We start from the raw sequence: 57388 nt of genomic DNA, 5'->3' as shown, positions 1-57388 counted from the left end.
ACATAATGCTAAACCATAGTTTAGTGTTAACAAGAACAAACCTGTGCCAGCCTTAGGTGAAAGTAGGAGGAGATTGGAAGCATCCACTTCCTATTTTAAACTAACTACAGCTTGTCATTACATTCAAACCAGAAACTGTATTTAGTTGTATTTAGTTGAAACTATGGTTTATCATAGTTATGGGCCGTGGTGGCTTTATGGGCCGTGGTGGCTTAGTGGTTAAGATGCTGAACTGCAGACTGGAAGGTCGGCGGGTCAGCAGTTCGAGACCTGAGTGCTGCGTGACGGAGTGAGCTCCCGTCTTCAGTCCCAGCTCCTGCCAACCTAGCAGTTCGAAAGCAAGAAATTGCAAGTAGATAAATAGGTGACGCCTCGGCGGGAAAGGTAACAGCGTTCTGTGCACCTCGGTGTTCAGTCATGCCGGCCACATGACCACGGAAGCGTCTTTGGACAGCGCTGGCTCTTCGGCTTAGAAACGGGGATGAGCACCGCAGCCTAGAGTCGGACACGACTGGTTGGGGACACCTTTACCTTTTTATGGTTTATCAAAACAAACCAAGATCTGAAAAAGTTAGCTTTTTAATTTTTGTTGATCTGCTATATTTGGATGCTGGTTTTTATAGAGCTACTGTTATTAGGTTCTTTTGATGTGTTTGTTACTTTGTGGTGTTTTTAATATTTGATCAGTTGCCCTGATAATGCATTTAAAGGGCTGGGTATAAATCTAAATAACAAACAAATTATAAACTATAGTTTCAACTAACCACAGTAAAGCTCTTCGAATGTAACAACAAACAGTGGTTAGTTTAAAACTGAAAGTGGGTGCTTCAGATCTCCTCCTCTGGCATGCACTAGAGGAAGAGAGGGAAGGATGGACCATAAGAGCCGAGGTCTCATGTTGGCTCATTTCCATACTGGGCTTCAAGCTTTCCAGGCATAGTACCCACGTTTAGCCCAAACATGCATTTGGGGACCCACTTCTTAATTTATTATCATGTATTTGTATGGTGGTAGTGCTGCTGCTGTGACTCACCTTAGGTCAGGCTGTCATCCAGTAGCGGATGGATCCCAACCCTCCAGTTGAAGACCAAGGTTATGGCTTAACGTTGCATCCAAAATAGGGAAGCCACTTATGAATTGCCAAAAAAGAGGAAATGCTTCACTGAAAAAAGAGGGCAAAAGAGGATGCTGATTTGTGTAACATTTGCATATGCTAATTTATATGTAGAGATGCAAGTTTAGAAATTGTTGTTGTTGTTGTTATTAAGAACATAAGAAGAGCCCTGCTGGATCAGATCAAGGGTCCACCTAGTCCAGAATTCTGTTCACACAGTGGCCGACCAGCTGTTGATTGGAAACCCACAAGCAGGACACAAGTGCAACAGCACCTTCCCACCCATGTTCCCCAGCAACTGGTGTACATAAGATTACTGCCTCTGATACTGGAGGTAGCATAGAGTCATCAAGACTAGTAGCCGTTGATAGCCTTCTCCTACAGGAATTTATCTAACCCCTTTTTAAAGCCATGCAAACTGGTGGCCATCACTAGGTCTTGTGGTAGCAAATCCCATAGATTAACTCCTACTACTACTACCACTACTACTGTTATTAAATAAAAATACAGTACATCTCACCATAGTGTAGAAGACTGTGACCAGGAGACCTGTGTTCCTGCCCGTTCCATCTGCTGTTCAGATGGTGACTATTGATGGACAACAGTATTTATGGTTCTTTATCTTTAAACTGGAATTTAACAGAAGAACTGACTATCTTACCAGGCCAATGTATTTAAATTGCCACTCTCAAACATTCTCGTATGACCCCATGAGAAGTCTGCTGAAGCAGGATGTCAGGGCCCTCAGGGGAAGCTGACAATCACAGGGAGACTTCCTCCTGTCTTCGCTACCCACAGCAGAAGAAAATCTGCCTCGTCTTATTCTTATTTATTTCTTTAAGTTATTTATAGCCCACTATTCAGGTAAAGCCTCCCAAAGCATATTCTTGTCATTCCTGGTGCCAAAGATGTTAAGGATAAATCTTGAAAAGTGGGGCAGCTTAATACCCTGTAAGCAATCATGCTGCCACACAGATACATAATTATATTGCTTTCACACACTCACCCCCCACACCCCTTCAGACCATTACCGTGATTGACTTGGTAGTGCAATATGTAGGCCTGATCCAGGCTCAGTTTTGTGACAATGTCCCTGGACAGAGATGAAAAGACCTACATTTATTTAAATAGGCCAATCCAAAATCTTCTTTTTTACTCTTCTGTTTCCATTTCTTGATCTCAGTAGGCTGCTGGTCCTTTACACTTATCCAATTTTGCTGTGGTATGGTGTTTAAAAGGAAAATAGAACTGGAGTGGGAGGGAGGAGAGGGAAATTCTAGCACTTGTTTCATTGCAGGCTGTGCAAGAGCTTGAGGTTCAGCTGAAACTTTAAAGATAGGAGTACTGCAAAAAAGAAATGGGGAAAAGAAGTTAGGAAGGGGGTATGTTCTGCTTACAAAAGGAGATGAAAAATCAGCTTTGACTGCTGATAGCTAGGAACCCAAGTAAATTGTTTCCCCCCACCCCCAAACAAGTGGATTTATGTGTAAGGGGGGTAACAGGACTCCCACTATTCAACTCCCACTGTCTTTTCTTGAGGGTTTGGGTTTGGCTAGGCTCAAATGTTTTTCAGCATGATACAACCCAGGAAAATGAAATAGGAAGATTATTTGCTTGGTATTGGACCCAATTACTGAATATTTAGCTGGCACCTTCTCTTATTCTATTATAGATTTGGCTGGAAAATGTGGTACCTGTACAGGCAACTTTATTGTTTAATGAGTCTCGGTTTGATTTTTACAGCCTCCCTCTGCTGATTTATTATGTAATTCTGTTGATTTAATTTGTAGGTTTGCGGGGCAGGGTTGTATTTTATTGTCTATAAACTGCTTCAGGCATCATATAAATGATGTAATTAAAATAAAATAGCAGTCTGCTCCATACAGAATTCAGCTTGGTCTATGCTGGGAGGGTGGCCTCCATTTTGAGATAAATATCTGGCTGTTCTCTATCACATATAAAAATGTCTCATTATCAGAATTTGGGTGGATGTTTTAGCTTTTTAGCTAATTTGAGCAAAGTTGCAAGCTACATTTCAAGGAAGAGATGCCATTCCGCTTACAGTGGGGCAGGGACAGAGCTCCAGGAATTTAGCCAGGGTGAGTTCCAAAGGCATGGTCAGTCAGCAGTCCAAACACAGGGTTGTCCACAGCAGAACACAGTTCTAGGAGATGGTGCACAGACATTATTCTAGCACTGTGTGCCTAGAAATCAAGGCTTTTAAGCCCTACCCAAGGCACAGCCGCAGGCCATCAGTGCCATCTCAGGAATGGCCTACTCATGAGTAGAGCCTTGCTGATGAGTATATCTTTACTCATGAGGAGTCCTTATTCCTCAAGCAGCACTTCTGCATCTGGCAGCTGGTTGTGGCTGAACCGTTAGGTGCCTGTGCTCCTGGGTTGTCTGCCTCTGAGACTGAGAGCACTGCTTCTATTCATGACTGGTCATTTATGGAAGTTTGTGGGTCCTTTACATGACATCATCAACCTCCAGGACATCTCCCACACTTTCTGACCTGTATCCTGCTTTTTAAAAGATCAGCGAAAACCCAATAAGGAACCAATGTATCAGCCGTATATAATTGCACAGTTCCGCTATAACCACAGCACCATCTAGTGGCTGTAAAATGAAACATTCCCGATTCAAAGCATGTGTCCGCTTATGTAAAGGAGCCGATCTTAATCCTGCAAATAATCCAGAATCAGAAGCCCTGGTAAGGATGCAGGATTTTGGCTTTGTGTGGTGACGCTTTGAGAAGGGACTAAGTGTGTCTTGAGGGGAAGGCTGGAGGTCTGTCTTCCTTGATGGCCTAGGATCTTCCTGATCTGCCTCAAAGTCTTTTGGCACAGGCAACTCCTCTGTGATGTTCAGCTCCAGGTCAGCCTCCAAAGAGGAGGCATGACAGATATACATGACCTGTTTTCAGGCTTTGCTAATAATGTAGATATTCTGGATTCTTCTTCTCCTCCTCCTGGGGGGGGGGGGAGTAGCAGATTTTCATACCTCTTTCGTTATGTCAGCAACAAGCATCGGATTCAAGTGTGTGATGGGGAAACATAACTCCTTCAGCCCAACAGTCCAGCCCTGCTCTGTGGTGTAACATTGGCCTCTCTGGAGCTGTGCAGAAAAGGGCACCGCAAATCACCAAGGTGCTGGAGCAACTCCATTATGAGGAAAGGTCTGGGGCTGTTTAGCTTGGGGAAAAAAGCAAGTGGGGGAGACATGATAGAGGTTTACAAATTGTGGACGGTGTGAAGAAAGTGGAGAGGGAGGGATTTCTCTTCCTCTCTCACAGTACTAGAACCCAGTGGGGTCATCCCATGAAGCTGATTGGTGGGAGATTCAGGACGGATACAAGGAAGGACTTCTTCACACAGCACAGAGTTAAACTGTGGAATTCGCTACCACAGGATGTGACGGCCACCAACTTTTAAAGGGGATTCGACAAATTCATGGGGAATAACGCTATCAGTGGCTACTGGTCATGACGGCTATATGCCAGCTCCAGTATCATGTCTTATTTGTGGGTTTCCCACAGGTGGCTGGTTGACCACTGCATGACCAGAATGCTCAAATAGATGGATGCTTGGTCTGGTCCAACATGGTTCTTCTTATGTTCTTATTGGCCTCCTAGTACAGGACAGATAAAAGGAAGAACTTCTTCACACAGCGCATAGTTGAATTTGCTACCACAAAAGGTAGTGATGGTCACCAATTTGGATGGCTTTCAAAGGGGGTTGGACCAGTGCCTGGAGAAGGCTATCAGTGGCTACTGGTCCTAATGGCTAGGTGCTACCTGCAGGACCAGAGGCAGTGAGCCTGTGTACACCAGTTGCTGGGGAGCATGGGTGGGAAGGTGCTGTTTCTCTCATGCCCTGCTTGTGGGTTTCTTGTGGGCAGCTGGTTGGCCATTGTGTGAACAGTATGCTGGACTAGATGGACCCTTGGTCTGATCCAGCAGGGCTCTTCTGAGGTTCGTATGTTCTTATGTTCCCTTAAGAGATGATCACATGCACACCAACTGCCTGCATTTATAGTACCTAGTGATACCTACTATTCAACAACATCTATTGGTATGATTAGCTGGAAGGGACTTAGAGGGCCATCTCATCCAAGTCCCTGCTCAATGTGGGCCCTGCAAGGCAGGATGCATCCAGTGTAAAGCACGGTCTCTGCTTGGCCTTGCATTTACCTTCTCAAAAGTAGTTGTGAGTTGCTAGCTTCCGTTGTCCAGGCTTCGGCCCTCTTTATTTATTTATTTATTTATTGAATTTATTAATCGCCCATCTGACTGGTCACCCAGCCACTCTGGGCGATGTACAACCCACCATAAAACAATTTAAAACAATAAAATTTTACCATAAACATTTTTTTAAAAATATCCTAACCCACCCCAAATGCCTGCCTGAACAACCACGTTTTTAATGCACGACAGAAGCTCATTAAAGAGGGGGCATGGCGGAGTTCCCTAGGGAGGGAGTTCCACAGAGTGGGGGCCACCACAGAAAAGGCCCTCTCCCTCGTCCCCACCAGTCTAGCTGTCCTGGATGATGGGACAGAGAGAAGGCCATCCGAGGCTGATCTTGTTAAGCGGCCTGTCTGGTGTTGCTGGAGGCGCTCCTTAAGATAGGCTGGGCCGGAACCATATAGGGTTTTAAAGGTCAAAACCAACACCTTGAATTTGGCCCGGAAAACAACTGGTAACCAGTGCAACTCCTTCAGCACTGGAGTGATGTGATCTCGCTGGCGGCTGCCTTTAATCAGGCGAGCTGCCGCGTTCTGTACCAGCTGCAGCTTCCGAACCGTCTTCAAGGGTAACCCCACGTAGAGCGCATTACAGTAGTCTAAACGAGAGGAGACCAGGGCATGTACTACCGATGGGAGCAGATGGTTGGGAAGGAAGGGGCGCAGCCGCTGTATCAGATGGAGTTGATACAGCGCTGTCCGGCTCACAGCTGACACCTGAGCCTCCATGGACAGCTGGGAGTCCAAAATGACCCCCAGGCTGCGGACCTGGTCTTTCAAGGGTAGCCGTACCCCATTCAACACCAGGTCAACATCCCCCAGCCTCCTCTTGTCTCCCACCAGAAGTACCTCGGTCTTGTCAGGGTTCAGCTTCAGCTTATTCCTCCCCATCCAGCCACTCACCGTCTCCAGACATTTGGACAGGGATTCTACGGCCAACCTTGGTGAAGATTTGAATGAGAGGTAGAGCTGCGTGTCATCCGCATATTGATGACACTGCACCCCAAACCTCCTGATGATAGCCCCCAGCGGCTTCACATAGATGTTAAATAGCATCAGGGAGAGGATGGAACCCTGTGGCACCCCACAAGTAAGTGGCCACGGGTCCGAAACCTCCTCTCCCAGTGCTACCCTCTGGTACCTGCCGGAGAGGAAGGACCGGAACCACTGCAATACGGTGTCTCCAATGCCCAACCCCTCCAGGCGGTCCAGGAGGATACCGTGGTCAACGGTATCAAAAGCCGCTGAGAGGTCGAGGAGAACAAGGAAGGAGCATTCACCCCTATCCAGAGCCCTCCTCATATCATCCACCAAAGGCGACCAAGGCCGTTTCTGTCCCATGCCCAGGCCTGAAGCCCGACTGAAATGGGTCTAGATAATCAGTTTCTTCCAAGTGTGCCGTCAACTGCACCGCCACCACCCGCTCAATCACCTTGCCCAAAAATGGCAGATTTGAGACTGGGCGAAAGTTGTTCAGAACTTGAAGATCCAAGGAGGGCTTCTTTAAGAGCGGTCTTATCACTGCCTCCTTGAGGGCTGATGGCATCACTCCTTCCTCAAGGGAGGCGTTCACCACCGCCTTGATCCCCTCACCCAGTCTCTCTCTGCAGCTCATAATGAGCCAAGATGGGCAAGGATCAAGTAAGCAGGTGGTCGGCCTTACAGATGAAAGCACCTTGTCCACTTCATCAGGAGGAAGAAGCTGGAACCGATCCCACAAAACCGGTTTGCCACAGGCTGCCTCTTGCTCACTAACTGTATCCACAGTGTGCAGAGTAACACACCTAATCTGATCAATTTTATCTGCAAAGTGCCTTGCCAAAGCCTCACAGGAGGCCTTAGAATGCTCCAGTGGTTCCGGAGCCACAGGACCGACCAGGCTCCGGACCACTTGGAACAGCCTCCTGGGGCAGCACTCTGCAGACGCGATGGAGGCAGCATAATATTCCTTTTTTGCTGCCTTCACCGCCACGTGATAGGCTGAAGATACAGCTCTAGCCCATGTCTGATCGTCTTTGGAGCGAGACTTCCGCCACCGGCGCTCTAGCCGTCTCACCTCCTGTTTCAGAGCTCGTAACCGCGGATTGAACCATGGTGCAGTCCGAGCCCTGTTCAGGGGGAGAGGGCGTTTCGGAGCCACCCGATCTAATGCCCCAGTGATTGCGGCATTCCAGCCACCCACCAAGGTCTCGACCGAGTGGCCGTTGGCATGCCCCAGAGAATCCCCAAGCGCGTTCAGGAATCCATTTGGATCCATAAGACGCCTGGGGCGGACCATTTTAATGGGTCCTCCACCCCTGTGGAGGGGTTGTGGAACCGAGAAGTCCAACGTCACCAGATAGTGATCTGACCATGACAAGGGGGTGGTGGATATACCCCCGACTTCCAGATCACTCCCCGCTTCTCCAGAAACAAACACAAGGTCTAGTGCATGACCGGCTACATGGGTGGGCCCAGTTAGAATATGGTGCAGCTCCCAGGAGGCCATGGTCTCCATGAAGTCCCGAGGTGCTCCTGTGAGGATGGCCTCCGAATGTACATTGAAGTCCCCCAACACCAGTAAGTTAGGGGACTGTACATGCACATCGGAGACCACCTCAAGCACCTCGGCCAGGGAGTCAGTCGTGCAGCGGGGTGGACGGTACACGAGCAGAATCCCCAGACTGCCCTTCGGGCCCAACCTCCAGTACATGCACTCAGCAACCTTGGTCTCCCGGAGAGGGGGTCTGGTGAAGACCAAGGACTCTCGGTAGATAACAGCCACTCCCCCTCCCCGATCCCCAGCCCTCGGCTGCTGTGCATACAAAAATCCAGCTGGACACATGGCTGCAAGGGTTGGAGCAGCAGCCTTGGCCAGCCAGGTCTCCGTAATACATGCCAGGTCTGCACCCTCATCCAGGATCATGTCATGGATGAGGGAGGTTTTCTGGGTAACAGACCTGGCATTGCAGAGCAGCAAACGAAGGCCAGAAGGTGGGGTCACGCCTCCCCCAGCCATCCTTTGGCTCTGGACAGGCCCGGAGCAGGGGACAGATACTACACATCTCTCCCTTGTTCCCCTTACCTGGCATGGCCTGCCCCTAGCGCTCCGCCAGCGCCTGCCGCCCAGCCTCGGTATGTTCTGGCCCCCAACACTCCCCCCACTGCCTCCATCAGGTGGACACATGCCCCCTTGCTCCCGCCTATCATATAATAATTTCTTCCACTTCCAATGTTCAGGCAGTGAGTGCCATTGCATATGTAGCCATAATGTATGTAGCATGCTGGCTGGGAATGATAGGAGTTGTAGTCCAACACATCTGGAGGGCATCAGGTTAGGGAAAGGCTGCTATACGCACCTACCTGGGCATAAGCCCCACTGAAATAAATGGTGTAAATCCAGTCACTGATTTCTTTTCACATGTTGAATCCCCCAAAGAAAAGTGAAATACTTCCCAAACATTTAAATGTATATCTATATTTTGATGCCAGACTTAATAATAATAGTACCTTCTCACAGTTTATTGTCTGTCTTATTTATTTATTACATTTCTATACTGCCCAATAGCCAAAGCAGTTCAGCATATATACTGAAGCTTCTGTATATATATATACACCTTTATTCTGATGAATAGACCCTTTGTAATACTTCCTTTTTGCAATGTTAATATGTGATAAATTGGCTGCATGTTTATTTGATCTCCTAGGTATGTTATTTTTAGTTGTGATTAATTCCTCCTTAAGTCATTTCATTCTTTTTAATCATTGTTTTATTCAATTCTGTTTTCTGTGTTCAGTGAATGTTATTATGACCACATGCTTGATATGCAAATATTCGCTTTATTTTTTGGGAAAAGCAGATTAAACAGTATGTGCTAAAAATGTATGTGTTCGTCTTTACTTAAAAAAACAGGATTTAAGCATAACACTACAGCTGAGCATGGACAGAAAGTTCAAAGAAGAGGATCTTACTTGCTGTACCAGAAATGGGATTTTAGCCCATCTTGCATAGGAACTGAAGAGCAGTGATGTATGAAAAACAGCTGATCTCCATGGTAATTCCTTAGCAAGCTAGCTTGAGGGATAGCATGCCAATATTATTTAGCCTGTCTTAAAATAGACACGACCCATGTTTAACACGTGCGTTAAGAAGATAACTAATTTTCTTTGGTTACTTGTCAACGAGAGGTTAAAGTATCAATGCATTCCCAGAGTTATGAATATCAGCAACTGCCATGGGGAACTAGAAACATTTAACACATTAGCGATGGGGAAATTGTCTCATTACTAAGAGGTGGTGCATGAACAAACTTAGCTGGGTGTTTAAATTTGGCCAGCTGAATCAGAGCAGGGCCATCTTTTGAAAACACCATCTACTCTCCCATCTCCCAGTTTAGCTGCTTGTCAGCCAGAGTGCATGTACTTTGTGGGGCCAGCCCTGCCATTAGGCATTGGTGCAGCGAGGTAATTTTAAACTCTGGACTTGGGGTGCAATCCTGTGCATGTTTAGACAGATAAAAGTTCTACACCAGACAGCCCTGCTGTGTAGGACTTTTTTTTCTGTCTAAACATACATAGGATCGCAGCCTTAATGGTCTTACAGGGTGGGGGCTTTAGACAGTCATATGACATACTTCCGTTGCAAAGCACACAAGTAAAGATACACACAAGTATCTAGGACCTCTTAGTGCCTCTTGGTTCTGGAGCTCCTCTTCCACCGCCAGCCACCCAGCACCACATACAGCCCTTGGGGCAATAAGGTTGCCTAAGGAATTTCCTACCTATGTAGAAAAGCTACTACCTTGTTTTTGGGTGGCCCCATTTCTCTTCCAAAATGATAGGCACTCCCCCATCCCTGTTCATTTTTAGAAGGAACAAATGGGATTTTGAACAAAATGTTCTACTGTGGAGTGGTCCAGTCAGGATTCCAGCCAGCCATGCCTTCTCTCGGGATACTTGGGATATGCTGTTTTGGGGCGGAGGGGTGCTTCTTTTCCGTCTCATCTCCTAAAGGTTTTTTTATACTTGTACAAACCTTAGGGTTCCCCTAAGCATGCTGATATCTCCATCTTGTTCCTCAGTAGTGCTCGCCTTCTGGCTGAATCCCATTGGCACTTACCAGTTGAGTTTGCTATTAGAGGGACTGAAGATGTATCCCTGTTCTTTCAGATGAGCAAATAATGGAGGGTGCTGTATGTGGCAGGGATGATGGTCTTTGAAAGCACATGGATGCAGGCTGCTGTACTGTTCCCAGTGCGAAGGAACAGTCTAATACTTCCTTGCCTTTCATGCAGGGCCAGCCCAAGACATTTTGCTGCCTGAGGCAAAGAACAAGATGGCGCCCCTCCCATTCCAAGTGCTCAAAAAGCCAGCTGGACTGGCCGATGAATCTGCCTTGAACACTGATGATGGGCAGTGTCCTCCATTGCACCTGCAGGCAACAGACAAATTTAGGGGCTGCAGAGTAGGCTGCAAGGCATACAGCTCTCGCCTCCAAGACCTTGCTGTTGCCTCCCAGCATCTGCTGCCTGGAGCAACTGCCTCACTTTGCCTAATAGCAGGGCTGGCCCTGCTTTCATGTGTGCAGAAGGAGGAAAGACCAGTCTGAGGCAAGCGATGGCCCTAGATGCCTTACAGATTGTGTTTGATTGGCCAACTGTCTTTGCTTAATCTTGTAGGCACTGCAAGAACCCAAACAGCCCACAAAATGCAGATTCCCCACCTCCGACAGCATCCACACCAGATGGGAAGGGGAGGAAAAAAGCAGGCATCACTACATCTGTCATCCACAGAGTAACCTTTGTTTTTAGTGAGCACAGTAAGCACAAGATCTTTTAAGTGATACATTCAGGGAGGATCAAAGCAGGGTTATTTCCTTGTGACTGAAGAAGGATCTGATAATTACAAAATCCAAAATACTCTTCTTTTGGGCCAGAAAAAAGGAAAACCACTTAAGTTGGAATTTGCTCCTGTGATGTTATTTAACACACTCTTATAAGTTGTCTAGCTACACACACATATGTACTCCATCAACCTTTCTTTTTTCTTCTTCGTTTTAAAAAGAGTATTTTTAATCCTTTGTGTGGGCGAGGAATTACCAAGTGCTTTAAATGCACACATAAATTACACTCTTTGGTATGTATTTGACTAGCTACAGCAGTATTATTTTTTTGCAGAAACAAGCCCTTGAAAATCAGGATTGAAGTGAAACAGGCAGATGAACAGCAGTTTTTGAAACAAGCAAAGAGAAACTGCTATTCTTTCCTACTCCACACACATTGTTGTGAAGGACAACAATGCAACTTCCCAAAAGATTTTCAGTGTGCTGTGGTTGGTACACGAATCCCAAGTAATAGGAAATGAAAATAAAAACATAGTAAGATATGATGTTTCGGTTTCCAGCAGAAGACAGTCATTTGCATCTACATTTGCGTACGCGGTGTTTTTTGTTTTTTTTCCCCAGGGCCCTCCGCGGCCGGAAATCCAGCTGCGGACGGCTCTGGCCTGGCTGGGCCTGTCCGGCTGCTCTGCAGAGCTGCCGCGGAGCACAGCCGGCCATGGAGGATTCTAGGGGGGAGGAACGGATTGCCTCCCCACTGTCGAGGATTCCAGGGGGAGGGACAGAACGCCTCCCCCCCCCCATCAACATAATCTGCGGAAAGGTAAATGACTTTCGTACATCCCTAATTGGAAGTGTCTGTGGATCTCAGGTTATGCCCTGTTCAGCAAAAACTCTTGTTCCATGTCTATCGGACACCACAACGTCACTTTAATAAGGGTTTGTCTAAGTCAGCTAATTGCTGGAGGTGTAACAAAGCTAATGCTTCTTTTAAGCATATGTTTTGGCAATGCCCAATAGTTCCTTCTTTGGGGAAGGAGGTTATTGTACAGATAAACTTTGTATTGGAACACTCTTTAATATTTATTGATCTACATGTCTTCTTAAATTATTTACCTACTTCCTAGAAGTTAACACACGTTCAGCACAAATGGATACACGGTGCCGTTTTGACAGCTAAAAAACTGATCATACAATATTGGAAGGAAAAACGCTTACCTCCTATAATGCAATGGATTGAGGACCTAACAACGCTTTCAACATTTGAACGGGTGGAATATAGATGCCACTTGTGAATGGATACCTATATGGATATTTGGTCTGCCTTTGTTGAAGTTTATGTATAATTCTTAGAAAGCTGTATTTTCATATACAGTCAGGGCCAGAAATATTGGAACAAGGATAACTGTTTTGGCAGTTGGCCTCTGTACACCACCACATTGAAGTTGAAAGGAAACACACCCAGATGGGAGCGAAGTCAGGACTTTCAGCTATAATTCAAGGGGTTTGGCAAAAGTGGGGCACTAACCATTCAGGAAAGACAGCCAGTGGCATACCCCCCCCCCCATCGTTGGTGGCTCATAAGTAATGGAACAAACCAACATCATTTCAAACTTAAGGATAGCCTTTAATACCTGGATGAAAATCCTTTGCAGTCAATGACTGCCTGAAGTCTGGAACCCATAGACATGACCAAATGCTGAGTTTCTGCCCTCGAGATGCTTTGCCAGGCCTTTACTGCAGCTGCCTTCAGCTGCTGCTTGTTTGTGGGTCTTTCTGCCTTCAGTCTTGTCTTCAGTAAGTGAAAAGCATGCTCTATTGGGTTGATATGAGGTGACTGACTTGGCCATGGAAGAACATCCCACTTTTTTGCCTTGAGAAACTCTTGGGTAGCTTTTGCTGTATGTTTTGGGTCATTATCCATCTGCAATATGAAGCAGCTTCCTATCAGTTTGGCAGCATTCGGCTGAATCTGAGCAGAAAGTATAGCCCTATACGTTTCAGAATTCATCCTGCTGTTTTTATCAGCAGTCAGGTCATCAATAAACACCAGTGACCCAGTTCCATTGGCAGCCATACATGCCCATGCCATAACACTGCCTCCACCATGTTTGACAGATGATGTGGTATGCTTTGGATCATGAGCTGTTCCTTTCCTTCTCCATACTTTTCTCTTCCCATCATCCTGGTACAAGTTAATCTTGGTCTCATCAGTCCAAAGAATCTTATTCCAGAACTGGGCAGGCTTTTTTAGGTGTTTGCTGGCAAAGGCTAATCTGGCCTGTCTGTTCTTGAGCGTTACCAGTGGTTTGCACCTTGTCGTGAAGCCTCTGTATTTACATTCATAAAGACGTCTCTTGACTGTAGATGTTGACAATGACATGCCTACCTCCGCAAGAGCATTCTTGACCTGGCTAGATGTTGTGAGAGGGTTCCTCTTCACCATGAGCAGAATCTGCGGTCATCCACTTTAGTTGTCTTCTGTGGTCTTCCAGGCCTTTTGCTGTTGCTGACCTTGCCAGTTAATTCCTTCTTTTTCAGGATGCTCCAAACTGTTGTGTTGGCCACTCCCAATGTTTTTGCTATCTCTCTGATGGGTTTATTTTGTTTCCTCAGCCTAATGATGGCCTCCTTCACTCGCATGGACACCTCTTCGGACCTCATGTTGGGAGTTCCAATGAACAGCTACCAAATGCAAATGTAACACTCAGAACCACCTCCAGGCCTTTATCTGCTTGACTGGTCATGGGGTGCCCAGGAAACAGGCCACACCTGGTCATGCAGCTGCTTGTCAGCCATTCGTTCCATTGCTTATGAGCCACCAACGATGGGTGTGTGTGTGTGTGCCACTGGCTGTCCTTCCTGAATGGTTAGTGCCCCACTTTTGCTAAACCCCTTGCATTACAGCTGAAAGTCCTGACTTCACTCCCATCTGGATGTGTTTCCTTTCAACTTCAATGTGGTGGTGTACAGAGGCCAACTGCCAAAGCAGTTATCCTTGTTCCAATATTTCTGGCCCTGACTGTACATACACATACACACACACACACACACACCATATGCATGCGCTGAAATTGATATATTCACATTTATGTAGCTACAATTTATTTTATTTTCCTGTTTTTGTCTTTATTTTTTATTGTGAAATTTCAACAAATTAAAAAAGGCAATTTCAGCAAATGTGTGCATGCTAAACAAGATTAAAAACAAACAAACAAACAAAAACAGCCCAAAATAAGGAGATTGATTTTTACCTGGAAGAGGCACCAGAAAAAAGCAGGATGGTTTTTGGTGAATAGGAGTGTTGGGACCTCATAGGATTAAGAATCATTAGAGTTTGATACTGGACTATTACACCTAGCATTGCTAATGCACCCAACAGAAGGAAAGGAATATATGACTCCCATTAATAGCGAGCTCAGAGCCAACAGCTCTATAGTCATTTGGGGCCAATGAGAAACAAGAGGGAGGTTTGCAGAAATGCAGACAGCCTTTAAATATGTTCAGTAGCCATGGAATGTTGAATGACAGGGGAAAAAATGGAAAACTGGGGAGGGAGGAAGAGTGGAATGGAGTATTCTGGAGGAGAAAGTGGCTGGCTGGCTGCAACCCTTAACAGGAGCACTCCTATTATTTTGTTGCAGGTCTCACCTGCTTTTGCTTTAATTTATGATTTTATGTCTTTTGAGTTGTTCCTAGCAGATCCCACAAAAAATCAGTTAGACATAAATCCCACTGACTTCACACGCACTTACTTCTAAGTAAATATAGCTAGGAGTGCAGTTAAAATGAATCTTAAATGCAATCTCTGTGGACATTCCAGTGATCCCACCCCTACCCCACTTTCCATTTAGTTCTTCTGGCAGAGCGGAGAGGAGGAGGCTGTTGATTCTCACTTCTAACATTAAAAGTGATTCAGTTTCTTAACCTAATGACAGTACCTATTAGCAGCGGCTGAAGAACTGTATTAAGAGTCTGTCTGACACTCCAGTTCTCAAAGGCTCATTGGAGCTGCACTGGTTTTTCAGTTCGTTATCTGCTAGAGCAACACAATTCCATTAAGGACCAAAGAGGGAGCTTTTGGATGAGAATCATTATAAGCCTCAACACTCCTGCTTTTGCCTTGTCTCACATCTCTTCCCTGATGCTGCTCAGGTGGTGCTGTTCAACGACATCACCCACATCTCTCTTTCATGGCATGCCATTGTGCTTCACTCTGGGTTTCTTCCTCTAACATTAATGTGGAAGGAAGATGCACAAGCATCTCCCCGGGAGACCCCATGTGATGTTTCCCCCCCACACACCCGCTGATTCTGCTAAGGCTGCATTACCTTCTGGGATGCATTCCAGGGAGACCTCCTGCAAAGGGCTTGGAGACGTAGGGTTCATGTGTGCCACTCAGAGCACTTTTGAGCTTCTCTGCTGCTGCTGTGCATGTGTGAAAGAATCATAGAACAGTAGGGTCGGAAGGGTAAGACCATCAAGTCCAGCCTCCTGCTCAATGCAGGAATCCAATGCAAAGCATCCCTGACAGGTGGCTGTCCAGCTTCATCTTGAATGCCTCCAGTGTGGCAGACTGGAGGCATTCAAGACACACAAGGCAGTTTTGAACACTCCATCTAGTTTTTAAATATAACAAGGTAGATCCACAGTTGTGTTTCATTCATTCATTATATTTCTATACTGCCCCATAGCCAAAGCTCTCTGGGCAATTCACAAAAATTCTACCTTTATGCATTTTTTTTGTCGCCTGTTAACAGACTGGGGCGGTCACTTACACATTGCCAGAAAAGAGGACATGCATCAGCCACAAAAATAAGAGGACACCAATTTGCGTAACATGTCCATATGCTACTTTATGTCTAGATGTAACTTTAGAAACAATGGGCAGTATTCCAATGGTGTCCTTCTGCAAACTCAAATAGCGCTAGCAACGCTCTGCTGAAACTTTCCGTTGCACAAGCAGTTGCTAAAATTGTGCAAGCAGTTGCACAACATATTGCACAATGGTTGCATGAGAATTATGCACAATGCATTGCACAACAGGTTGCACAAGAGTTATGCACGTGTTGCATGAGCATAATGCACAACTGCTTGCACAATTCTACTTGCAGAAACATAACTTTAGTCGGATTCTTCTCTTGCGTGTGGCCATTACCACATCTTATGGTAGCAAACTCCATAGGTTGGAAGGGGCCTATAAGACCATTGAGTCCAACCCCCATTCATTATGCAGTGTGTGAAGAAGTCCCACAGGATGTAGTGATGGCCACCAATTTGGATGGCTTTAAAAGGGGGGTTGGACAAATTCCTGGAGGAAAAGGCTATCAGTGGCCACCTCCAGTACCAGAGGCAGTGAGCGTCTGCACACCAGTTGCTGGTATACATAGGCAGGAGGGTGCTGTTGCACTCATGTCCTGCTTGTGGGTTCCTGGTCGACAGCTGGTTGGCCACTGTGTGAACAGAATGCTGGACTAGATGGACCCTGGGTCTGATCCAGAAGGGCTCTTCTGATGTTCTTATGTAGAAGTCCTTCCTTTCATCTGTCCTGAATCTCCCACCAATCAGCTTCATAGGATGACCCTGGGATCTAGAATTATGAGAGAGGGAGAAGAATGTCTCCCTATCCACATCCTCCACACCATGCATCATTTTGTACACCTCTATCATGTCTCCCCTTACCTTCCTTTTTTCCAAGTGAAACAATCCCAGCTGTTGTAACCTTCCCCATAGGGAAGTTGCTCCAGCCCCTTGGTCATTTTAGTTGCCCTCATCTGCACGTTTTCCATCTCTACAAAGTTGCTGGACTACAACTCCAAGTATGCCTAGCCATTGGCCACGCTGGCTGGGGCTGATGGGAGTTGAAGTCCAACATCTGGAGGACCAAAGCTTCCCCACCCCTGTTATAGGATATTGAAAAAATAACCACAACAAATACTTTAAAAGTGCACTCCTTTTTTGCAGTTTTGCAGGCCCTTGATCCTTGCAGTAAATTATGAGCCACCCCTATAGAATCTTTGCTCCCCTCACCCAACTATGAAGCAGCACTGATAGAAGAACATTTCTGTAGAGCTTGTGCCATAGGCTTTATTTCATGCTGTGGCTAAAAGATCATCTTAAAAAAGTGCTTTTAATACATTCTCCAAGACAAATGATACATTAAAAATAAACCCGACCCAAACCCCAAATATTACCCTGGCTGCTCAAATGTAAAACTACCAAAGAACTTCAGAGGGGGAAAAGAATCTGTTGCACTTCCCATGTACATACAATCCATCAGCTGCAGCCTCCAAACTGACTGGATACAGATACAAATCATCATTTCAGTAGAGAGATGACACAAACTTTGCAGTAAAGAAAAAAAACTGCAGTGCTGTCAGAAAGAAGAAGAGAGAAAAAGGAAGGAAGGAAGGAAGGAAGGAAGGAAGGAAGGAAGGAAGGAAGATTGTCAGAAGAAATGGACTGCCAGTCAGTCCACCTTTTACTAGTCCAAACCAGTAAAATACATTTGGTCAGGTAGCTACCGGGGCCTGAAAATCTGGTAAAATCCAGACCATGCAAAGCCCTACCCATTGGCTCATTTTGTCCCATGCATTTCGCCCCACTTTTCAGCATCGCCCCCTATTGGTCCCCAAAGCAATTCAGCCCTAGCAACACGCCAGATGATCCAGATCCATCACGAACACATGAAGTGCTACTTTGGTTCTGCCCTGGCCCCACTCCAGGAGGCAGGTGTTGTTTAGGGATGGGCAAACGTGCGATGTTCAAGCTCATTGAGGCACTCCAAATTCTTCCTCGAAGCTCCGTTTACCTTCCCAAACATGAGCATCTTTTTCTTTCTCTCCAATTGGGAAAAATGCACATTTTCAATGAAGAAAAGTGTGCATTTGTGGAAGTAGGCATTTTCCCCAATGGAAAAAATGCACTTTTTAAAACACACACACACACACACACATTTTTCCCCGATTAAAAATGCACATTTCCCCCAATAGGCCAAAGAGTGAAAATGCAGATGTGGGGGATTGGCGCACTTGCACAAATGTGCACTTTTGAATGTGACTGCAAGTTTGGGAAACTGTGGAAATTTCCTGAAAATTGTGTTCCTGCTTGCGTTCGTGTTCAGGCTGCGAAAGCGACGTTCGCATGATTTGAGAACAGGAATTAAGTTCTCATACATCCCTACTCTTCTTGAAACAAGGAACGTGGCTACCCTAATGAAGGAGCAAAACACCTTCTTGTTGTGCAGGCTTTTAGAAGATGGTGGAGTCTTGGCAGGAGTTTCATGCCAAACTGGGGAAGAAGTGGGGAAGAAGAACAAAATTAGTCAATAGAAACAGGCAGCGGCCAATTCGTTTGTTGTTTCCTTAGTTTTTATCAAGACTTGCCATCAGTAAAAGATGAGAGGGAAGAACAATCTTTTGTATTAGCAAAATGTCCTTCTGGCTTTAGAAGTGCTGTGATAAAAAGGTGGCCCCGAGCGAGGTCCATCCACACAGCTTTCCGCATTGGCCCAGAGCATTTCAGTGATCTGTTAGACCATTAGCCTCCATTTTGAATCCTTACATTGTATAAGCCACCCAGTAGATGACATTGACTGCTGCAAAAGCTGCTGGGAAAACGGCCCTAGCATATATGTCAATGGTGTCTGCGTCAATGGGCTTGAAGAGAGACTTCAGGCCGGTTTTCTTCTCTGATTTGGCCTTCTGTTGCTTCTTTGTCTCTCCCGTTTCTACTTCCACCGAACCAAATGCTCCAGGCAGGTTTCTGGGAACTCTGCGATGCCTGTTTGAAACCGCAAACTCCTGGTTGACACCAGCTGTCGAAAGGGAAAACATAACAATGGCATTCTTCACATTGACCTGGAAGGGGAAAGAGGGGAGACACCAGGTGGGAAGATCATCAGCATATTGTAGGCCAGCCTTTCTCAACATGGGTCCCTCCAGATGTTTAGGCCTACAACTCCCATCCACCTGGGCCATTGGCTGGAGGTGATGGGAGGTGTAGGCCCCCATAATTTCACACAGGACTGGAACATATGGGACAATATGGCTGTGCCAAAAGTTAACCAAGCAAGCCTGAACTGCAAAAGGTTAGCAAAAAGAGATGGCTTTTGCACTGATGGGCACTACTTTAAAAGTAGTTGACTTCCTGCGGTCTCATGTGTGGCAATTCTCCTTACACCAGAGAGGGCAGTCTTGAGGCTTGTTGCTTGTTGTGTCCACTTTCAATTATCATGAGGTCCGAACCTGGAACTCTGGGTTGTTTAGGTGTTAAACAACCCAGAGTTAGCCCAAGGTTTGTCATTGGCTTCCTGGATGTGCACTGAAAGCAGAAGTGATGAGTGCACGTGTGCTTGCTTGTTCCTGCTAGGTATTGGCAATTCCTGGGTTAAACAACCCAGGAATTGCCATTATGTGCAAACCAGGTCAGTTTGTGAGTATATGGTGTAATGTGATTAAGGCAGCAATGAGCAAACTCGCAGGATCTACTTAAAAAATAATGATAAATAGTAGATCCACTGTCCAGAGCCAGATGCAAAATGGTGGCATGGGGGTGGAGGGTGGGGCACAGATCCAATTATCTCCTGTGCCCTATGAGCCATACACTGGGATGTTCTGCACATTCAAGTACAAATCTACACTGGAGTTACTACAGGTCAGGGATTCCAGCGCAGAAGTCTCAAACTGGACAGCGGAGTTGCATGAAGTCCTGGCCAACAGCAACCAATTCATACTCCCATTTTACAGGTGAGGAACACTGAGGCTGAGTGAGAAGCAATGAGCAGAAGGCCAGCCACAGCAGACATTTGTGTCTGTTATCTGCTTGCAGTTTTAAGGAACAGCAAATTGTGAAAGCACTTCGTATATCTGAGTTTATTATGGATGTTGCCCTGAGGCTATAGGGTGACTTAAACATTGAATAAATAATAATAATCAAGATCCATTTTACAGCTTGTGAACACAGAGGGTGGCTCATATATGTACAGCTTGCCCATAGATCTGATAACTAAGCATGCACAGGACTACAGCCTTTTTGTTGTTACTGCTGTTGATCTATTATTGTTGACCTTTGTTGATCTATTGCAAAATCACCCAGAGATCTACCATCCCAATTTCCCTTCTGTCTGCCCCTGTTTTAAGCTGTGCCATTTGCTATAATCAACAGTGAACCAACGTGAGGAAAAGGCACACTGTGCCTAAAAATACTTTAAATATTTTCAATGTGTATGTTTTGGAAAGTCTTACTGAAACTTACTGAAACTTAACTTAAAACCAGGGCTGGCATCAAGGGTCGGCATGTTCGGGCACCTGCCAAGGCCCAGACAACGGTGGTGTGGAGATGGAGGAGCAGGAGATGCCACGGCCTCCTCTCTCCCTGGCTCTCTGCCTGTCCAGCAAGCAAGTGGCAGCAATGATGGGAAAGAGGAGGAGGAACAGCTGGTGACAATGGCCGTGAGAAGATAGACTCACTGAGGGAGGGGGCCCATTGAGGGTGTGTTGCCCAAAGGCCCTCCAAAACCTGGAGCTGACACTGCTCGAAACAGAGGAAGTATCAGTAAGACTTTCCGAAACACACACACACACACACACAAAGACGCGTGGAAGCCCCTAAAGAAGGAATATTATTTCCAAAACTCACTGGACTAAATAAAGTATTTTTAGGCACATGAGAACATTTGAGAACAATGGTCAAGACAACTGGGGTATCAGAGTGTGAGCCCACCAGAGAGTCTTACTGACCTCTCCTGTCTGCCTGCTGGCCTTCAACTTGTCTTTTTGCTTCTTCATGTAGTCGGCGTTGAAATGGGCAAAGGCATATTCTACCAGTGCGGCGAAGACGAACACATAACAGATCCAGAAATATACATCCAAGGCTTTGATGGCTGAAGCCCTTGGAAGTGAAGAACGAGCGCTCACCATCAGGGTAGTCATGGTGAGGACTGTGGTTATACCTGAGAGAAGCATGGAAAAGGTACATCACAGGTGGACTTCAACGGCGTTTTCTTCAACAGAAACCCAAGTGCTGTTTCGCATTTTACTGTTGTATATTATCAGTCATTTATACCAGGGGTGCAAAACCTCAGGCCTGAGGGCCAAATCTTAATACAGCACAGAGTTAAACTATGGAATTCAATGCCACAAGACCTAGTGATGGCCACCAATTGGATGGCTTTCAAAGGGGGTTGGACAAATTCCTGGAGGAGAAGGCTATCAACAGCTTCTAGTCCTCATGGCTTTATGCTACCTCCAGGATCAGAGGCAGTGAGCCTGTGTACACCAGTTACTGGCAAATGTGGGCAGGAGGGTGCTGTTGCACTCATGTCCTGCTTGTGGGTTTCCTGTGGGCAGCTGGGTGGCCACTGTGTGAACAGAATTCTGGACTAGATGGACCCTTGGTCTGATCCAGCAGGGCTCCTCTTATATTCTTAAATGACCACGCCTGCTCCCCTGGCCCCCTCCTCTTCCCACTGATCATGGATGTGTTGGACTACTGGGAATGATGGGAGTTGCTGTCCAGCCCATCTGGAGGGCACCAGGTTGAGGAAGCCTAGTTTAGATGGTACTAGGCTAGTGTCATGGTCCCAGGTGTGATACCACCACTGAAATCATCTTCAGAGGAGGAGCCAGAACCTTCAGAGCCACTTGTCCCTTCAGAAGACTCTGGCACTACCCAAGACAGTCTGGAACCCTCAGGGGTGATGCCTTTGATTCCGCCTCCTAGAGAGGACACCTGCACCTTAAGACCATTCATAGGATGGTGGCCAGGCAAAGGACTGCTCACGTACTGAAGAGGACCACTCAGGAGTTGGGCTGTCCTCATGAGGAGGACATCTGACTAGGGATGTCAGAGAAATCCGCAACAGACTCAAATGAGCTTGGATTTCTATAAATCTGACTTGCAGATTCCACAGCAGACTGGCTTTCCCCAAATTGCATGGATTCCACGGACGTACGGACCATTTTTTTAAACTTTCGGGAATTGTATGCAAATGCAGTTGTAGAAAAACATGTAAAAAAACCCCAAATGACCAAAAATGTGCATTTCCTCCACAGGTTAAAGTGCAAAATCCACATTTGTGGGGGGGGGATGCATATTTGGGGGGAATTTGCACATTTTTGCAAGTGCATATTTGCACAACTGCAAATTTGCACAAGTCCGCACAAATGCAAGTTTGGGAAATTAAAGAAAAAAAATCCAATTCCGTGACTAAGTGGATGATGGAACAAAAGGTGCCTGACAATCCATGAAACACTGACAGAATGGATTTCACGGAATCTGTACGTCCCTGCATCTGACAAGCCTCTCATGTGATGCAGCTGAGCCGTGCGTGGGGCTCTGGCAGCTCCAGCTATATCAGCTCTCACTTGTAACTTGAGAGCTGCAGGAAACAAAGTCTTATCTTCAGTTCCAGTCTTTGGTAGCCTGTTTTCTCCCTGACCTTGCCGTGTGTTTGGAGGGCAATGCTGCTTACCCCTTGACTCCTACCTGACTCCGTTTTCAGACGAAGTTTCTACGTAACTGATCTCCCAGCTTTTGACCTTGGCTGTGCTTCAGATCTCTCTCTGAAAAAACCCTATGTGCCTGATAAAACCGTGCTTGACCTAAATCACCTTCTCAATTGTATACACCCCTGTATTTACTCAGCGAAGAGCCAGGACTTAGGTTAGAGTAGTACAGCTGGATGGCGAAATAGTCTGACCTGGTATAACCCAACTTCCTATTTTAATTGTGGCAAAGGTAATACCTAATAAATGGCTAATAACGGTGCAAGGAGAGAAAAGGAAAGGTTAGCACTCTGAACACCTCATTCCTGCCTCTATGAATATCTTGATGGGTTTGCATCCTGCAAGGATTTCCTAGGGAAAGGAGAATCCACTTTTACCTAATGAGACCCGGGCAGGCACTGCTGACTGGCTGATCCAGAAAGAAACCCACGACATGGCTACCAGGAGAATGGAAGGCATGTAGGACTGGATGATATAAACACCTCGATTCCGCCGCAAGTGGAAGTGGAGACTCAGGCGGGGAAACTGACCAGCTGAATGGATGAGATAAGGAGGAAGTGTTATTTGTTGCACTGATATTCCACTTGTCTTCTGAGGTTCTCCCCCAGCGATTTTATCCTCACAACAACGCTGTCACGTAGGTTAGGCTGAGAGAGGGGGACGGGCCCTAGGTTACCTAGAGAACTTCATGGCAAAATGGGGATTTGAACCTGAACCTCCCTAGTTCTAGTCTAAACTAGGTTTTAAGGAAAATTACTCAGATGTATCTGACATAATCAGTGACAGTGAAATTCTGTGCCCCACTGAATTCAGTGGAATTTGAGGCGGGGAGCAACAGCAGCGATGGGGGGCACTGGGGGCAGCACGTGGTCTGCGTGTTGCCCCCTCCTGGTGTAAGCAATACAACTAAATCATCATTTGAAGTACTTTGAAGAGGACGCTATACAAACGTTAAATACTAGGGTCTGTTTATTATGGTGAATACGTTTGATAGTGAAACTAAACAATGGGGCTAAGTTAGGATCTGAATTCATGAGGCTTTAACATAGTTTAATATTTCCTAGGCCACGTTGCCTAATCTTTCAGTTTTTTAAAATTTTAAATGATTTTTATTTTTCATTTTTTAAAAGAGATTTTTAGGCTGCCTTTAAGGTAGAACCTGTGGCATACGCAGTGAAATGGACCCCAAGTAAGTAAAAGACCTCTGGTTTAGCTCTGCCCATACCAATTTTAATTTGGCATGTAATATTCTCAGCAATGAGATCCCACACTTTGCCAAACCATTGGAGAACAGAGGGAGGACTTCTAATTTCTTTAATTAACTCTAGCTTGGCTGCCAGTAGTAAATAAAAACAGTCAAGAATTGTTTTCCTCTTTCCCTAGTAATTATGCCATCCAGCACCATCTCTGCAAGTCCTCTAATGGACTGGCGGCTTTGTTTACCAGATTTGAAGTTCATCACTTCTGTAGCAAATCGATAATTGGTGATAGTGAACTGAGCAAGCTGGAGCTTATCCAAGCCATGGATCTTGTCCTGGTTTTCAGACCAGTGGTAGACGATATCCTCTGAGGAGTAGCCATCTGTCAAAAGAAACTGAATAAATACAGGGATATGGGGAGAGATAAAAAGATTGACAAGCTCAGCATGAAACACTCAGAAACCATGGCCACAGTTTCCCTTACTGGTCCCACAGCTAACACTCTCTGGCCAGTTCAGTTGTAATTATGCTAGTTTGCTAAAACATGGTTTATTTGCCCAGGAAAAACTGGTGTGCCTGCATACTTCTTCCTCCTCTTCCTGGCATAAGAAGTTGCCTTATACAGACCCTTGGTCCATCTAGCCCAGTATTGTTAACACTGACTGGTAGTAAGGAAGTACAGATTGTGTTAAATCCATTCCATCTGTGTTTTGTGGATTGTCAGTAGCCTTTCATTCTGTTGTCCGCTCATCAAGGGAATCAGTGTTTTTTTTCCTTTCCAAATTTGCGAAAATTTCCAAATTCCCCCCGAAATGTGCATTTTCACGCTTTAGCCTATGGGGGAAATATGCAATTTTTTTTTTAAAAGAGCCCAAAATGCACATCTTTCCATGATGAAATTTGCACACAATTTGGGGAAGTCAGAAAACTGGTCCACAAGTCTGCAGAAATCTGCCCAACTGGGGAAAGCTGGTCTGCTGTGGAATCCACAGGTTGAATTCATAAAAATGCAATTCATTTGGTTCCATTGTGGATTTCTCCAACATCCCTAATTGGCAGAAATGGCTCTCCTCTCCAGGGTTTCAGACAGCAGTTTTTCCAGCCCTATCTGTAGTATAGCTTCTACATCACATGAAGTACTAGTTCCCCTCTACTCAGCACTAGTTAGGCCTCACCTTGAGTACTGTGTCCAGTTCTGGGCACCACACCTTAAGAAGGATGCAGACAAACTGGAGAGGGTTCAGAGGAGGGCAACGAAGATGATCAGGGGACTGGAAACAAAGCCCTGTGAGGAGAGACTGAAAGAACTGGGCATGTTCAGCCTTGAGAAGACTGAGGGGAGAAAGGATAGCGCTCATCAAGTCCTTGAAAGGCTGTCACAGAGAGGAAGGCCAGGATCTCTTCTCGATCATCCCAGAGTGCAGGAGACAGAAGAATGGGCTCAAGTGACATGAAGCCAGATTCCAGCTGAACATCAGGAAAAACATCCTGACTGTTAGCACAAGACAACAATGGAACCCATTCCCTAGGGAGGTGGTGGGCTCTCCCACACTGGAGGCATTCAAGACAAAGCTGGACAGCCACTTGTCAGGGATGCTCTGACTTGGATTCCTGCACTGAGCAGGGGGTTGGACTCTATATATTATAGGCCCCTTCCAGCCCTACTGTCAAGGGCTCCTTGGAGGCCTCTCTCAGTCTAATCCAGTAGCCAAGTCCAGACACAGACAAAGGGATTCTTTTCAAAGCTTTATTCCTCTTTTACAACTTAACAACTCTACTGTTAGCAACTAGATATGACCAGCAGAGTACCTATGCCCTACGTTGGAACAGTTGGTCCCCGTTTGAAAGGGAATCACTGGCAGACCCTGAACTTATGGGCTAGGGAGAGTCCCTCCCCTTTTCCCTTGGATCCTCTGGGCGCAACCATTGTTTGCGCGCCAACCAGGCACTACGCCTCCTTTCCGCGCCCTCCATTTGGCGCCGCTCCCTGCGTCGGCGTTGCGCGTCCAGCAAGTCTGCTTCCCGCGCTCTGTCACTCCCAGGACTGCTATCTAAGCTAGGAATGCCGGTGGGAGGAATCTCTGTCAGCTGTTGGCCCTGGGAAAGATGAGCGCGCTCCTCTCCCAGGAGCAGCTCCTCTTCCTCAGAATCGGAACTACTCTGGGATTCTATGGGCTCAGTGTCTACCCTGACATCTACTATTCTATGATTCTATGCTGGGAATTGAACCTGGGACCTTCTACATAGGTGCTCTGCCACTGAGTTATGGCCCTCTACTTCAGGGGTCAAAATCCTCTGAGGATGTGGGTTCTGAGTTCTGCTCTGTGACACAGTGGTTGGGGAAAAGGGGGTGTGGTCTTCTGGGAAACCCCAGAGGACCAGGCTGGCACTCTTGAGCTAGAAAGAGCTTGTCATCAGAAGAAAATTTAGTTCCAAAGCGGCCCCTACAGAAAAGCAAAACTACGGGGTCTGTCCTACAATCTCCTCCCTGATCCTTCTAACTGGAAGTGCCAGGGACTGAACTTGGGACAAATTCCGTGCAATGCTGGTGCTCTGCTACTTGGCTATGGTCCCTTCCTGAAGCATATGTACATGGCCACTCTTATTCTCCATACTTCATTGTGCAATGTTTACTACGTTGCAGAATTAGTTCTGCTTTTGCTAGTCAGGGAAGACAGCCAGCACTGGAAATTTAAACCAGTGATTCCTCTGGCTTTTGAGATTACATTGGGTGTTTGCAATCCTAAAACTTGATTTAAAGCAACAATACAAAAGCTAGGATTATGTTGAAGATAAATTCCAGACCCTGTGCCACAAGAGAGCCATGATGCTTATTGGGAGATCTTGGGCTAGTCACCATATTTCAAACTACCTCACAGGGTTGTTGAGAGGATAAAATGTACACCACATTTAATTCTTTAGAGGAAAGGCAAGATATAAACAAACACAATTCTGCCATTTTTTGCACTCCAGCAAAATTGCTGTCCTGGAAATACATGAGCCAACCATCCACTTTCTACACCAAGAAAGAAAAAAACCTTAACTCTCTTCCTGTAAAAACTAAAGAGAACACAACCCAGCTTTAATGTATTTGCTGAAAGAGGCTTCATTTCTCCTTATGGTTATTGCTTGGGCATCAAAAATCCTCAAAATTAAATTAAGAAACTAGCCCTCCGCACAACTTGCCGGCAGAGGAAATTGCTGCCTCTTTGTTGGCTGCTTTGGTATTTGCTGATTACATAAGTTAAAAACTGCAGATTGCTATATTTGCCAGGATATAAATGTATTGTACTTAATTGCCTAGAAAATAGTCAGTGCTAAAAATGAAATGACAGTGAGGAGGAGGAGGCGGCAAAACCTCCCACCACCGTACAATGTGCTTCAGTGCTTTTCAATCATTGTGCACAGACAGCTGCTTCCTGCAGCCATTTGGACACAGTGACATCCGGGGTCCTGTAGGAATGAAAAGATGCACAAGAATGAGAAGACCCACAAAATAAAGGCATAAGCTGGACAAAATAGATAAGAGCAACAGGGATGTTTGAGAATTTAGTTTCAGTTTGCAAATCATCTGAACATGTCCTGTTTGCAACACTGCATGTGAAAAGGAGCACATTTTCTCAAAAAATGATCATATATTCCTGAAATTGCGATTGTGTTTGAAAAATATGTTGTTGCTGCCTTTTAAATGCACACTTTGAAATGTGCAATTTAAAAAACACACACACCACCAAACCCCAGAACATTTTCACGCTTTAGTCAATGGGGGGAAAGTGCACACTTCTGAAAAGTGCACACAGAAAATTCACACCTTTGGGGGAATATGTGCATTTTTCGCAAGTGCTAATTTGCGCAAATACGAATTTGCACAAATTTGGAAACCAAAGAGAAATCCGATTCCGTCGATGGGTGGACGATGGAATGAAAGGTGCCTGACAATGTGCAAAACACAACGGAATGAATTCTACACAGTCCATACATCCGCAGGCAGGAGTGTTCAAAATCCAAGCAGAAGTCAGAACACAGGCAGGCAGGCAGACGATGAGGATCAGGAATAGTCAAGGTAACAAGCAAGAGGCCAAACACAGTAAATCAGTCAGGTATGTCACTCAGTACAGAGACAGGGTCAAGAATCAGTCCAAGGGCCGGTAGCACAGAGCATCAGTCACAGAGCAAGGCATGGGAGGCAAGGTCACAGACACTGGAGCTGGCAGAGCCCCACCCAGTGCTCAGCCGCTTCCCGCTAGAGGCTTGTCAGACAAACCTCCTCATAAGGCAGGCCCAGCTCACGAGTAGTCCTCTTCAGTAAGCGAGCATCCCTTCACCTGGCAACCATGCTATCATGGATTGAAAGGTGTTCTCAGGGGCTAGGTGATGGTGTAGTTTCCCCTCTGCCCCAGGAGCTGGGCTCTCTGCCTCTCTAGGAGGCAGATTCAAAGGCATCACTCCTGAGGGTCCCAGAGCATGTTGGCTAGTGTCAGGGTCTCCTGAGGGGCCAACTGGCTCTTGCGGTTCTGGCTCCTCCTTTGAAGGTGACTCCAGTGGTGGCTTGACACCTGGGACCTCCACCCCACAGGCCCCGTATGTGCTAGGGAAGGCTTCCCCAACCTGATGCCCTCAGATGTGTTGGACTACAACTCCCAGCAACACATCTGGAGGACACCAGGTTGGGGAAGGGCCATAGCAGAACACCTGCTTTGCATACAGAAGGTTCCCGGTTCAACCCAGGTACGGCCGGGGAAAAATCCAGCCTGAAATCCTGGATATCTGCTGCCAGTCCATGGAGAAAATACTGAGCTAGATGTGCCAGCGGTCTTACTCAGAATACAGCTGCTTCCTATGTTCTTTCCTACGAGGGGCCATAACTCTGCAGAACAGCATCCGCTGTTTGTCTGCAGGAGGTCCTCGGTTCAATCCCCACCATCTCCAGTGAAAGGATCAGGTCGCAGGTGAGACAGATAGTGTGACCTGGTAGAACACAGCTCCCTCTGTTCCTATGACCATGCCAGCTTTTTGTGGGGTTCGTTTTCCACCGCAAAAGGTGACTTTTCAAGCTGCACAGTTTTCTCTGAAAACACACATGCAAAACACCTTTTGCTGTGAAATCACGATCCTGTCCCCTTGCTTGGCAAGCGCAGTGTACGCATAGCACTGTGGACGGTGCCTTTCAAAGCAGCTGTTTGAAAGAAAGCAAATATTTTGGGGGTGCCTCTATTCGGGTGCCTCCTCCCTCGCGAAACATCATCAAAATGAGGGACCCGTTTTTACAGGGGATGAAACATGTAAAAAGCAGGAGCCCTTTTGGGCTCAGTCCTAGTTCTGTCACCAAGGTAATAAAACCCATGTGCCACTTCAGGCTACTAGTGTGGCTGAATGCCCCCCATAAACAAACAAACAAAAAAAAAATGTTTTCTGCAGAGAAAACTAACACATCAGGGAGAAGGGCAAGGCTTGGGCATGTCCCCTGACACTCTTGTTTTCTGCGGGGAAGGATTTTTGTTGTTGTTGTTGCATGGACAGGGGGATCCCACACCTGCAGTCTGAAGTAATACAGTCCAGAGACACATGTTTACTACAGGACGTTTGAGGAGTCCAGAGGGCTGTTTGACTGTTTTAGGGAGACTGAACAAATCCATTAGGAAGGAACCCAAATTGTAAAGAGATTATTGGGGTGGTGTGGGTGCATGTGCGTTGCAAAAGTCTGCAGTAATCCTAAAGAGATGCCCATGTGGCAGCTTGTCACATATTTGATGCTCTGGGACTCTCAGTATTTTTCTCCTGGTTGACTCCCGAACAGTTTCCATGCACTCAAAAACATGGCCGTTGTATGTGAAGGCAATTTTCCCACACCCCATAAAAAAACCTCCCCTTTGCAAATACCCCTGTTAATGGACATCTCGGGGTTCAACTCACAGCTCTCCAGATCAAGCATGCACTCCTGCTCGTCCATAGGGTACTTGGTAAGGTCCATGTCGCAGGCCACCGTTGAGGTAATCCTAGCCAAAATGAAGACAGCAAAAAGCAACCATTACATAAAAGCAAACGCTGCCATTTCACAGAGCTTTAAAGAACTCTCCAATTCAAACACCCTGTTCTGGGTGGCAGTTAAATAGTTCTCTGGTTTTTATTTCAGTTTGGTTAGAACGAGAGGCCCTGGTTGTTGCCCTCATCACACCTGATGGCTCCTTTCCTTGCCTTAAGGGTCTGAGTGCCTATGGCCCCGCAACCATTATGCAATACAGTCCCTTGGTTCTTGCGGATCTGTTTCCCTCTCTGTCTCTAGCTGCTTCCACTTTGAGTCTTGCTTCCTTCTTTCCTCCTCTCACCAGCATCTGCTCTTGGCCCGGGCGCCTCTCCCTCCTCTTTCTCCTTCCCCCCTGCCTCAAAGGTCAAAAGACTCCACCTTTCTCTTTGGAAGCCCCTCCCTTTGTTAACCCTCCCCTTGCCCAGTCTCTGTCACACCCCCAAAGTCCTGCAGTGACAGAGGTATAGTGGCTGAAGAGCCAGGGGGCCTGAGCGCCATGACTGAACCATAGATCTCCGAGATGTCGGAGACCCCTGAGAACAGACCAGGGGCTCCTGGAACCAAAACACCAGAGACCCCCAAGCTTGAGGCCTGAGGCTACCGAACTGGAGCCAGAGATGGCAACCTCCTAACCTACATCCAGCAAAGGGCCAACATACTCTATGGAGCCTGTGCACTGTCCAACACAGGCAGCATGTGTGGCATGGAGAGGCGACGGAGTGGTAGGCTCCAGGCCAAACAGACTTCCTTTATAAGGCTCTGCAGCCCTCAGCAAGGGTGAGGAGCCTGAGAAGGGTAGACAGACTCAAACAGCATAGAAGGGCTCAATTGAGAAGAAGCTCTTGTAGGAACAACGTGTCTGGTCCCAGGGCTCTGTCCAGGGTCCTGAAAGACCTCCTCCCTACCTCCCCGATGCTTAAGCATCCAGATCTTGATGAAAACTTGCCTTTCGGTGTCCTGTCTGTCCCTTCTGGACTGACTGCCAGATTTGTACACTTCTGACTCACCTGTAGGCTATTCTCTACCAGTCTCATCATAGCCTGCCCCACTGCCCGAACTCCTCTGAATCTTTCACTTGCGCAAATGGTTGCCCATTACACTTGCGTGGTCGGCTGCACAACAGGTTGCACAGAAGTTAATGTGCAAGCGGTTGCACATGAGTTGTGAAAGCTGAATACACAACCGCTTGCACAACTGTGCTTACTCAAATGGAACTTTAGTTGGATCTTCCTCCTGAGCATAGTTCGGAACCTAGTTTCTGCTAGTGCAGCATCATTTGTGCTAACAGAGTGACACAGTTGGATACTGCCCATAATTACAAGTTAGAATAAGTCTGGCTTTTTTTCCCCCTTTCTTTTTTTACTTGCTTGCATTAAAAGGGGTGTTGGAAGTCAGACTCTTGTTAAACTACTGCAAATCGCCCGTAAGTCTCTTGCTAGCTCCCAACCAATGCTCTGTCCATGCTCCCGCCCTGTATACTCCACTTTGGGGCATCCCCTGCAAGGCTGTTATCTCTTGCTTGGCATGCTCATCCTGCACAAAATTTCACCCATAGCCCCAACATTGGTACTTCACCTGATGCTGTACAAAATGACCCCGTCAGGTTGCAGCCGAATGAGCTTGTTCTCCACAGTGACGTCATGAAACCAGGCAGATTTGGCATTGACTATGAAGGTGTCTGGTAGCCACAGCTTGTCCACAAAGCGACTGTCCAAGCCCAGAGTTTCATTAGTGTGGTTATAGGATAGCCGGTCGTCCCGCCAGCTTTGATGCAGAAAGACAGTCATTGTATATTCCTATGGACAAGAATCACCAAGGCAGATTTAAACAACAAACTCCAAAACAGAGATGATAGGTTCAGGTGCAGCTCTAGACCAAACAGCAACCCGTGTGAGGAGAGCCTCCATTTGTTCAAATTTTGAATACTTTTTTTTTTTTTTAATTACCATTGTAGCCCATTTCGTAACTTAGATTCATGGCGGGATCCAACGGTATCATTCCACAAATTTAAATGGCACTCAGCAAAGCTCTGCCAAATCTTTCTGTTGCACAGAAATGCCTCTCCTGAAATGAACCAACCCGTACGCTCCGCTCTGCACCTAAGGCCCTCCTCCTCCGGGCTCCTCCTCCAAAGGACACTCTGGAGGTGGCAATGAGGGAGAGGGTCTTCTCAGTGGTGCCCCCCCATCTGTGGAACAAGCTCCCTGATGAGATCCACCTGGCACCAACATTATTATCTTTTCAGCGCCAGGTTAAGACCTCTCTCTTTTCCCAGGCATTTGGCAGCACATGGTGAGTTTTAATCAGTCCTGGATGTGTCTTTAGTTATGACTGACAGTTCAAAGTTGTTTTTAGTCGTATGTTGTTCGCGTATATTGGCTGTGTGTTTTTATATAAACGGCTTTTAAATTTTGTATATTGTATTTTAATGTTTTTATTTCCGTAAAACACCCAGAGAGCTTTGGCTATGGGGCGGTATAGAAATGTTGGTAGTAGTAGTAGTAGTAATGTGAAACCTGTTGCACAAATACTTGCACATTAATATGAAGATGATGTGCTTGTGCATAACCATGCTTCCACAAATGGAACTTTAGTTGGAGTCCCCTCTTGTGCATAGTTCAGAACCGGGTTTTGGCTAGTGCCACATCATTTGCGGTAGTGGAATGACACAGCTGGATATTGTCCATTATTTGCTCTTGTTGAACAAGACAATGCACTGGCATATTATAAATCTGTCTTTATCCACACCAGGGTATTTATTTTGAGGCCACAGTAGTGGTTCGGGTGTCAGACTAGAACTGGGGAGATCCAGGGTCAAATCCCTACTCAGCCATGAAGCTTACTGAGCAACCTTGGGCCAGTCATTATTTCACAGTCCAACCTACCTCACAGGGTTGCTGTGAGGATAAAGGGAGGGGGAGTAACCATGAGCTGTCTTGAGATCTTTATAGAATGCTGGGAATATAAAGGTACGAAATATTAATTAACAACAAGATGACCTGTTTGTACTATTTCATTCAGCTGTTAAGTGATTGTTTTGGGGTGGGGAGCTTGCCCTCTTAGGGCGCAATCCTATCTAGATAGATGCCCACCTCCAAACCAGGAGGCAACTGCCTATCCAAAGCAAGGCAGGAGAAGCACTGGGGGATCGTTCCCTCTGCGCCTCTCCTGCCCTGCCATTTCTGCTAGACAGCCAATTTTGGCTGTCTAGCCGCGGGGGGGCCAAGCGGGAGAGGAGGCTGTGCCATAGGATGTGTCGTACACGCAGATCCGCTCGCCCCGCCCCAGAATGGCCCCAGCCCCGCCCCTTTTCAGCCACTCCACGCTCCTCTTCCGAGAACATAGCGTGGGGCTTCTCCACGCTGCCTGAGAGGCAGCGTGGATGTGGGCGGAGGTTGGTTTTCTGGGAACCAACCTCAGACTCAGTGGCACCATTTTGGCCAGAGTCCTGTTGGCACTCACCAGTTGAGTTTGCTGTTAGATGGAGTGACAGGGCGGGCAGTGGGTGAGGTCTGTAGCTTGCTAAGGCCACCTAGTAAATTCATTGCAGAGGTGAGATTTGAACCTATACCTACACTTGATTGCAAATAAGTCTAGACCCCCCCCCCCGAAAGAAATCATTGAAATCACTGGGATGCACTCCCAGTCAGTTAGTTGCCCACAGGACAGCAACCTAAATGATTTTCAGCAGTGAGAATTTTTCCACTTTCTTTGAAGCAAGCATAAACTCTTCAAGTGAAGGGCTGTGTGCTTGCTGTTGTTGGAGAATAAAGCATAAGAAAATCATCAGGAGAGAGACAATTCATCTCATCCTTCCCCAACTGCTCGAGGTAGTTGCCAAGAGCAGACATAAAGCAACCGAGAGAAAATTCAACAGCTGAAGTGACAGATTTGCATAATTAACACACAACTGGCATAACGTGCAGATCCAGTCACCCAGATGTGGAGAACTGGATTACAGCAAACAGGTCAGGCTCCAGATTTGAGGAGTTCCAGATGGTGGGCCCAGGCCGTAGCAGCAAACAATGAACAGCAGCACCAGATTGCTGGGTCTAGCTGCCATTTAAATGTCCCCACAATGCCCCAGTGTGATGCTATGTCAGAGGAATTCTGGGAAACTAAAATAGCAGCTGGATGCTGTGTGGAGTCCTGGGCTGGGGGAAAATGGGGGAGCAGGGGATCAGGGGCCCTCACAACTGTACAAGGATGTCGAGTGCTAATGCTCAGGGAGTGGTTGGTGTACTTTAAAATGCGGGTCGGGGTGGGGCTGAGTTTTCTCTGACATTCATGACCTGCTTCAGATGTCACATTTCTGGTCCAGCAAACCGTGGTTTAGTGGATGGGGAATGAGAGACAAGCTAGAGCGCTCCTTCTCTCATGAGCCAGACTTCAGAAAAGACTTCCTGCCTCATTACATCATAGTTTTCTGTGACATCCCAAGCTAGGAAATTGTGGTCTAAGCGCTCTCTACCAGCCACGTTTGCAAACCACGGTTTGGTGCTGGTTTCCAGAGAGCGCTTAAACAACCGTTTCCCAGCGCAGATATCACCGGAAACTGTGTTGTAAGAAACTGAAACCTGTTGTGGGAGGGAAGGACGGGCATGCTCAACCACATGATTCATGCCTGCTGCAACAAACCATGGCTTTTGGGGCTAGTAATGTGGCATGTGAACTCAGGGTGTGCTGACTTCTGCTTTGCCTCTTCCTGCAGTATGTGGACACAGCCTGTCCAGCTGTGTACCCTTCCAGAGACTTGAGAGAGAGAGAGCACGCTTGCAAACCCCACTTCTTATGCCAAGATCTCTTCATGAGCCTCCCTGCTTTTATGATTATGCATTGCTCAAGATTCTTCTCCCCGTGGTGTATTCAGTTATTCTGCAACAGTCTGTCCTTAGCTGATGCTAAACACCAAGAAAGGGCTTGCTGTTTTGCATTACACACAGACTGGGAGGGGGAATGTAATTTGTCCTCCTCTACATTACCAATAGTCCAAAATATACTTCAGGGGCTGCAAAATATGTGAAATGACAGGCTGTGTAGTGCATGGTGTGCCTTTAGGGCAGTGGGGGGTTGGTGGCTTCGATGTCGGGGGGTGGCAAACCTGCTCCGGGTTTCAGTCAGAACTCTAAAGGAGCTGTCCAAGGTGTCCCTTTAGAGTTCTGACTGAAACCTGGAGCAGATTCACCACCAGCCTCCACCACTTTAGGGTTCATATGCATCTGCTTACATGGCCACTAGAGAGACATTGTATCCATCCAGCAACTCAAACCATTCAAATGTCTTAAACATCCTGCGATTTGGGAAGTGGGCTAGGACCATTAGGAATGCCACATTTATTTATTACATTACTCTGCAGTGCGGGTTGCATTATAACATGGTTTACATAGTAACATTATAAACATAATAACATAACATTATGCTTTACATGACAAAAAGATACCCCGTTAAAAACTCAGCCTTAGGAAAGGCCAGCATTTAGGTCTGTCTTAAGAACCTGGCAGCCTATTTTGTTTCTAGAGCCAACTTACCATATTGACTTCTGAGATGTGGTCAATGCTGGCAACTTCAATGGCTAGAGCAACGTTGACAGGAGGACCTGATCGGGGAAAGACAAGGAGAGAGGTTCGAACAGAGGAAATCTCAGCTTCTTTGGCACCTACGGCGTTCCACACGTTTGTGCTGGAATGTGAGCGTTTGCGTGGTTAAAGAAGTCTTTGGGCAGGGGTGTAGAACCGCAGGCCCGAAGGCCAAATCCAGCACTCCGGGGTCCCGATCCAGCCCTCCAAGTTTCCCTGAAGGAGCATGCCTCCTTTCCTCCCAGTAACAAGTGTGGTGTAGTGGCTAGAGCGTTGGGCTGGGAGCCAGGAGATCCAGGTTCTAGTCCCCACTCAGCCATGGGAGCTCACTGGGTGACTTTGGGCCAGTCACAGACTCTCAGCCCAGCCTACCTCACAGGGTTGTTGTTGTGAGGATAAAATGGAGAGGAGGAAGATAGCATAAGCCACCTTGGGTTCCTTGCAAGAGGAAAAAAGGTGGGATATAAATGCAATAAACAAACAAACAAACAAACAAACAAACAAACAATTTGCTGGTTTCCTGGCTTTTTTGCTCCCGTCCCACCCCGCCCCATTCTAAAAGATTGAAATGCCTCTCCTCAGGCTTACTTACTGCCAGTAAGAGATTAGTTTAAGCTAAAATAAGCTGGTAATTTTAGTAATTTTGCACATTTGGGGCCACACCTCTTCTGGTCATTTTTGGCCCTGCCCCTTTTGCCTTTGTCTCCAGCCACTACTTGAATGTGACACCCGAGACCTTCTCCAAAATGGACCTCAGCCCTTGGGCTGAAAGACTTCGTGTTAGGGGCATCCGTTGCAGGGAAATCTGGCCCTTTGGGGGCTTGTTGGTTTTCCCTGGTGCCCCGTCTTGGTTTGCATTTACGAGCTGCGCTGCAGGCTTTTCCCCGAAATCTGGGAACTTCTCCCATGTTTCCCTACCTCATATATATATATATATATATATATATATATAGCAACTTGTGCAAATTGCAGCCACGGTTGGTGTAATTAGCACACATTTCGGCCACAGTTTTTTATTATTATTATTTTTATTTATTAAATTTCTTAATCGCCCATCTGGCCGGTCACCCGGCCACTCTGGGCGATGTACAACAGTACGAACAGTCTAAAATAAACATTAAAACATCATATTTCTAAAAAATACCCTAACCCACCTGAAATGCCTGCCTGAACAACCACGTTTTTGATGTGTGGCAGAAGCTCATTAAAGCTCGTGTAATTTGTGCACATTTGTGCAAATTACATAAATCAAGGCCAAAATTTGTGCAAATTATGCAAATTGTGACTGCAATTCAGACAAGTTGCTATTTACAACAACAACCCTCCCCCGGGGGGGCTCTTGTCAGTGGTCCCACACTAGGATGTGGGCTTTTGGCAGGTGCCTGACCATTCCTACCCTTGGCACTGGCCCTGGGGGAGGTATGTGCCTCTGGCCCCCTCAACCACTGGCGTGTGGTCCCCAGAGAGTTACCCATGAGGGAAATGTGGCCCTCTGAGTCAAAATGGTTACTCAGTCCTGTTGTAGAGGTACTGTAGTTCAGACTGGGAAACTTATAAGGCTCTTGAGCTTTATGTTTGACAACCCTGAGGGAAGGCTGATATTTAAATCCCCACAATGCAGAAAAGGCTCCAATGGTCATTTCCCTAGCAGAGGCTGTATTTGCAGCAGAGACTGTTAAGTTTTTGACCACAGTTGCAAGAGGCCTCAATAACATTTTGCTTCTGGCTGCATATAATTTCCTGTTCTGCCCTTCACCCACAAAAGTGGGTTCCAGCATGATAAAATTATATAACTACACTAAAATACAATGAAATGTCAATCCATAAAATGCATATAATCCATTATTCCCTTGTCTTATTCCCAGCTTGTTGAACACTCTGGAATCTTACCTCCTATGCCCGGCCTGAAATTCCGGGCGTAGCCTTGCATCAAGTCGTCCAAATTGGGTAACCAAGATATTTCTATGTTTGACCCTATATAATCTCCAATGTCATTCATAGCTCTGCATAAAAAGAAGAAAATGCAGGCGTTAGAAAGTAAAAGGAGCAGAAACATTTTTTAAAAAGTTTTAAATAACTGCTTTCCATTAGAAAGGTTAGAGCTTTGCTGGGGTTTTACTGGAATTTAGCAAAAGGGCCAATTTAGTGACTGTGAAGGAAATTGGATGGATTTTAAGAAGTTGGTTAGCTTACAGCACAATGCATGTCTACTCAGGTGAAAGTGCCATTGAGTTCAATTTAGAGATGTGGGGAAAATATTGTTTGGTCTGCATTTTTAAGTAAAGCAGTCTAGTTCGTGCTTCCTGGAATAATACATGGATTAGAACACAGTTATCCTGCCAGTGTGCACCTCCTTGAATTTTGTGGTGCAGTTCTTGCCTCAGAGAGCGTGTATATCAGTAAAAAAATACTTATGTTTGGAGAAATTACCTACGAAAATAAATGCAAATTTTCATGCACTAAAAAAAATATTTGCACCCTGACATGGAAATTGGATAAAATGGATTTATGATTGAATATATGCAAAACTGGCACAGATCAGATACAGACTGATTTGACTGTCGTAGGACAGGAAGGCTTGGCGTGCTATGGTTCATGGCGTCACGAAGAGTCAGACACGACTGAACGACTGAACAACAAAAGTTTAATGGAGCTTAAACTCAGGTAAGTGTGTGCAGGATTACAGCGCTAAGCAAATGACATCTTTTCCAAAGCACAAAAGTTCTCCCCAGTGGCAGCTGGTGGCTCCAATTTCCGTGGGGCTGTGCATCCATTCTGGGTTTCAGTCAGAGCCAGCCAGAATTCTAGAAGAGCTATCCAAGGTGCTGAACCCTATCCCCAAATTCACAGCCCCACCAAAACCGGAACCACCAGCTTCCACTGATCCCCCCGCCCTCATTCTAGCTTGTCAACTGCTTGTCAACCGGTGTATATGTGTCTTGTCTCACACAAGGAATGGCTGGGGAATACTGGGAGTTGTCGGACTTTTTTTCTGCCTAGACATGAATAGCATTGCATCACAGAATCATAGAATAGTAGGGTTGGAAGGGGCCTATAAGACCACTGAGTCCAACATCCTTAGTCTGCTCCCGCATTGAGCCACGTTGTCACTAATCACTTTCATAGAAATGTGCTACAGAGTAAGATAAGCAAAAAAAATTAAAATAAGACCATCAACTTATTTTCAGAATTTTCAGTGGATTAATCAAATTGAAATCATTTTGCATACTACCATGAACTACAGTGAAATCCTATACATGTCTACTCAGAAGTAATCTCCATTGTGTTCAATGGAACTTACTCCCAGCTTGAGAAAGGACAAGAATTGTAATATAAACACACACACACACACACACACACACACGCTACCAGATCAGTATAACAAATGGTTCATAAGGAAAATCCATCTTTAATGGGATTGTTTTTGTTTTTGATTCCTGTTCTATTAAGACAACGAACCCACATGGCTTCAAAAAAAGAAGTCCCCATCAATTAAAGTTTGCCCTCATTTATTCTGAATGGCCCCTAACAATGAAGGCTTTACCATACAATCTTATACATGTCTATTCAGAAGTAAGTCCTATTGAGTTCAATGGGGTGTACTCTCGGTTAAGTGGATATAGGATTACAACTCATTTATTTGCTGATTAAATTGGCAACAGCTTTAAAAAAGACAAGCAAAGAGGGCATGGTCCCTGATCCCAAAGATCTTACAATCTAAATTTCAAGCACGATGGGAGGCAACAGAGGGAGGGGAGAGGCATCTGGGAGATGTAGGACTTTTTTCTGTCCAAACATGCATAGGATTGCACCCTAAAAAAACATAGTCATTGAATGGGGGAAGTCTTTGCTATTGGACCCAAAACCGGTAATGAGTTAACTCTAGAGCTACAAGAGATGGACCTCAAAAGATGTGAACGGAGCAGCCTGTAAACATGCTAAAGCAGCTCCTGCCAGGCGCTGAACTAAGCAGAGCGCTTGAAAACAAATAAGGAAGAGAAAATCTTGTTAAATATTGATGACAGGCTGTAGTCTAATATATCATGAACATCTTCCGCCTTGGGACTTATGTCACTTACGTAACTTTCCAAGAGATTTCCCCCCCTTCCCATGTGACATTGACCCAAAAAGAAGTTCAAACCCTTGTTCTCAAGTCAATCTTACAGTCCCACTCAAGCCAGCATCGGCATTTAAATTTTAAATTTCTGCACTGCTGCTAGGTTTTATTGTGGTTGTATTGTTATATTGTGGTTTTAATGTTCTATATATTTTAAATTGTTTTATTGTGTGCCGCTTGGTTTTAATTTTTGTGAACCGCCCAGAGAGTTTCGGCTATTGGGCGGTATAGAGATAGATAGATAGATAGATAGATAGATAGATAGATAGATAAATTTAAGGTCACCCCCCACCCTGAATTTATTCTGCAAAAACTAAGCAGTGGGAGATTTTAGTTATCCTTTGTGCTGATTGGGTTCTGGCTTCCAGCGTTACAGGGTGGCTTGAGACAGCAGTCTGCCAATGTAATTTCTGAGCAACATAAATGTCAGTGGCTGATGTTGGTGGAGCTGTCAAAGATGGAGGAGCTTTGAAGGAGGTGTGGGACTCCCCCATTACCCAACAGCAAAATTTCATTAGCTCTTTACATAAGACCGGAGCCCTTCCCAGTCCTGCCAGGATGTGCCGGGGATTGAACCTGAGACCTTTTGCATGCAAAGCATATGCTCTACCACTGAGCTCCAACCTTTCCTCAGCAATTAGCATTTATTATAACTCCTGAAAGCTCAGCCCCTTCAGCCTCTCCGTCAGCTGGAGCTGCACTATCTGAAATTGCCTAAGCATGGGCAATTCTGTTTTCTAGCATCCATCCCCACTACCCTTATTTCTCCCACTCACCCCTTGTGGTCCCCAACTGCTGAAATTTCAGCTGGAATCGCCTTGGGACAGTGAGTCACTTTTGCTGACTATATAATTCTGTAGAGCCCCCAGTACATCAGCTTTTTCCCCAACTTGGTGCCCTCCAGATGTATTGGACTGCAACTCCCAGCCTGCTAGCTAGGAACGATAGGCATTGCAGCCCTACATATCTGGAAGGTACCTGCCCTGCTTTGGCTGCAGCAGACTCTGAGTGTGGGCTAACACAGAAGCAACACCATGAAGCCAGCAAACGTTCAAGCCTACAGGTATCTATCCAAGGAGGTTCAGGATAGACAGGAGCAGTCCAAATAACAGGCAGAGGTCAAAACACTGGCAACCAGTCAGATACGTCGCATGGCCCAGAGTCAATAAGGAGTCCAAAGGTCAGTAACATGAAGCACCGATCACAGGGCAAGGTCCTGGAAGCAAGGTACATGGCACAGAACCTGGAAGAACAATGTTGTTCCAACACTGGCTAGGTCTACAGTGAAGGCTTTTAACTCCAAAGCCTGCTGAGCCCCACCCAGAGCTCAGCTGCAGTAATCAGAGCTCCCTGTTCAGAGCCCTAGTCCTGAGGAGTTGCTTTCTCCTAAGGAGCCCTTCTCTGCAAGTGAGCCCTCCTTCTCTCAGGGGCTCTACTGGCCTATTGCTTGAGGCAATGACACTCCTGGGGGCCAGGGGGTTGTTCAGCCTGGGCCTCAGAGGCAGAGTCCCCTCCTCCTGACAGGGACCTGCCACCATCACCCCCGAGAGCCCAGTCTCCTGCTGGTCTGGTGGCAGTACCTGATCCAGAGTGCCCTGGGTCTCTGGGGGCACCAGCTCCTCCTCTGAGGAGGACTCTTCCCACGGGGGCATGACAGCACCAAGTCGGGGAAAGTTGCTGTACATCGATTGCTCTGTATGAAATAATAATATCTTCTTTAAAAAAAATCACTCTTGAAAGAAAAGCAAAACAAAACACCGGCCAACCTCTGCAGCTCCCCAACTTTTGCCTAACACGCATATCCCCTTTTGCCTAACACACATATTGCATTCCTAAATTGCAAACGTATTCCAAGATGAGTCACTCATCACTACTCAATCACAGTATTAGACTTTAATAAAAGTCACTGTGTGAGGAGCTGTCAGCAGCAGTGGCATCATTGTGTGGGGGGGTGAGGAAAGAGGGAAAGGAAGAGGAGCATCAAACCCCTGTATTTCCCCTGACATTTGTTTTCCCCGTGTTCAAAGGCTAAGTGAGTCATGCCATGCAGGTTGCTAACCTCTGTGTCATTTCTCAAAGGGTGGGCCTTTTGGAGAGACAAGCTCAAGAAAAACGAAAAGGGTAGCTTTTAAAAAAACACACTATACATTTTTAAAGTTGGAAAGCTACTTTCAACCTTGTTAGACAATTTGCACATCTGAACCAGAGCTGAGCCACATGCAGCCCTCACTGCCTCCTCCTGAGATGCCGAAATTCGCAGCAGCAGAAACGCTGGTTCACTACAACTACGGAAGCCTAAAGCAGCCAAATCCCACTTGACAGCCAGCAAGAGTTGGCTGTTTTAGGCTTCTTTAGCAGTTTGCCACGGGGAGCTGGTGGCAAACTGGTGGTTTTTCCTCTCTGGGACAGTATCCAATGGTATCATTCTGCTAGCGCAAATGACATTCGGCTAGCAGAAGCCTGGTTGAGAATTATGCACAAGAAGAGAATCCAACGAAAGTTATGTTTACGCAAGTGTTGTGGTGCAAGAGCAGTTGTGCCGGCGGTTGCACATTACGCTTGCGCAACCTGTGGGCAACACACGACGCAATTGTAATGCGCAACCCCTTGCACAACAGAAATATCCAGTGGAGCTCCACTAGCTCTATTTGAGTTTGTGGGATGATACCACTGGATACTACCCCCAGCGCCCTGCAGAGTGCATCCTGCGGGGGAGGATCCAGGGGGCAAAAATGCCCTGCAGACCCACCAAATTGCCTGCCCCTGATCTAGACCATAATTGTCTGCTCTGATTTCCAGCAACTTGGGCAGAGAAGGGATTTTCTCATCCCCTGCTACCTGATCTTTTTTAAACAGAAGATGTCAGGGATTAGAACTCAGATCTTCAGAGGAACGGCTGTAGCTCTGAGGCAGAGCACCTGCTTTACATGCAAAAGGCCCCAGGTTCAATCCCCCACCATCTCCAGGTAGGACCGAGGAATACCTGAACTCCTGGAGAGCTGCTGCCAGTCAGTGCTGTCAGTACTGAGCTTAGATGGACCAAGGTTCCAGCTTGGTACAAAGCACCTTCAGGCAAGGCATGCGCTCTTCCCAATGGCCCCTTCCATCAAGTTATGTTTCCACAGCTAGCTGCAAGAATATGTTGTGATCTCAGCTCATTTTATCTGCACAGTGTTTTAGGAGTGGGATGGACGGCACAATGACAGACTCTGTTTCTGTCTCCCCTGTTACATAGCTGCAAAGAGAGGAGACACTAACCCTTAACGTCCTTTCTTCAAGAGTGTCATGTCCCCATCACTACTAAAATTAGGATGAGAAACATTGGGACTGTTCAGACGCGCACGAGGGGAGGGTGGTTAGGGTAACTATGGAGGGGACTGGCTAGCGAAACCACAATGTGTGGGCCCAACACACAACCGGGAGCCATGCAGTGCTGCATGGTTCCACTAACCACCACCCCTCCATAGTTACCTGGCGATCTTCCCGGCATTGTTACCGAGCATCCTGTCATCCTCCATGGAATGAATGGGCTCCTGGCGGCTGCTCCAGCAACTGAAATGGCCGCATGACCATAGAAAAAGTCCATGGTGGCTACAGCGTTGCCTGCAGTGACAGGTGCTCTAGCTGGCCGACTCTACAGTTGTGGCCTGGAAGTCCTCCCAAACCCATTTAAACCACCAGGAGCCCCTCCAGATGACACAATAAGCCACCTTGGGGCCCCTTAACCCTTTTGCAAGGGGGTGGTTAGCAGGGGTGGCTTTCTAACATCCCCCCCTCCCCGCAAACCTGGGAATCAGGCTTTCTGCATTGAGCAGGGGGTTGGACTCGATGGCCTTGTAGGCCCCTTCCAACCCTATGATTCTATGATCTTGCTGCCAGGAGCACCCTAGCTGCCTCTTACAGTCCCCTCCAATAGCCAGCTCAGGACACAGACAACGAGGATTCTTTCCAAGGCTTTATTCCTCTATTACTTTATGACTCTTACAGATACTAATTACTAGCGACTAAGCAAGGAACTGCACTGGGGATAGATAGCAGAGTAGCCTAAGCACCAGGCAAGGCAGTTGGTCTCTGTTTGAAGGAGAACCGCAGGAAGACTCTGAATTTATGGGCTAGGGAGAGATCCTCCTTCTTTCCCTTGGGTCCTCGGGACGTGACCATTGATTGTGCGCCAAATGAGCGCTACGCCTCCTTTCTGCACCCTCCATCTGTCGTCGCTCCCTGCGTCGGCGTCAAGCATCCAGCAAGCCCCCCTCCAGCACTCTCTTGCTGCCAGGGTGGCTATCTATCCCAGGATTGCTGGCAGGAGGAATCTCTGCCAGCTGCTGTGCTTGTGAGAGATGAGCGCGCTCCTGTCCCACAGATTGCTGTTCCTCCTCAGAATCAGAACTGCTCTGGGGCTCTATGGGCTCAGTTTTCACCCCAACACTTCTATGATCTATGACAGGGATTTCTCCCTGCAAATGACATGCAAAGCCACTGTGGTTAGTGGAAATCACCATCGCAGCTTTGTGTTGTGTGTGTGAACAGGACCAGTGTCTCACTAGGCAAGCGTTCTTCTGGATTTGTTAAAAGCGGGGCAGCACTTAAGTGATGTGGAGAAGCCCCGGTCCTCCAGCAGTAGGGCCCTAACAACAAAGCAAATTAAAACATTTCATTGGGGGCTAGACAATCAAAGTCTAGACAATATTTATTAACATATTATAATATATTAGCAGGCTTAATCGTCTATCCCAATCAATAGTTTTTGTTTCTCCCAAGCCCGTTGGACAAACTTGGCAGTCCTGTAGGACGTATAGTAATCTGTACCAGTCACTAATAATAAGGTTATACTTAGAGATGATTTATTACTGGACCCAACAGTTAAGGGCTCAAGATATTGCTTCCTCAGCTCTGCATACAGGGGATATTCCATTAAAAAGAGTACCATGTCCTCTATCTTGGAACAACCAGCTGGGCAGTATCCTTTCACACCATGGTAAACCCTACAGCAAGACTTCGCCTCCATCAGCTGCAGAGAATTCAGTCTGCATTTAGTCAGAAGCCATCTCAACTCATTTGAGCTGATAGTGGACACATAGGGGGGCAGCTTTTGTGGGGAAATAATATTTATAGAGAGCATTGTCTGGGAATTGTAGTTGAAAACATCTGGAAGTCACTTACCCCTTGTCCTACAGTAACTCTAAAGTGGACACCAACATGGAGATCAAAGACCTTTCTCCTCCTCCTCTCTCCTCTTTTCTCCTTACCTGGGACCAGCTCACATCAGATCAGCTTCTGAAAGCAGGGCTGGATGCTATTTCCACCACCCTAAAAAAGGACACCTAAGGCAGGTTGCTGGATTGCATTGGCCTCCAGATTAATCTGGAGCAATACATTGCCCCTTTCCAGCTGCCGTCCTTGATTCTAAGTGAAGCTCACTATAAATATGTTCTATATTTTGAACTGTAATTGAAAAAGCATTAGGCTTAATTCACAACAATGTTATGAACATCAAAAGCCCTTCTTTCCTTTCCGCTCTAGTTGTAAGCATCACAGCCAGCCTGCTCTTTGTATCTATATCTAGCTATTTTTTAAAAGCTCTTCTTCACCAAGGTTGAACAGTCCAGAGGGGTATGTGGCAATTATCTGCAAATAGACAAGGTTTAATTTTTTTTTTAAATTACAAATACCTACAGTACAAACAACTGTACGCAATTATGTTCCTATTTTTAATTAAAGAATGAAATACCACAGTTTGCTTGGTGATGCAATGCTGAGTATTAAACCCCTTGATCACCTCCAGCAAAGGATAAATGAATTTGTCACACAAAATGAAAAGATGCCTCATTTCATTTGCAGTTCTCTCCCCTAATTGGTCCACACGAGTATCTGCATTTCTCGTATGACAACAAAGGCTTTGCAAGAACACCAGCCACACACCTCTACATAAACACTTACATATTTCTTGCCTGTGGTACACTACATCAATTTGAGCTGAGTTAAACGCAAAGACCCCTTCATGGATCACTGCCTTGTTGTGGCGAAGGGGCTTGCATAACTCAGTGAAGCCATAAGCTATACCGTGCAGGGCCACCCAAGACGGACAGGTCATGGCAGAGAGTTCTGACAAAATGTGGTCCACTGGAGAAGGAAATGGCAACCCACTCCAGTATTCTTGCCAAGAAAACCCCATGGAACGTATCACAAGGCTAAAAGATATGACGCCGGAAGATGAGCCCCTCAGGTTGGAAGGTGTCCAATATGCTACTGGGGAAGAGCAGAGGGTATTTCCAAGTAGCGCCAGAAAGAGTGAAGCGGCTGGGCCAAACCCGAAAGGACACTCAGCTGTGGATGTGTCTGGTGGTGAAAAGAAAATCAGATGATGTAAAGAACAATATTGTTTAGGAACCTGGAATGTCAGATCAATGAATCAAGGTAAGCTGGAGGTGGTCAAACATGAGATGGCAAGATTGAACATCAACATCTTGGGAATCAGCGAACTAAAATGGACAGGCATGGGCAAATTTAATTCAGGTGACCATCATATCTACTACTGTGGGCAAGAATCCCTTAGAAGAAATGGAGTAGCACTCATAGTCAACAAAAGGGTGGGAAAAGCAGTACTGGGGTACAATCTCAAAAACGATAGAATGGTCTCAGTACGAATCCAAGGCAAACCATTCAACATCACAGTAATTCAAGTCTATGCCCCAACCACTGAGGCCGAAGAAGCTGAGGTTGATCGGTTCTATGAAGACCTACAACACCTTCTAGAATTAACACCAAAAAAAGATGTCCTCTTCATCATAGGGGATTGGAATGCTAAAGTAGGAAGTCAAGAAATCACCAGGATAACAGGCAGGCATGGCCTTGGTGTACAAAATGAAGCAGGACAAAAGCTAATAGAGTTTTGCCAAGAGAACATGCTGATCATAGCAAACACTCTTTTCCAACAGCACAAGAGGCGACTCTACACATGGACATCACCAGATGGTCAATATCGAAATCAGATTGATTATGTCCTTTGCAGCCAAAGATGGAGAAGCTCCATACAGTCAGTAAAAACAAGACCTGGAGCTGACTGTGGCTCAGATCATGAGCTGCTTCTTGCAAAATTTCGGCTTAAATTGAAGAACGTAGGGAAAACCACTAAACCGTTCAGGTATGACCTAAATCATATCCCTGATGAATATACAGTGGAGGTGAGGAATAGATTTCAGGGATTAGACCTGATAGACAGAGTGCCTGAGGAACTATGGACGGAGGTCCGTAACATTGTTCAGGAGGCAGCAACGAAATCCATCCCAAAGAAAAAGAAATGCAAGAAAGCAAAGTGGCTGTCTGATGAGGCTTTACAAGTAGCTCACGAAAGAAGGGAAGCGAAAAGCAAGGGAGAAAGGGGAAGATATACCCAACTGAATGCAGAGTTCCAGAGAATAGCAAGGAGAGACAAGAAGGCCTTCTTAAATGAACAATGCAAAGAAATCGAGGAAAACAACAGAATGGGAAAGACTAGAGATCTCTTCAAGAAAATTGGAGATCTCAAGGGAACGTTTTGTGCAAAGACGGGCATGATAAAGGACAAAGAAGGCAGGACCCTAACAGAAGCAGATGAGAGTAAGAAGAGGTGGCAAGAATACACAGAAGAACTATACAGGAAAGATCTGAATGTCCCTGATAGCCAAGATAGTGCGGTCACTGAACTTGAGCCGGACATCCTAGAGAGTGAAGTCAAGTGGGCCTTAGGAAGCATTAGTAACAACAAAGCTAGCGGAGATGACAGTATTCCAGCCGAGCTATTTAAAATCCTAAAAGATGATGCTGTTAAAGTGCTGCATTCAATATGCCAACAAATCTGGAACACTCAACAGTGGCCACAAGACTGGAAAAGGTCAGTTTACATTCCAATTCCAAAGAAGGGCAACGCCAAAGAGTGTTCAAACTACCGCACAATTGCGCTCATTTCACATGCCAGCAAGGTGATGCTCAAAATCCTACAAGCTAGGCTTCAGCAGTATGCGAACCGAGAACTACCGGAAGTACAAGCTGGGTTTCGAAGAGGCAGAGGAACTAGAGATCGAATCGCCAACATTCGCTGCATCATGGAGAAAGCAAGAGAATTCCAGAAAAACGTCTATTTCTGCTTCATTGACTACGCTAAAGCCTTTGATTGTGTGGATCACAACAAACTGTGGCAAATTCTTAAAGTGATGGGAGTACCAGACCACCTTACCTGTCTCCTGAGAAACCTGTACGAGGGTCAAGAAGCAACAGTAAGAACCAGACATGGAACAACCGATTGGTTCAAAATTGGGAAAGGAGTACGACAAGGCTGCATATTGTCACCCTGCTTATTTAACTTATATGCAGAGTACATCATGAGAAATGCCGGGTTGGATGAATCACAGGTCGGAATTAAGATTGCTGGGATAATTATCAACAACCTCCGATATGCAGACGATACCACCCTAATGGCAGAAAGCGAAGAGGATCTAAAGAGCCTCTTGTTGAGGGTGAAAGAGGAGAGTGCAAAAGCTGGTTTGAAACTCAACATTAAAAAAACGAAGATCATGGCATCTGGCCCCATCACTTCCTGGCATATAGAAGGGGAAGAAATGGAAGCAGTGACAGATTTTACTTTCTTGGGCTCCAAGATCACCGCAGACGGTGACTGTAGCCATGAAATTAAAAGACGCTTGCTCCTTGGGAGGAAAGCTATGGCCAACCTAGACAGCATAGTAAGAAGCAGAGACATCACCTTGCCGACAAAGGTCCGTCTAATCAAAGCTATGGTTTTCCCAGTAGTAATGTATGGCTGTGAGAGCTGGACTATAAGGAAGGCTGAGCGCCGAAGAATTGATGCTTTCGAACTGTGGTGCTGGAGAAGACTCTTACGAGTGCCCTGGACTGCAAGGAGGTCAAATCAGTCCATCCTAAAGGAAATCAACCCTGAGTGCTCATTGGAAGGACAGATAATGAAGCTGAAGCTCCAATATTTTGGCCACCTAATGCGAAGAGAAAACTCCCTGGAAAAGACCCTGATGCTGGGAAAGACTGAAGGCAAAAGGAGAAGGGGACGGCAGAGGATGAGATGGCTAGATAGCATCACGGATGCAATGAATATGAACTTGAGCACGCTCCGGGAGAGAGCGCAGGACAGGAAGGCCTGGCGTGCTATGGTCCATGGGGTCACGAAGAGTCGGACACGACTGAACGACTGAACAACAACAACAAAACGCAAAGAATGTTGGTGAGGGATCATGGAACTGTCCGAAGGGAGCTGAAGGAAGCATCAAATGGAGTTCAGATGGTGGCAGCAATTTGGTCGTTGACAGAAAAGGGAAGACAATGGAGGGAAGAGGGTTTAACTGAGTGGGGATGGGTTTAGTAGATTTCTACATTCATCCCAGACTTGAGTTTACTGTGCATTTGTTTCCATTGTTCCTCAAATAAACAAACTGTCTGTTATTAACCCTGCGCCGTTGTCAGTGAAATCCATGCTTAAAGCGTTTGAACGCCTACCCTGATACTGACGCCTACAGACAATGCTGTTAGCACAGTCAGATGGTGACAGCCGTGCCTTTCCGAATAAAACCCCTCTGAAAGGCATCATGCATTAGGGTAAAAACGACAACACCCAAACTATACGTCACAAAATATGAAGAATAAACCAGAGCAATAAAATAGACAAAAGCCAGCCTTGAACCAATCAGTCTAAAAAGGCCTGGTGAAATTATTTTGAAAACAACCCTAATCTTATCTTTAAAGACTGGAAGAGAAGGGGTTTGGCGGAGCTGCCAAGGAAGTGAATGCCACAATTGGGGGACCACCATTGAGAAGGCCTTGTCTGTACTAGGATCTCACCTTCATGAAGGATGGGACAGATCTAAGTTATTGACATGGTCCAGGAATTGGACCCCCTCTTATTCAAGGACGGGTTTGAGGATACAGAAGATAGAGAAGATTAGGGGCAGGAACCAGTCCCAGAAAGAGCCCCAAAAGGACACCATGCCAGCAACAACTTTAATTGTCCCAGAAGCCAATTCAATTTCTGCCTTCTTTCTCTCAGCTGAGGATTGCTCCTCAGAACCCCTGACAGTGCAAGAGGGTTCCTCTCAGCTTCCACACCACTTCCAGCCCCAAGGCTACAAAAGCAATGACACTCACAGCCTGAACATTGGAAATAAAGGGAATTATGATCATACCTTGTTGCACCAACTACTCTGGAAGTGTAGAAAAATAAGTTTTCCATTTAGACAGATCTCTTCTTCATGCTGTGATTTTCTTTAAAAAAGAAACTCCCAGCTGTCCATGGAGGCTCAGGTGTCAGCCGGACAGCACTGTATCAACTCCATCTGATATAGCGGTTGCGCCCCTTCCTTCCCGACCATCTGCTCCCATCGGTAGTACATGCCCTGGTCTCCTCTCGTTTAGACTACTGTAATGTGCTCTACGTGGGGTTACCCTTGAAGACGGTTCGGAAACTGCAGCTGGTACAGAACGCGGCGGCTCGCCTGATTAAAGGCAGCCGCCGGCGAGATTACATCACTCCAGTGCTGAAGGAGTCGCACTGGTTACCAGTTGTTTTCCGGACCAAATTCAAGGTGTTGGTTTTGACCTTTAAAACCCTATATGGTTCCGGCCCAGCCTATCTTAAGGAGCGCCTCCAGCAGCACCAGACAGGCCGCTTAACAAGATCAGCCTCGGATGGCCTTCTCTCTGTCCCATCAGCCAGGACAGCTAGACTGGTGGGGACGAGGGAGAGGGCTTTTTCTGTGGTGGCCCCCACTCTGTGGAACTCCCTCCCTAGGGAACTCCGCCATGCCCCCTCTTTAATGAGCTTCCGTCATGCATTAAAAACGTGGTTGTTCAGGCAGGCATTTGGGGTGGGTTAGGGTATTTTAGAAAATGTTTTTATTGTAGAATTTTATTGTTTTAAACTGTTTTATTGTATGTTGTACATCGCCCAGAGTGGCTGGGTGACCAGCCAGATGGGCGATTAATAAATTTAATAATAATAATAATAATAATAATAATAAACCTGACTAGACGCCCCCAAAAATAGCAAGACAAGGCACAAATTGGGGCAAGTTCACATCTTTTGAGGGTAAGATGACTAGGGCTGAACAGACCCAGATCATTTTGGATTTTACCTGACTTGTCTTTTCAATCAACATGGCAGCGAGTGTTTGAAGACACTTCTTGAACAGCTGCACAACTTCCAAGGGACCCAAGTATGATGTTGAGTTTGCATGGGTCAGCTTTAGCTTTCACAATTTGAGTTTAGTGCAGTGTAGTGTTTCTTAGCCCACCCCCCTTTGGTATTCAAAATAATGATTGGGTCAGGGCACAACTCCCAGTTTCCCCAAGCACGAAGTTGCTCTGGGTACCAGCAATACAGGACTCATGTTGTTGCCACGAGGAAGCCCTGAAGACGTTATTTATTTTTACGTGCCATTTTTACCTTCTTTTTCCACCGGGGAGCTCAAGGTGGTAGACATCGTTCTCCCCGACCCCTTTTTTATCCTCACAACAACCCTGGAAGGGTATGACTGGTCCAAGATCACCCTGTGAGCTTCATGGCTGAGTGGGGTTTGGAACCTGGATCTCCCTAGTTCTACACTCTAACCACTATGCTGCCCTATGACTTTGTAATATCGACTTATTTAGATATATCAGTGTTTAGCAGGACAGTGCTAATCTGTAACACAGCACCAGGTTCTCCTCAAAGGAAAAAAAAAATCCCTCCTTCCAGCCAGCCAGCTGCAAAATTCTTAGTTCTGCCAACTCCCAATGGCCTGTAACACCCACTCATGTACGTGGGTTGTATCTAAGTAACAGCCACCAGCCATCAGCGTTCACCACCAAACGAAAGCTCAGTCTGGCCGTCAAAAGCTATTGAGCAAGCCACTTCAGCTAGCTAGATCCGGAAGCCATCAATTGACAATCAATGTCCATTAACAAGCAACCAAGTCAAACAAAAGATGACCAACTTTTTGGCCAACTTGGCTGTGGACAATGGGAGTTGTAGTCCAAGACATCTGGATATCACCAGGTTGTGGAAAGCTGCACTAGACTCATCAAGTTAATGTAACCCCTGTAGACTGGATGGTTTTCAGTTTTCACTTAGAGGGAGGACTAAGAGAACATCCCCCACCCCAAAAAGAGTCAGTTTGTTTTGCTAGGAAGCCGAATGCTAGAGAACTGACGTATGATTATGGGCTCTTACCACCTTGTAGAAGGTAAACTGAACTGATATTTGTGTATAGCAGAATTTCAAGGGGATGGGGAATAATTTCTGCATCTTTGATATTTGTTATATTCATATTATTATTGCAGGGCTAATACCTTGAACTGCAATGTATACACTACCAATTGTGGATTGTCCTGTGGTCTAGAGTCAAGGTATCTATAAACAGACTACTGAAATGCCCAGCATCTTGTGAAACCAAAGACACTTCAGGACTGGCCTATTGCAAAGTTGCAAGCAAGAACGCCATAATTTTGTTTGGACTCAGAAGGGCTTATTGTTACATTTATTTGTACTGGGAAATCGTTGCATGTCTTACATAATGTTAATTCCTACTAAAGACATGTTTGTTCAGTTATTTCTTTGCAGGTTTTATTCTAATTAAGCCCCACACATTAAGACCCACACAAGCAGAGGTTATATTAACATTTTTTTAGAATGAGTTTTTTGGCCAGGGCTAATAGGAACATAAGAAGCTTTATATTGAGTCAGATCTTTGGTCCACTTGGATCAATATTGCCTATACTATAGTCCTTACCTAGAGATGCTGGGGTTTGAATCTGGGATCTTTGGCATGCAAAAGCTGCTCTTCCACTGAGCTACAGCCTTTATTGCTCCACCTTTTACTCTCTTGGAAGCATGGAGCTGAACTATCAGCCTCTGTAGGCCTTCTGTCTGGCTAGGGAGAGGGCCTTTTCTGTGGTGGCCCTCATGTACATGTGCAAATATTATACAAATTGATGTCCACTTTTTTGCTGATGCGTTTCCTCTTTTTTGGCAATGTGCAAGTAGGCCACCCTGGAAATAAGGCATTATTGTCCCAGAGCAGTCAATCCTGTAGCTATGAAGCTCAAAAGGAAAGGCCTTTAGCTTTTCCCACCTGCAATAACAACTAACACTACTTATTAAACTATCTTAAGGACTAGGAGACTGATACCTTAAGAAAAAATCTAACTGTAGAATATCTATCTATCTATCTATCTATCTATCTATCTATCTATCTATCTATCTATCTATCATCTCTTATATCCCAGAGAGGTCAATCATGTAGATATGAAGCTCAGGAGGAAAGGCCTTTAGCTCTTCCCACCTGCAATGATGCTAATTATTAAACTATCCTGAGGACTAGGAGGCCGATAGCTTAAGAAAAAAATCCAACTGCAGTCTGTCTGTCAGTCAGATATCAAGTTTCCTCCAAAGTTCAACAACCCTTAAGATTCCAATGTTATGGGAATATTTTGGCTGAAATGTAGTTCAAAAACATCAAAACTAATTCCAGTTTTCATTATATCCCTTATATTTATGAGTTCCTTCCTTAGAAGTGTTCACTTAACCATATACAAAACACTCACCATCCTATTCAATCAATAACGTTTGGCCCTCCCGCTGTATTCCACTTGCACGATGCAAGAGATCCCAGGTTCAGTTGCCCTAATCTCCTGTTAAAGGCTCAGGTAGCAAGTGATGCCCCTTCATGGATCACTGCCTTGTTGTGGCAAAGGGGCTTGCGTAACTCAGTGACGCCATAAGCTATGCCGTGCAGGGCCACCCAAGACGGACAGGTCATGGCAGAGAGTTCTGACAAAATGTTGTCCACTGGAGAAGGAAATGGCAACCCACTCCAGTATTCTTGCCAAGAAAACCCCATGGAACGTATCACAAGGCTAAAAGATATGACGCCGGAAGATGAGCCCCTCAGGTCGGAAGGTGTCCAATATACTACTGGGGAAGAGCAGAGGGTATTTCCAAGTGGTGCCACAAAGAGTGAAGCGGCTGGGCCAAAGCCGAAAGGACACTCAGCTGTGGATATGTCTGGTGGTGAAAAGAAAATCCAGTGCTGTAAAGAACAATATTGTCTAGGAACCTGGAATGTAAGGTCAATGAATCAAGGTAAGCTGGAGGGGGTCAAACATGAGATGGCAAGACTGAACATCGACATCCTGGGAATCAGCAAACTAAAATGGACAGGCATGGGCGAATTTAATTCAAGTGACCATCATATCTACTACTGTGGGCAAGAATCCCTTAGAAGAAATGGAGTAGCACTCATAGTCAACAAAAGGGTGGGGAAAGCAGTACCGGGGTACAATCTCAAAAATGATAGAATGATCTCAGTACGAATCCAAGGCAAACCATTCAACATCACAGTAATTCAAGTCCATGCCCCAACCACTGATGCCGAAGAAGCTGAGGTTGATTAGTTCTATGAAGACCTACAACACCTTCTAGAACTAACACCAAAAAAAGATGTCCTCTTCATCATAGGGGATGGGAATGCTAAAGTAAGAAGTCAAGAAATAACTGGGATAACAGGCAAGAGGCGACTTCACACATGGACATCACCAGATGGTCAATATCGAAATCAGATTGATTATGTCCTTTGCAGCCAAAGATGGAGAAGCTCTATACAGTCAGTAAAAACAAAGCCTGGAGCTGAGTGTGGCTCAGATCATGAGCTTCTTATTGCAAAATTTCGGCTTAAATTGAGGAACGTAGGGAAAACCACTAAACCGTTCAGGTATGACCTCAATCATATCCCTTATGAATATACAGTGGAAGTGAGGAATAGATTTAAGGGATTAGACCTGATAGATGAGTGCCTGAGGAACTATGGACGAAGGTCCGTAAATTGTTCAGGAGGCAGCAACTCAATCCATCCCAAAGAAAAAGAAATGCAAGAAAGCCAAGTGGCTGTATGATGAGGCTTTACAAGTAGCTGAGAAAAGAAGGGAAGCAAAAAGCAAGGGAGAAAGGGGAAGATATATCCAACTGATTTCCAGAGAATAGAAAGGAGAGACAAGAAGGCCTTCTTAAATGAACAATGCAAAGTAATCGAGGAAAACAACAGAATGGGAAAGACTAGATTTTCTCTTCAAGAAAATCGGAGATCTCAAGGGAACATTTTGTGCAAAGATGGTCATGATAAAGGACAAAAAAGGCAGGCACCTAACAGAAGCAGTTGAGATGAAGAAGAGGTGGAAAGAATACACAGAAGAACTATACAGGAAAGATCTTAATGTCCCTGATAGCCATGATAGCACAGTCACTGACTTGAGCCGGACATCCTAGAGAGCGAAGTCAAGTGGGCCTTAGGAAGCATTACTAACAACAAAGTTAGCGGAGATGACGGTATACCAGCTGAGCTATTTAAAATCCTAAAAAATGATGCTGTTAAAGTGCTGCACTCAATATACCAACAAATTAGGGATGTACGAAAGTCACTTACCTTTTCGACGGGTGACATTCACGGTGGGGGGGAGGCACTCCATCCCTCCCCCTGAAATTCTGGCTGGGGGGGAGGCGCTCCGTCCCTCCCCCCCTGAATCCTGCCCGGCCGGCTCCACAAATGGCGGCAGCCGTAGCCGCCGCCGTTTGCGTCCCTGCAGTACGCTACGCTATTTGCATTCCCCTTATTTTCGCCGTCTTAGTCTACGTAAATGTTTACGTAGACTAAGACGGCGAAAATAAGGAACGCAAATGGCGGTGCCCGTGGGCGCCGCCATTTGCATACGCAAGTTTTTTTTTCTTTTAAAGCAGCCATGATAGGCTACGTAAACAATTACGTAGCCTATCACGGTGTTTTTTAAAAATCTAGCCGTGATAGGCTACGTAAATCTTTACGTAGCCTATCACATTTTTGTTTTTTTTCCTGGAAATGGCGGCGGCGGCAGCCGGTCAGAAGACCGTCCGCCGCTGCTGCCACACCGCCACCGGAGCTGCTGCCGCCAGGAAGTTTTGCCGAAGGTAAGTCCCATCCCGGGGGGGGGCAGGGAGGGGCAGACCGTTTCGCCACCGATTTCGGCAGGCCGAATGTGCTGGCATTCGGCCTCCCCGAGATTCGTGGCGAAATTCTCTGACATCCCTACAACAAATTTGGAACACTCAACAGTGGCCACAAGACTGGAAAAGGTCACTTTACATTCCAATTCCAAAGAAGTGCAACGCCAAAGAGTGTTCAAAATACTGTACAATTGTGCTCATTTCACATGCCAGCAAGTTTATGCTCAAAATCCTACAAGCTAGGCTTCAGCAGCATGTGAACTGAGAACTACCGGAAGTACAAGCTGGGTTTCAAAGAGGCAGAGGAACTAGAGATCAAATCGCCAACATTCGCTGGATCATGGAGAAAGCAAGAGAATTCCTGAAAAAGGTCTATTTCTGCTTCATTGACTACGCTAAAGCCTTTGATTGTGTGGATCACAACAAACTGTGGCAAATTCTTAAAGAGATGGGGGTACCAGACCACCTTACCTGTCTCCTGAGAAACCTGTACAAGGGCCAAGAAGCAACAGTAAGAACCGGACATGGAACAACCGAGTGGTTCAAAATTGGGAAAGGAATACGACAAGGCTGCATATTGTTGCCCTGCTTATTTAACTTATATGCAGAGTACATCATGAGAAACGCCAGATTGGATGAATCACAGGTCAGAATTAAGATTGCCAGGAGAATTATCAACAACCTCAGATACGCAGACGATACCACCCTAATGGCAGAAAGCGAAGAAGATCTAAAGAGCCTCTTGTTGAGGGTGAAAGTGGAGAGTGCAAAAGCTGGTTTGAAACTCAACATTAAAAAAATGAAGATCCTGGCATCTGGCCCCATCACTTCCTGGCATATAGAAGGGGAAGAAATGGAAGCAGTGACAGATTTTATTTTCTTGGGCTCCAAGATCACTGCAGATGGTGACTGTAGCCATGAAATTAAAAGACGCTTGCTCCTTGGGAGGAAAGCTATGGCACACCTAGACAGCATAGTAAGAAGCAGAGACATCACCTTGCCGACAAAGGTTCGTATAATCAAAGCTATGGTTTTCCCAGTAGCAACGTATGGCTGTGACTGTGAGAGGAGAGCTGGACTATAAGGCTGAGAACTGAAGAATTGATGCTTTCAAACTGTGGTGCTGGAGAAGACTCTTACGAGTCCCCTGGACTTCAAGGAGGTCAAATCAGTCCACCCTAAAGGAAATCAAGCCTGACTGCTCATTGGAAGGACAGATACTGAAGCTGAAGCTCAAATATTTTGGCCACCTAATGCAAAGAGAAAACTCACTGGAAAAGACCCTGATGCTGGGAAAGACTGAAGGGAAAAGGAGAAAGGGACGGCAGAGGATGAGATGGCTAGATAGCATCACCGATGCAATGAATATGAACTTGAGCACACTCTGGGAGAGAGCGGAGGACAGGAAGGCCTGGCGTGCTATGGTCCATGGGGTCACGAAGAGTCGGACATGACTTAACGATTGAACAACAACAAACAGGTGATGAAATGACCTTCCTCAGACTGAGACCCTGGAAAGCCACTAACTGTTCAGAATACACAATATTGGGCTAGAGGGACAAATCGTCTGACTGGGGATAAGGCAGCTTCGTATGTTCTTAATGACTGGGTTCACACAACACTCTAACCCACACTCAGTGTTTGAGTGTGGGTTGTTGTTGAACCATGGGTTATCATGTTGTCTGAATGCAGCGCGTTTTCCACAGGGTGGCTTCTTAACCATGCAGTGTGGTTTATTAACCACTCTGAACAACCCGACAACAAACCACGGGTTC

At 46.0% G+C, this 57388-nt stretch overlaps 1 protein-coding gene across 1 annotated transcript; it reads right to left on the bottom strand.

The window, feature by feature from the left end:
• Positions 1-18550: 18550 nt before the first annotated feature.
• GABRD (gamma-aminobutyric acid type A receptor subunit delta) lies at positions 18551-37483 on the bottom strand. Its single transcript, XM_084822092.1, has 8 exons — positions 37375-37483; positions 35437-35504; positions 31484-31704; positions 29797-29879; positions 24128-24265; positions 23062-23217; positions 20918-21129; positions 18551-19036 (listed from the first exon to the last, which is right to left on the bottom strand). The coding sequence occupies exons 1-8, from the start codon at positions 37481-37483 to the stop codon at positions 18737-18739; spliced, it is 1287 nt and encodes a 428-aa protein (XP_084678218.1). The 3' UTR covers positions 18551-18736.
• Between the last annotated feature and the right edge of the window lie 19905 nt (positions 37484-57388).

This window comes from Heloderma suspectum, chromosome 15, assembly GCF_057233095.1.
Source record: "Heloderma suspectum isolate Gila_16-S chromosome 15, 16-S_ref, whole genome shotgun sequence".
NCBI lineage: Eukaryota > Metazoa > Chordata > Lepidosauria > Squamata > Helodermatidae > Heloderma > Heloderma suspectum.
The sequence above is the reverse complement of the archived record's forward strand: the minus strand, read 5'-3'. Positions and strand labels throughout refer to the sequence as shown.

Coding starts and splice junctions, on each gene's coding strand:
- GABRD (XM_084822092.1), bottom strand. CDS start 37,483: ATGAATGACATTGGAGATTATATAGGGTCAAACATAGAAATATCTTGG. Junction 35,505..37,374: donor TTTCAGGCCGGGCATAGGAG/GTAAGATTCCAG, acceptor TTCCCCGATCAG/GTCCTCCTGTCAACGTTGCT. Junction 29,880..31,483: donor GTCATTTTGTACAGCATCAG/GTGAAGTACCAA, acceptor CATTTTGGCTAG/GATTACCTCAACGGTGGCCT.